This window comes from Sebastes fasciatus, chromosome 5 (assembly GCF_043250625.1).
Source record: "Sebastes fasciatus isolate fSebFas1 chromosome 5, fSebFas1.pri, whole genome shotgun sequence".
NCBI lineage: Eukaryota > Metazoa > Chordata > Actinopteri > Perciformes > Sebastidae > Sebastes > Sebastes fasciatus.
The window spans coordinates 28193693-28265781 of NC_133799.1; the positions used below are offsets into that span (position 1 = coordinate 28193693).

Consider the following 72089-nt stretch of genomic DNA (forward strand, 5'->3'; position numbering starts at 1 on the left):
GTTGGAAGGAAATTGGGAGTTGAGTTCAAAAGAAAGTGGGAGAAATGAGGTGAGTATATGAAGGGAAAGGAGAGATGGGACAATCATTTCAAGACTTAGATTTGGACACACTGGGCTAAACAACACTATTCAAAAGAGGTGAACATAATAGATAGATAGATAGATAGATAGATAGATAGTAACTTTATTGATCCTGAGGGAAATTCAAGTTTCCAGCATCACAGTTCTATAGTGCAAAAACATGTTTGTAAAAAGGCAGTAAAAAAGTTAGTAGTGCAAAGTACAAAGTACAAAAAAATATACCAGATATAAAAATACAAGGAGCTGAAGAAAACTGTTAAAACTGAATATAGTGCAGGGTAACAGCTGTGATACAGGACTATTAAAAAAGTGAATATAGTGCAGAAGAGACTGTTAAAAATGAATATAGGGTAACTCCAGTAGCTTATTCTATGAAAGTGCACTGTGTGCATTATTATCTGTCCTGCAGACCGTCCTCCTTTGTCCACCCCTCCCTAGAGAGGTGTTGTACATTTGATGGCTCGGGGGACAAAGGTTTTCCTAATAGCCCACATACAGGTAGATGTGATTACGGTGGAATAGAAGAAAACAAGCCATTTGATTCAAAACCCATCAATTTCCATTTCGGTGGAGAAATAAATATGATTGAGAAGATATGTATAGTAGATAGTTTGTGTCCTCTGGTATTCCTACATGTGAGGCACTTTTAAGACATTTAATATATAATTGTATTTGTCGCTTGGATGAGTCAGAGAACAGCATCATAGAGGCTTTAACCAGCCCGAGCAAGAGCTGCACTCGGTACTCATCCAGGCTCAGAAAAAACACAGGTGAGATAGCCTATACATATGAATTGAATGATGAACTGCTGTGGTCTTATCTTGTATGTTTTGTTTTTTTGTTTTTGCTTTTCTTTTGAATTTAGTAAATACTAGTCATTCTGATTCACACCTCCAGACCAGCTGGTGGCGGTAATGCACCAAATCATTGTTTGTCAACCAGCAATAAACATCAAAGAAGAAGAACAACAACATAACGCAGTGCTACCAGAAAGTGTTTCGGTAACATCCGGTATCTGTGGTGGTTAACATGTAGCTCGTAGTTGGATACCGAAACGTAACATGTTTAGAAATGTGCTCTTTGTCAGCAGAGCTGCGGAAATGTCCACCTAAATACCTTTAGCCCGGTGGTCTCTCCTTTAATGTTTGAGTTACTGACGCGTCGTACTCGTTAACGAACGCTGTTCAGTCTGCAACACACCTGTACCAGGTAGGACTCATTTAACTCGACACACATGTACCACTTCGTTCTGCTCACCTACCTGTGTTGTTGTTGTTGTAATGTAGCTACTAACATGAACTGCTGCCATTGTCAGCCTCTCTTATCATCTGCTTAACGAACACATTATGTTTTTCTTCCTAAAGTAACGTTACCTGGCTGAATATTCGTTACTGTAACTTTAATGTTATGTGTTATATAAATAGTATCAGTTCAGTAATACCATAATGTTAAGATAAAGTACCTTTTCACAAGTAAAAGTCCTGCATTTGAAATCTAAGTCAAAGTACCTATGTACTTAAAGTATTAAAAGTAAAAGCACCTATGTACTTTTACTTTTAATACTTTAAATACATTTTCCTGATGTATATATTAGATAGATAGATAGATAGTAACTTTATTGATCCTGAGGGAAAGTCAGGTTTCCAGCATCACAGTTCCATAGTGCAAAAACATGTTAGTAAAAAGGCAGTAAAAAAGTTAGTATTACAAAGTACAAAAAAATATACCAGATATAAAAATACAAGGAGAAACTGTTAAAAGTGAATATAGTGCAGGGTAACAGCTGTGATACACGACTATTAAAAAAAAGTGAATATAGTGCAGAAGAGACTGTTAAAATGAGTATAGTGCATTATTATCTTCACTATCTGGTATCGGTATCTAATGTCACGTGAAACTAAAGGTTTTTGTAAATGTTGTGCAGGTGTCACTGGACTGCCAGGTATGGCTGACGACCCTCAGAGAAACTTCCGCTCTGCGTATTATGAGAAAGTGGGCTTCAGAGGAGTGGAGGAGAAGAAATCACTGGAAATACTGCTCAAGGATAATCCTCTGGGTAGGTAACCGTTCATATTTACCAACATTTCTGTCTTAACTGGGGTTACATGCTGAATGAAATTGGTTTAGGGACAGTATTGGGGTTGTCACATGAGCATGTACCATCAGTGATGTTAATGGGACTCATAATACAGCCAGTAAATTCAGCAGGTATCAATAATTTATTTACTTAGGATTTTTTTTTCTTTGTTTATTTATTTATTTATTTTTTTCCTTTAATTTATTTTTCTCCATTTTGTTTTCTCCATATTTCATTTTATTTTATTTTGTTATGAGGAAAAGGAAAAAAAACAAAACAGAAAAAAAACTCCTTATCTGGCCGGGCATTATGCCTCAGCACCAACTGGGCTCTATGGATAGAAAAGGGCACAAGCCCTGAGCTATTAAACCAAGCCCCCGAATTTACGAGTGCGAGTATCAATAACACATTACAATAGATTGTACCAGGGTATATTGCACGCACCATGGATTGTTATTCTCATCAACTGCTTGAACATTATTTCTCATTTGTTTTGTGGTTGAGTTTTGGTGGCTGCAAGTCAGTTCCTGTGTTGTTAGCAATGTTTTCACTGTTCTAACAGATCTAGAAAAGCTGAGCACCTTCAGTCAGAGGTTCCCCCTCCCCTCTATGTACAGGATCCATGTGTGGAAGGTATTGTTGGGTAAGACACACACATATCACAGTAATGGCTTGCATTTCCAAAAGTGCATGTAAAGGAATCAAATTTGATCTGTGCAAACCCAAGATGCCAAACAAACAAACAAATGCTCCTGTTCCTGCAGGAATCCTCCCTCCCCACAGTGACTCTCACGCTCTGGTTGGAGGCTACAGAAAAGAGCAGTACCGGGACATCCTGGAGGCTTTGGAGGTGATGAGATACATCAACTCTTCCACACCCTATACCCACATTTACCTGCGCATGTTCCAGCTGGAGGGCCAGGTGCTCCCACGTTGCTCCGAGATCTCAGCCCCGGTAAGATGAAGCACACCCAGAGTCATATAGTCATGTTTGAGACTGATAAAGCATCATAACAAACATTCGATGATGTATGGTGAACAGTTCAAGGTTGTGCTAAACCATCCATGCAGGATTTGATATGACAGCTGTGGTTTAGATGCTCAGCTGATGGTCTAATGCAGAACTAATTAGAGAAGAGAGTGGGAGTTGTGATACTGATGCAACCCAAATGGGACGTTGTAGGACCAGAAATGTCAGTGACCTTAGGTGTAGAGGATTGTGTGTTGATGTGTGTCCTGTGGCTTCATTTATTCAAATCTGCATCTATATTTTTGTCCTGGTTTCCATCTCTTCAAATGCATGTGAGGATTACATAACAGTCTGACCACGGATATATTTTGTTTTTAGGTGCTGATAATACTGTGAGCATAGTCTGATTTGTTTTTAAAAATATCTATTCATATCTGTAAGTTAATGGTAATGGTACCATCAAATTACAAGCCACGCCTCACACTATGTGTGACGAATTTACTGTAATTAATAAATGTTTAAGCAGCCCACGAATATTTCGAGTTTAAAAGCTTTTCAATATGAATTCATGATTAGAGAATCCAGGAGCCTGAGTGGAAAATGAAGCATGTGATGTTAGGACATCACTTACAATATTCACCACATAAACCCTTTGTGTTTCAGTTCCACATCAGTCATCCACTAAGTAGATATACTGTATATTCTGGACCATAATTAAAAAGGGAAAACACACAGACTTATTTGTGGCAATGTGTCCAAATCACCCTAATTATGTCTGGGGAATATGGAGGACAGAATCTTCCAAAATCAAATATGAATAAATAAATGACTCGCTAAATAAACATTAATTCACAAAATGTGATATAAATTGATATTTTTGTTTTAATTTGCTTCTTTATATATCCTTGTATTAATTCCATTATTTATTTTATTTAGATTTTTCCCTTTAATGTATTTTTGAATTTATTTAAAAAAAAAATATTTATTTATTTTTGCATTTATCTTTTGTTTTCTTTATATTTATTTTTTAATGTATGTATTTATGCATTTTTTTTTTATTATATCTGCACAGTTTCCCTTTGCATTTCACCCCTATCCCCAAACATATTTATTTCTCTATTCTTTTCTTTACACATTTATTTTTACATTTCTTTATGTATTTCTGTCTCATTATTCAAATGAAGGATCTGTCACTCAACTCGTGTCATCATGGCGTCAGGGTGCATGACCATATGCTAACTAGCTAGTTGGCTAACGGTGTCTGCTTCTGCTTATCAGCTCCAGTCTTCATTTCCCGCTCCGTACAGCGGCTCGTCGGCCTGCTGCTGCTCCTTCCGTACCGGTACAGGTGTGCAGATAAACCAAGGCCGATGTAGCCAGAAACGCGCAGCGACAACGGCACCCTGACATCAGACATGCCGCAGAGCCTGTTCTCTCCATCGTAGGCTCGGTGCCGTGCCGAGCGCCCAGCAGTCCGGCGTGTGCCTCGGATCCGGGCTCGAGCAGAGTCGCCAATGTCAGGGTGCAGTTATCGCTGAGAGGCGCAGCGCCCAGATCAAGCCTACTGGCATGCAACCTGACCCCATGATGACACAAGTTGAGTGACAGCCCCCTCATTTGCGTAATGAGGCAGAAATGCATAAAGAAATGGAAAAATAAATGTATAAACAAAAGAATACAGAAATAAATAAGTTTGGGGAAATAAATAAGGGGTGAAATGCAAAGGGACAATCGTGCAGAATATAAATAAATGCATAAATACATACATTTAAAAATAAATTTAAAGATTAATAAAAAATTGATGCATAAATAATAAAAAAAAATAAACAGAGGAATAAATAACTAAGGTAATTAATATAAAGGTAAATAAAGAGGCAAATTAAAACAAAACTATCAATTTATATCACATTTTATCAGTTAATTAATGACTACATTTATTTTTAATATTATTTTCGGTACAAATTTTATTTATTTATCGAGTCATTTATTTATTATTTTTTTATTTTGGCAGGTTCCATCCTCCATAATGCAAGAGCTGTGTAGTGTTTTGCATTTGAAACAATGTATTGGCCTTTAAAGGTGACTTACAAGTACTTCAATTTGTTAGACTCTTAACTATTACAAAAATAATTATCCATCTAGTTCTTTTTTTGTCTTGAGTGTCATTTATGTCTGAATAATGTAATTACAAGTTTATTTTAAAATAATATAAAACTATAATTGTCAAACATTAAGAAAAAAAAATTTATCAAATCAAATAATTTATTAAAATACAATACACACTACAGCTCATGTTTTTAATGAGTGATTTTTGTAACAGTTATGTTCAATGAATGTTGTGATAGATACCACTCACACCACACTTTTCAGGTTGCTAGTACTTGGATTTCCCTTTGCCTCCTTCATTCTTTGGCGATGTAATGTATGCTATTAATGTGGTGGTGTTGTTTTTTTCAGGATGAAGAGAACGAGGACTTCCCCTCCATCAGTCGAGCCATGGAGGAGATCGTAGATGATCCTGTCGACTGCTATTGGCTGATCAAGTGTTTCGTCAATCAGTTCCACACAAAGTTTGGAGACTCCGTACCTCACCTTGTAAGTGTTACATTCACCTGAAAGGAAAACAACCTTCATACATTAGTACAAATGTTGCTTCATTAAAAAGATAATTATTTTATTTATAGTCCTGGTGTAGTTTTGAACATGTCATGACACTCTGTGACGAGAAGGATACAAAGCATATGAGGTGTAAATTTAGTTTATAAAATGCCAGAATTGATGTGATAAAGTTCTCATGACTCAGGAGTTTGGATAACTTTATTTTGTAGTGCGTCACTGTGAGTTAAGACTTTGATGTTTCCTTCTGTTCTGGTGCAGCCAAAGAGCCTGGAGCATTTTCTGAGTCAGGAGGAACCTCGACTGCTGAACCATCTGAAGAACACCGGAGCCCTGGCTCAGCTGCCCTACAGCCTCTGGTTCAGACGCTGCTTTGCTGGCTGCCTGCCCGAATCCAGCCTGCAGAGGTCAGTTTACTGTTCACAATATCAGCACACTTTCACCAAGCCAACACACAGCAAGGATTCATACATTCTTTGTTTATCCTCAGCAGACTGAGATTTTAGAAAAAATTCTTTAGATTCAATATTTATATAGGCTGTTTTGAAAGATCTTCGAACCACATTTCCAGTAGTGGAAGAAGTACTCAGATCTTTTACTTAAAGCAGCAGTAGGCAGATTGGAGCAAATATGATTTAAAAAAAAGTAATTTTTATAAAACGGTCATAATATATCCTGACAGTAGTGCATGAGAAGGGTAATCTGAAAACATCTTGTAGTGTACTGTTTAGCTGTAAAATTAAAAAGTTTGCTCCGGCCGGTGGGCGGTGCTTGGTATTTCCTCAACTCATCTCAACATGGCTGCTGGGTCACAGACTCTCATTTTACAGCTAAACAGTACACTGCAAGATGTTTCTGAAAACATTTGAGGCGAGAAATAGGCATTACAGTCACAGAATATTGATTCATATTTGATCAGCGCTGCCTAGTTTGATCGGAGTTTGCGAGTGATTGACAGCTGCACCGAGATGGCAAGGCTTGAGCTTGTCTCTGATTGGTTGTTTTCAGCACCGGAGGACACAGAGGCACATGATTTATTTTTTTCAGATTACCTCATGCACTACTGTCAGGATATAGTGACCGTTTTATAAAAATAACTTGTTTTGATCACATTTGCTTCATTTCTACAGACTGCAGTTTTAAGCCCGTTTGTTCTATACAAATGACGAGACTTCTATTACATCCTGAACTTCAATTCGTCACACTGGTCGAATGAACTGAGCTCTCTGGTTATTTTTTTAGGGTGTGGGACAAGGTGATAAGTGGCTCCTGTAAGATCCTGGTGTTTGTGGCCCTGGAGATTCTGCTCAGCTACAAGATCATGTTGATGGGAATCACCCGGCCTGAAGGCGTGGTCAAGTTTCTGTGCAATGTGAGTAAACAACAGCACAACACTCTTAATGTTGTTGTCCACCAAACAATAAGGCATTGTTTTTTTGCCCTCACAGTAGGTGCCCTTGTAAAACCTCACAATAACGTTTTCCCTTCCAGATACCGCAGGAAAACACAGACGCCATTGTGACTAAAGCCATCGACTTGTGGCACAAATATTGCGGCACTCCAATGCATGCTGTATAGCCACGTGGAGCTACACACACTCCATGGTGCTTTCCCAGGATGCACCAGGATTGGCTCTCAACTCCACTGAGAGACTAACAGACTGTGGCGTTCAGTGTCAGTGGGGATGCACGACTGTACCGAAAACTCATCACGGGCTACTTTCAACAAGGAGGACTTGGGAGCCAATTTTCCCCCGACGAATATGATGAACTATACGAACGCATGAACACTGAAAACTGCTGCTATACAGAGTGGATGCACAAAATCTGTTTGGAAAAAGGCAAGGAAAGCATTAACTTATTTTTTTAATAAGTTTCTTTCTTTAAGAAACTGCATACATCATAGAAGACTCACAATAAATTAATACCCACATGCAGTTTTTCTGCTTTACAAAAAAAAACATTTGAAAAGTGTCGTTACTTTCTTTGCTATGTACAGGTCTTATAATTCTGAGAACATTTTTCTCTCGAAACATTTTAAAACCCTACAAGAGACAGTAATATTACCGACGCTTGTACATACACACAGTCACTCAGACACACAGTCATAACACACAACAGATCAACCAGTGCTCCCAATAATATGGTAAAAACTGCCAATTCATGAACCTAATATGGACTGTAAACAATAGAAAACGGTGGCAGGGGTTTCATCTTCTGTACCACCAGAGGTTTGTCTCAGACAATAAAAAAATTAAATACAAAAAAAAAAAAGTCTACTTTGTTGTAGTTCGGCAGAGAGTTTGGCAATATTTTACTGCCTACAGATAATCTGTATCAAATGAAATGAGTTAATTTGGCAACGTTTAAATCCCTGTAAACAATACTGGAGGCACAGTGACACAGTGGGTTACTGAACTTTCAACAGCAGTCACTCTGGGATGCATTCAAGAGCGCAACTTCCACAGCAAGTCAAGTTGCTTTGGTTTAAAATGGGGATCTGAAGTCTGAAAAGTGTTGTGAGCTCTGAATGCAGCCCAGAAACAGTTGGAGGAGAAAATCTGAAATTATTGCTCAGTTGAGTGATGTGTTTGTGTTAGGAGATCTTAATTTGTTAAAGTTACTGGCTTACAGAGAGTATTTTGAGACTTTAGTATATTTTGGCATATGTTTCAGCTGCCATTTTTAATTCCTCTGGCAAAATGAGAAACGGATCATTGAGATGTCATCTGTGGAATAAAACTGTGCCAACACAAGCGTGCCCGCAAGGAAAGATAAAGTCCAGTTGAGAAAGGAGAGTGATAACATGATGAAAGGCAAGAAAACAATCCCTGTGTAAAAAAAGAAAAGTCCCATCTTCACCTCCTTCTGTTACCATCCTCGAAATTGGCCCAGATTCTGTTTGACTTAAAGCCTTGTTCAAAAGTGCTGCAAAGTAAACATCTTAAAAAAATGAAAAGCTTTTGAATATCAAGAAGTCTGTAAAATCTCCACTGAGCGGAGATGCCGGTTTAGAGTTTAATCCATTTGTACTTGTAAAAGGGTTTGCTCTGGTTTCCTGTAAAGACCGCAGCACACAGGTTGTGTTCGTGTCCAATCCGTCAGGATGAAATTGACGCTGGAAAGGCTAGCAGGTAGTCGGCTGAACACTTCAGGCTCGGCGGGGGGAATATAAAAGCATGGCCGAGGTCTGACTGATCCATCTTATGGCCGATGAAACCTGCAGGGAGAAACCACAACGAGAAAGTTATTAACTTCATAGAAATGCTGTTGCGTGGTCTTTCTTACCTTTCATCCGATCGACTTCACACTTGGTGGGTGTATTGCTCAGGTCCCGAAGGAAAAGCCGTGTCGAGTGTGAAGTTGTTTAGATGAGAGGTTCTCAAGAATTCTGCAAGCAGCAATACTGTAGGCAAAGCAATCGGTCTGTTCCGAACAGGCTTTATTTAAACGCTCATTTGTTTGTTTTTTCAGCATTCTATACTATGACTTATTTATGACTTTTAGACATACTATGCTATGATTTTTAATTACCTTTTTTCGATATACTATACTATGACTTTTTTTATTACAACAAAATTTGTAATTCTATAAATTACGACTTTTTTTTCAATATAGTATAATATGACTTTTTATTTTTTTTACATATACTATGACTTTTTTTCAACATACTTTACTAGGACTTTTTTAATTTTTTCGACGTACTATACTAGGACTTTTTATTATTATTTTGACATACTATACTTTGACTTTTTTCGACATACTATACTATGACTTTTTTTTTACTTTTTTCGACATACTATGCTATGACTTTTTTTTACTTACTATACTATGACTTTTTTTTAAACTTTTTTCCGACATACTATACTAGGACTTTTTAATGTATTTTTTGGACATATGACTTACTATACAATGGCCTGTTTGACATGCTACTCTGGCTTTTCATGATTATTTTATATAGATGTACTATACTATGATTTTTTTTCTGACTTTTTTTCACAAACTATACTATGCTATACTATGACATTTTTAGTGATTCAATGTATTCAATTTAACTTAAAAAAATCCTGCCTACACCCTGCACTTTGTCTTACCTGGTCAGATGACGGCTCGACTCATGCACATCCATCTCTGTGCTTTTAAACTCATTCAGTTCCTTCCTGATAGAAGCCTGAACAACACACAAAGCAATACTTCTTAACACACAGTATACAGTATATGTACAGACTACTTAAATCTAGAGTTAGTGAAGCATTCTTTGGATTTGGTGTGTGTGTTTGTTATGTTAACCTTATCAGCAGCTGTTAGCCGAGTCCATGGCTTGTCTGCTCTCCTGTCATAGTCCTGAGCCTCAGCCACCTCAACATAGTCACTGAAACGGATGAGGATCTTCGCCTCCCTCAACTCCTCTACTGTGGGCCTCTGGCTGAGCTAGAGGGTGCAAGAAAGGAGGAGTGTCAGTAGCTCAATGCCCTGCAACATGCATGCTGAGGAACATGCGTCTGTGCAGAAAAGACAGCTAATGTTCGAGGGACATGTTTGTGACTGGATAGTGGCTGGTTCATTTGTCTTAGCTGGAGTAAAAAAATATGGGGAAACCCATTTTTTGTATGTGCAATGTAAATATAACTAGGTTTTAAAATCAATAAAAAAAAGTAAGTATAAAGAGTAATCCTATTTTTTTTTTTTTTACTAAAGTTAAATAATGAATAAAATACTAGAAAGCACTCCGGTTGCATACCTCTGCCAAAAATGCACATCTTCTACATTTTAATTTTAATTAATAGAAAATTAAACTTAATTTTATCTGCCTCTAGACTCACAACTGCATTAAAATACACATTACAATTACAATTACAATTGTCTTTCAATTAGGGCTGTAAAAGTTAACACAATAATAACATGTGAACGCAAATTAATTTTAATGCCACTAACTTCTTTATTACATTAACACAATTGATCTTCAGAAGGTTGTAGCTGGTTCAGTTTTAAAGGTACAATGAATGTACTGGCACCATATGAAACTAGAAAACCCAAGGAATCCATTGGTACCATGTCGTTCCTCCGGTCTGTGAAATCCTGCAGATAACATTAGGAGCACCGGAAGACACCGAGGCACATGATTTGTTTTTTGGATTACACGTCTCATGTACTGCTGTCAGAATATAGTGACCGTTTTATGAAAATAACTTTTTTTAAATCATATTTGCGCCATTTCTACCCACTGCAGCTTTAACTGTGGACAATCATGCAATTATACGTGATTAATTATTTTGAAACAGCCCTACTTTCAATGTTAATAAATCTCTTAATAATGATTGGATCTGTACATTGATCACTTGTCCCTTTGCTCATCCACATTTCCCACCAAATTCCATTCATAACTGTTAAGTAATTTTTAAGATACCCTGTTAAGAGAAAAACATGACGGCCTTGGTAAAATAAATAAATAAACAAATGTAAATCAAATTAATTATTATTTTTATTATGATTATTATTAATCATAATAATCATAATAATATTATTTACTGAATTTATTTCAAAGACAGTGGAAGTGGAAAAATAAATTTGTAATATGACAGAGAGAAAAATTAATCTATGAAGTGAATGCATCTCTGCAGAGGAATAGTGGCTTCTTCCATCAATGCAAATACTCAAATATCATTATTGTGCAATAACAGAGACAGTATGGAAAGAGGATGATGCAACAGAAAATATTATCCTTTCAAAAGGCTGCGATCTGAAGGGTGGCAGTTTGGTCACCACGGCAACCATGTTCGTATTTCAGCTAGGGTCATGGAACTAACCATCTAAACATGTACACTGATGTGAAGACCCTCTGTCCATCTCCACCTCGCTGTCTCACCTTGCTGGACAAATGTCTCTTGATCTCCCTCTTCTCCTCCTGCTCCTCCAGATCATTTCGAGCTGGAAGGAAGGAAGGAGAAAGAGCGTGATCACACACAGGAATTATTCATATACTGTATATTTTTTCTCTTACCGCATGCAAAGTTACATACGTTTGAGTATGTTCCTCTGCTCCAGTTCCTCTGCTGTCGGCCGTTGACTCAATCGTCTGAAAAAAATAGAGACACATCTATTTCAGGATTTTTTTGGGGGGATTTTGTGTGTGTGTGTGTGTGTGTGTGTGTGTGTGTGTGTGTGTGTGTGTGTGTGTGTGTGTGTGTGTGTGTGTGTGTGTGTGTGTGTGTGTGTGTGTGTGTGTGTGTGTGTGTGTGTGTGTGTGTGTGTGTGTGTGTGTGTGTGTGTGTGTGTGTGTGTGTGTGTGTGTGTGTGTGTGTGTGTGCACTTCTAGATCATCATCATTGTACTAGATTCATGCAAAATTTTATGCAGGCAGAAATGTTACTCTTGTGGACAGACCGGGCAGAGAAGCTGACCGTGCGTGTTTTTTTTATGAGGCTGTATTTTGTGAATTTACAGGCACAGACTAAGGTGGTGCAGCGATTCATACAGCTGATAGGATGATTGATAGTAAGTGAGAACAAAATGAAGAAAGAAATAAAAAGATGCCAAGAGCAGGAGGTCGTGACCACTGAGAGAAGCCAGAGGAGGAGGAAAACGTTTTTGAATACCCCTTATTAACAAACTGTGAGATATGCATTTCATTAGAAAGGCAGAAATCCACCTATCCAGCCATACGCAAGAGATAATACATGATGAGATGTCCTGATATACAAAAGTAATTGATGGGATGGAGAAAGGGAACGGCATCATTCAAACTGGAGTGTTCTCTCCATTTCCCATAACAGAACAGCTTGGTATCGAGTGTATTGCTGTCTTTCCTTATACCATGGCCACTTTTCAAAGGAAAAAGAAAATGTCCATGGCAATGGCGTAAATATCGGCGGTACATTTAATGTATGATTTATATCTGTGACAACAAGTGGTGAAAGAAGAAAATCTAATTTGACTCTTTCTGCTTCAGCCAGAATCCAAACATTATGTTACACAACTTTTTATCTGACTTAATTTACTACAGAGGCAAAAACATTCATTTTTATTTTTGTTTAAATAAGAATTTGAATGCAATTCACTTCAGGCATCATAAAGTAATATTCAGTTGAGACAATTAGTCAATTGCCAAACAACCTCTGGTTCCATCTTCTCAGATGTGAGGATTTGGAGCTTTGCTGTGTTACATCATTGAATACTAAATATCTTTATTTATATACTTTTTTTTAACAAGTGTTCGGCCTAGTCCCGCCCTACTGCGCTGTGATTGTTTAGTACTACTGTGCTGTTATAGGCTAGTACGCATTGCCTCAACGCGTCCTTTTGATTGGATGTTTTTCTCTTTCTGGAGAACCCACTGCTGCAGTTCTTGTGCACTCTATTTAGCGTGGCTCACAGCTCCTAACACCTTAAATCTGGAGTTTAAATAGATAGAGCAAGGCAAGTATACACAGTTACAATAACTGTACACAATTTTGTATAGGTTTGTAAAAGGAACTATTCCACTGCGGACAGACCCAGATCCGGCAGCGGCTCCTCCTCCAGCGAGGATAAATAATCAATAAAAAATGTTGAAAATCATAAATTGCACCTCTATTTTTGGTATTTACCAATGTATGTCATAATAGATAATGATTGAAAACTGTGGTTTTAAGCAAGTGTCCTTTATTTTTTTAGGTACTTCTAATGATTCTACAGTAGGAATGATTAGAGATCATGTTATGATTATTTGGGGATTCTCGTATCTGCACATGCTTACGGCACCTATCGCTCAAACTTTGACTCACTATGTCAACCCTAATCACACATACTGTACTCCACTTCCTATTTTCCTCACGTCTACCAGTCTTGTAGCTGCTCCTCAGCTTTAATCTTTCTCCTCCTCAGAAATCAGCTCAGCCTCCTCCATCCTCCCTCCATTATGACTCATCGTCCATCATCTGCTCCCTTTAACAGCCAGGTCACATCAATCACAGCTAACATGGGTTAAAGGTTAAAGCACTCTGCGGGTGACTTGGCCTGCATGTGGAGTAATATGCGTTTGTTTGTGTGTGTGTGTGTGTGTGTGTGTGTGTGTGTGTGTGTGTGAGAGAGATGATGTGTATGACATCTCAGAGAACTCAGTGGCTCAGCGGCGGTAGAATCTCTGCATGTGTGTTGCATGTGTGTCACCTGGTCAGTTTGGTGGCTGTTTGTTGTCGAGACTCAGATCTTTCTTGGTCCGACTGCATTGGCAGGATGTTTTTTTCCACCAGCTCGCTCTTCGATGGACGGTTACTCAGCTTGATGGCCAGAGAGTCCTTTCGTAAAACCTTCATGGCCAGTGTGCCTATAGTGATCGTATAAGAAGCAAAATGGATGCGGTGTATTAATACTCACTTCATAAGCTGACTGTAAGGAGCTTTTATAGATTTCCTTCCAGGGCATGGTGTTATTCAGCTTGTGGTGGAGTTGTACTGCGCCCTAGAGGCTTAATAAAATCAATTATTGCAGTTTAAACTATATACAGTATGTCTTATTGTTTGTTTTTCTCCTGGTAAGAAATCTTTAAAACATGTCTTGGGTTTGAATCCAAGCATCAATCCTTATTCTTTTCCTTATATAAACTGGGGGAAAAAAGTTCGGAAACTTGTGTTTGGTTGATTATTTCTCTGTTGTTACAATGCTAATTGGCATTGTATTTACATCGTTGGAAAGCCTGTTTATTTACCTTCACAATGATGTCCAACTCGTAAGGATCATGCATTTGTGGGATGAGCAGCACAGCTGATTATGTGGGTAGCGCACAAGAAAAATTTGCCAAAATGCTCCGTCAATGGTAAACAGTGTATTCTCCTGTTGGTATTGACTCTTGTTTTGAGTTGTTTGGTGGACATAATCAGCTGTGCTGCTCATCCCACAAATGCATGATCCTTACAAGTTGGACATCATTGTGAAGGTAAATAAACAGGCTTTCCAACCATGTAAAATACAATGACCATTAGCATTGTAACAACAGAGAAATAATCCACCAAACACAAGTTTCCAAACTTTTTTTCCCCAGTTTATTATGTATTGTGTGTATATTACTTGTGCATAATAAATAACCTATATACACAATGCTTCTGTGATAAATAATTTACTTCTCTGATAACAAATTGCAGCTTCAAGTTTAGTGCTTCAAGCCATGTGTGACGTCTGTGCTCGTGCAACCATATGGAAACCTGCTAACACATGCTCATAGATGCATATGCACGCACCTTACATTGCATAAGAGCGGGTGACTCTTAAATGATACAAATTGACTCTGGTTACAGTATTAATTGTTCAAAGTTCAGTGTGATGAGCTTGAATAATTAACGATAAAGGACACAAATGAGCAGCTGGATGACTTATACCCCCCCCCCCCAAAAAACGCACCTACTTGTAAACAATGTATCATCATCATCTTCCTCCTCATCTTCGTCTTCCTCGTCGTCGTCGTCGTCGTCGTCATCCTCTTCTTCCTCCTCCTCTTCCTCATCCTCCTCTTCCTCGGGCAGGTCCTCGTAGTCCGCCTCGTTGGGGAGGTTCTCTTTGTCGTCGTCACACTCGATCATCGTCGTGGGAGCGGTGTGCATCATGGAGCTGCAGGTTGGTGGGAAAGGGCAAAGGTCAGAAGTGTATGCTCAATGTCGCATGAAGTTGTGAAATAACAGCAGCTGTATATGAGCGGGTGAATATTCCACAAACACGGCTACGACCAATCAAAGCCTCCGGTTTTCTGAATCATTTGTGTTTGGTCATCTGTCTTCGGCCTTAAACTCTCAAAACAAACAGATAGAAAGAACAGCTGGCGGTCATTCATTCGGAGAAGCCAAAGAAAAGCAGTTCAAATCAAAAGTGTGAAACTAGAAAAGTGCACTCAGATTTCAGATCTCTCCGAGGTGTGTCTCCCTCTCCCTTCCCAAACAAAGAAGAGTTGAATATCACTATACGTATTGTCTCTCCTGGCTCCCTTACAGTCAAAATGGCTGTGAAGATAGCAAAAACAGGGATTTATTCATCTCGTATCGTGCCTAACTTTAGTGGATATCGAGTATGGAATTAATCTGCAGATTCTCCGGTTTTACAATGAGACCAAACCTTTCTATGGATGTCAGTTTTTGAGTCACAACAAAGCTCAAAATGTGGTCTGCAACAGACTTGACGGAAATGTCTGCTACTGAAGCAAGTTGTTGATCATGTGGCCCCTACTGGCCAGTTAAGAGGAGTGGAAGTCAGCAGTCAAAAAAAAATAATTGTTTTCAAAAATAATGAATCAACGCAACCACAAGAGGTCCTTGAGCATACAGTCATAAAGGAGTACAAAAACTATTAGGCTGATGGGTCCAGTAGTATGCGAGATTAGCCGTGGACAGACGGATACACACATACGCATGATCAGTGGAACAGCAACCAAGAAAACACCACACCTTTACATTTTTCCTTTACATGTTGAGAAAACTTACTTAAATAAGTTTCTTGAGCTAAATAAACCGTTTAAAAACCCATCCGATTAGCTGGCAAATTAATTGTGACAACACTGAAGACAGGGCTTTTTTTACTTTAGCTAATGAAAAGACATTTTTGAGATGCATAGTTTTTACAGGACGGCAACAATATCAATATTCTGTATGGTGATGAGCCGAGCAGAACACTTTTTGATTTCAGTCTCAGAACTTCCACAGTTTGATCCTCACCTCTCAAACCTCTGCATTGTGAGGGCCAGGGTCTTGTTGAGCTCTTCTATGATTCGGCTGGGGGGGTGGTGGAGGGGTAGCACCCCGTAGTGCAGGGAGTGCCCACCCATTGGAGCATGGCTGGGAGGAGGGCACTTCTGGAAGGTGAGCGAAGAGGGCTCCATGCTCCCTGCAGGTACGGAGATCAAGAGCTTCTTTGGAGGTAGAGGAGGAGATAACTTCGACGACATACACGGCAACTTCACCGGGGCACCGTCTGCACGGAAAGGGAGGATGTGAAAGGATTAGACATGCATACAAAGAGTCGCACATGCAGTTTATGAACGTGCACGGAGACAAATTTACCTGTAAAGTGATTAGGTAGCCTGCTGAAGGGTTTGGGCGGTGGCGCAGGAGGTTGTTTGTGCAGCGTAGGAGGTCTGGAGAGCGTCGATTCAGCGCTGTCAGCCGAATACACAGTGGACTTCTTTGTGGATTTATGGGCATGGTCCTGTTGACACGCACCCTCACTTTGCATCTGAAACTCCAGAGAGCCTGAGGATAAGAAACAGAAATAAAACAGTCAGATGCTACAATATGAGGTGAGAGGACAGGCAACAACGGCGCTGAGGCTCTGCCGCCTACCTACAGCTGCAGCGGCTCCTTCCATCAGCTCAGTACCTTCAGACTCTGACAGGCCGGAGCCGTTCTCCATCTTCACCTCCTCACGTACAGCCGAGGAAGAGCCGTCTACACAGATAGAGAGCGAGGAGCGGGAAAAAGATCAACAGGAGGAAGAAAGTCAAAAATAGGTAAATGAAAGACAGGCAGGGGAGGCAGTGTTGCAGCCCTCGCTCCAGGAAACAATCTCTTTTTAAATCCTTAATAAAGATATACATTTTTCAACTAGTCAATAACTAGTTTTCTCTATGAAATGTAATAAAAACAAAATTACAAATGCTGATCAAGTTAAGTTACACAGCCACAAAGCCACACTACAAATTGCTCATTTTGTGTGATGAATATCGTTTGGAAATGGTTGAAATCAATATCATTAAATATATGATGTGTATACTATGATATGGAACATGTATGCAAAATTACATATAAAATAATGATACTGATGTCCAATATGTTCCATATCACTCTTCAAATGTGTAAAACTATTCTTTTCTAATTTTGTTACCTTAAAATTACAACATAGTGGAATTATTAATTTATACAACATCATTTTTGAAAACGATAAGCCGATGATATATCATCGGCTTATGATGATACGATCATATATGATCGTATCATCATGATTCCACTGTCGATAAATAACAATACTGAGTTATTGCCCGACCGTAGTAACAGACCAAAAACTATACGAGATGGAGAAAAACAAGGAAATGGTTACACCTGAAAAGTTGTAACTAGAAAACCAATAGATACTAGTTTTACTTGATAAAAAAGACAAACCCAAAATTGTCAAAAAAAATAAAAATGGAATAACTGCCTTGCGGTTGTATGCCTCTGTCAAGTTGCAGTTAATATCCAGTATCGACGCGTCCTATTATTTCCTGATAATGCTACATTGCGAATAATTCCAAACAAACGGCCATGGCTATCGTGGAGGCATACAAATCAGCGAACAAATTGATTAATCAACTGGTCGTTTCAGCACTTCACAGCACATTCTAGTCCCACATTTTACTGATCACTTTTGTTTCCTTGCCCCTCACCTTTGTCATAAACCTCCTTCAGCACTCCTTTCTTGATGAGCTCCTCTCTGCTCTGGCGAGTGGACATCTTCCTCTCCAACACTGAGGGAGCAGAAGAGACATGACATGAAATAAACAACAAGAAAACATGCCACTTGTGCACTGGATACTCAGAACGTCATTAGCGTTGAGGAATGTGTCAGCTGCAGCAGATGTTTGTTTGGGCTCGCTGCCTCCATCATTGTTGCCACCCAGTAATAATCTTGTGACTGAACAAGCGACGCACAGGATTCACTACCAGCTGGCTGTTCCACAGAGAGAGTGGAAGTTTATAAATACTCTGTTACAAGTAAATGCATTCAAAATTGTACTTTTATTTTAAATATAATAAAAATAATATTTATTACAATATAATAAAATAAAAATATTAGATATGACATGCAAATTAGGAAAATTCACATTATTTCATATATATATATATATATATATATATATATATATATATATATATTTCTCTTTGTTTCATTTAGTTCCCACCATCTTAAAGTCTGCACACATTTAATTTATTTTTTAAACTGCTAATATTTGTTTCCTTTATTTCTCTGTCATGACATGTTCAACTGTTATTAGGTCAATATTCAAGTGTTGATTTCCCTGCCATTAAGTATCATAATTGTTAACTGCTTTATGTTTGTGACAGTTATCTGACAGGAAGCATTCGACTTTCATCTCAGACACTCATTAACAAATTTGCCTCTGCCAGTTCCTTACTATGCCTGAAGAACTTCTCATTAAATTATTTGCATGAAGGACATGTGAAGATTATTCCCAGCAAAAACACAAAGTGATAACAATCAGCCAATTACTAAAAAGACCCGAGGTTAAAAGGTGCTCAACTCAAAATGCAGAGCATTAATATAGCAACAAACATCTATGTTTTTATTGAATAAAATGTTTGATAATGTTTTGGTTTCTTACCATAAAAACACATTATTTTTCATCATTTTCTCTGTATCAGATGACGATGAACCATGAATTCCCACATAATTGAATGCACCTGGACTGAGTGATGGCAAGAGTCTAGCAATAAACCTGTGTGTCTCTGTGTGTGTGTGTGCTGTAAGATGTATATTGTATTTTATTTGCATACAGAGAAAGGAAGCAACCTGCTGTGACAGCTGGGAGAACAGCTTGGCTGTACGAAGCCTCTCTTCACCCCTCTGCTGCGTGTTTGTGCCTCTCAGAGACAACAGGATGTAAAACCATTCAGCCAGCTGAGAAACAACGACGGCTTCCACTCCTCCGTCCAAATCAAACACTTTCCTTTATTTCACGGCTTACTACTGAGTGCAGATTGTAGCTGAGAACCAGACATACAGTATGTACACTAACATCCACATTTCCTCAGATACTGGAGCTAAAAATCAAGTGCATTCATTGTAAAAGAGGCAAACACACAGTGGCACACTGACAATCACCATTTAAAGCTAATTTGTTGCTGCAGTGAACGTTAACAATCAACTCCACTTCCACAGCTGTTGTGTTTGCATCTCTGATAAATACTGTAATTAACAGCTTTAAGTCATAATGCTTGAACCATAGAAATAGAATAGGAGTAGAACGGACATTGAACCGTTTGCCGTGGTCATTTGACTATAGGCCAAAAGAAAATGGCGATTGTTGTTAGTAGTTATGACGACAACACATATCAGTGTAAAGTTTGTCACACATTGCTTATCGGCCGCTAAGCTGGCAGCGGAGGTAGTCTCAGAGCTGAATCAACGTCTGTTAAGGCCAATTCATACTGACCCCAGGAAGTGCGCTGGTCGTCGATCCGGACTTTCACTAGTGGCCAAACAGCGGTACTGCAACATCCGTGTCAGTCACGTGATGCCGTTGGGCCCAAAAATACTTTTTTTCCCATAGACTTACATTGGGAAAGAGACGTCTTTAACTAAGCGGATAATTTTTTTTAGGTGAATCAACTTCCCAGCATGAGCACCTAAAAAGTACTTATTTAAAAAATGTAGTTTTGAAAGTTTTGAAACTGCACTAATAGCTGAATCCAGAGTTATTTCTCTTCCTCCATTCATGTGAGTGAGACCCAGACCGAGGCTGGAGCGCAGGCCGTGACGACGGCGTGACGTTGGGGACCCCATGACCAAGTCGTGTGATCGAGCGGACACTACTGCGCATATCCCATCCATAGTCCATCTGCACAAGATCCGAGTACTTTTCCAGACAGAAGTCGAGTCATTTAGGCTTCATACGCCACTGAGCAACTTTCATAGGAATGAACGGGGCCCCCGCCTCCAACGCTGTGTGCAGTTCTCTTTATACATCCATGGGTTGCAATGGCAACGATACACATAAAAATGGCCGCCGCTCTGAACATACTGCTTCGTTGATTTGAATGGGAATGTCTGTTCTACTCCTATTCTATTTCTATGGTTTGAACCCAGTACATGTACATTGTGGAAATTAGCTACCACTAGCAATTTGCTTGATCTTTCCACAGACTCTAGATTCTTCATTTTCTGACAGGATCATTTACTGAAGTAAAAGTGGCAATACCACAAAAAATACTCACATTCAAAATTTTACTGAAGTAAAAGTACAAAAGTATTTACAGTATTTGCATACAGGAGATCATTCAAACTGTACAACTGATCCCACTTTGTCGCAGTGTGGACTACCAGTGGACTGGGAGGCTGCTGAGGACCACACTGGACTTGCTAATTGGACATTATATTTACACTTTCCTTACCTGCTGGCACAGTGCAATACATCTTTTTTACTTAGAACTTGCTCTTGACATTTGTTTTTGCACTATTCTTTGTACCGTGTGTTTTGTTCATGTACTGCATCCATCTATCTTGATGCCAATAACATGTTAAAACCAGACCAGTGCAGTAGAAGAACCAGGCTCAGCAGTTGGTCTGCTGATGGTCTGGTTGATGAAGCAGCAGCAGCAGGAGCAGCTGACCCCGAAGCCTCCTGGTGCTTTATCAGCCTTACATAACCATAATCATACATAGTAGATCTTTGCTGCAGGCCCTACTGTATATCACCCACTGCTCTGCAGCTCCATTCATCAGCGCTGCCGTTGCTAGGTGCCACAGGGAGACATTTATCTACAGTGACTGAGTGAAGCAGATTACTGCAGGGAGGGAGAGGTGGGAGGAATTGGGTGTTAATGTGTTTACAGTGTCTCGGTTCTCACCGGCAGAGGTCTGCTTGAACTTTTCACTCTTCTTCTTCCTCCATTTCCAGGGTTTAAAGAGCCGTCCCAGGGTGGCGAATTTGCTCCGCCGCCGAATGGGAGGCGTGTGTGTGCTAGGAACCAGCGAATCAGAGCGCATCGCTGCCAACCTCTCCACTTCCTCAGCTGGGGAAACAGAACGGGAACAACAAGGTCATCAACAAGCAGGTAAACAACACTTACAAAAATGTGTTTTTGACTTGCTTGATGGTGAATTTTCTTTTACCCACCAGGACACAATAATAGCAGAATTAAAATATACGAGTACTAGGTATTATCTTTTAATTTGCAAAAAAAAACATAGGAAATACAGCCACAATGGTTAGTCTGGTTGCAGCTTCTCAAACTTTGATGCTTTTCTCTGTTATGCATCCTTATAACCCATATAGTAATACTAATACTCCAAGATGTCCTCCTGCTGTAAGCTGTCCCATCCCCCAACGACTCCTCATTTGTCACATGATATCAATCTAAGCACACCTATAAATTGTCACACACCCTTAATGACAGAGGTACTCAGAAAAATCAATTCTGACTTAAACTGCTTTAATCTTTTAGCTACAATTTTTTTTTTTCCGCAGATCTACATTTAAAGTCATTGTAAATGTAGAGGTTGGTAATCGTTAAAATAATACCGATGTTGATGTAAAAATATGAGTTGCTAAAGGGAGACGAGCTCAAGATTTATAGGAGTGACAAAGTTGCTTTTTATGGCAACTTCTAAGTCGGGAAGAAAGTAAATATTATATTATCATACTGCATATTTACTGTTAATACTGGGCTTCTTAAATCCACAGTTAAGGAAAACAGATGATCACTTGGTCTGTGATTCAAATGTCGAGGGACACATTCTCCCAGAGGGCCGTGCATAATCAAGTCAGGTATAGAGCTTATTCTCTTAATTGCAGTTAGACAAGGGGGGGGGGGGACCTGCAGAGAGAAGCCTCATTGAGGCACAAATGAAGAAAAAGATCAGGATGGGCCTGACACTGAGGAACTAAATGTAGATATAGAACAAGGTAGAACACAAACAGAGTGTAAACAAGAAGTGATACAGTGAATATCGATGACAAATTTCGACTTTTTTTAAACAAAAAGAAACCCTCGTCTTTCCCTCCTCCACTTTTTCCACTCGCTGTCTGACTCTGAACTGTAGTGCTCTTGGCCCAATGGGAGTTATCTGAAAGTAATCACGCTGGAGGCTGTTTCTATACAGCATGTACGCATTTTTCATTTGAAATGATGCTTTTCCCATTACAAACATCATCCTGCTATCTGAGGACATGACACCTGAGCCAGAGGCGATGAACAAAAAAACAAAACAGGAAGCCAGCATTTTAGCAGGCAGTAGTGGATGTAAATACACACAAGCACTAGCAGACAGTGATACACATATTCACAGACAAATACACTACAGAAGAATAAAATCCTTTAGATGTGAAAACCTGTTCAAGCACCTCGGCAAGCAGTGTCTATCCTAACCAAAATGTCCAGAAAGGGCGACCCTGCAGCCTGACTCATATGTGCACTGAATATACGGTACAACACTTAGTACAGTTGTAGATGGTGAAATGACACAAATAATAACTGCACTAGAATTACCACCTTGCAGTTGTATGCCTCCGCAAATCAGTCAAGTTGGTCCGTAATAAAACCGGAATCCTCCAATCTTGAGTATTCAGGATTTTAGAAAAATACCATAACCCTGTTTAGGGCTTTATAGGAGGATAAACTGAGCAGAAATTTCAAGTGTATCAGTTTGTTGTTGCACCACCTACAAATACTGAATGATGAAAATGCATTTTTAAGAAAATTTAAGTCAAATAATAAATGATGGCTACAAGACTATGGCGACCAATTACAAAAAGAAGGCATGGAATAAAGAAAAATAATTGCAACTGGGCTCATTCAAATATGACTGGTAATAAAATGTAATGGCCATTTGCTGAACTTTGTAGGATGAGGAACAAATTTGAAGAAATCATAAAAATCTGATTGTGGCATAAAAAAGTAATTGTTGTTAAACCAAGAAATCCAGAAAAACTTCATTTTTGTTTCAAACTTCTGAAAGAAGAAAAGTCCTTAATAAATGGACACATGTTAGCACTGCTGGCTCCAGATCTGGACCAAAAGATACTAAATGATTCCTGGACCAACGGCCTTAGTTTGAATGAAATCTGTTAAAGTGATTTTTGCCACATCCTGCTAACTAACAGAACTATAAATTGTCAACAACAACCAGTCAAATGGGACTAAAACATGACTTGGTATGGCTGGCTATTGAATCTCAAAACTTTTTTTGGTACGGACCAAAATGTGTTTGTAGCATTAAGTATCAAGAACTGTCGTAAAATCTGGCGTTGAATGTGTGGTCAGATTCTTGATGTTGTTTGCTTTATTCTTTGGTCAGAAAGTCCCTGACTTAAATCAAAACCTTGCCAATTTCAGATTATTTTTTATCAGGCGGAATGAGCCAAGGAAATGATGGCAACGAATAAAAGCTGAACAGTATGTCAGTGGTGGGGAAGGGGGAAAAAACAGTGTGAACCAGTAAGCAGCTGCAGGCAGGAGATGTCAGCCTTGATACGAGAAGGATGTCAGTTCAGATCTGTACCAGCTCAGCAGCCACCATCGAGAGGCCCTTCTTCAACAACAACAACAACAACAACAACAACAACAACATCCAATCCCTCTAACCCCAAGCCCCTCTCCACCTCAGCTGTCCCTGTGTAGCACCCTGGTGTGAATACCTCACAAATAAAGGCATAGTTTCTCTCAAAGCAAAATCTACAATATCATCAATATTAAAAAATGAAGAACATATTAGTCTTTTCAGGTCATGTGGCTATAAAAAAAACAACAAATTATGTTCATTCGTGAGGTGAACTCTCATGTCTTGAGCCCTCCTGACTCATCTTTGTCCCTGTAAACAGAGCGTCCTGCCTCCGCTGCTGTTGCCGGACCCCCCCAGCAGTGGAGCGAGAGCAGCAGTGAGTCAGAGGGCTCAGACTCGCACCGCAGGGCGACATTCTTTCAGTCAGACCCCGGGTCTGTTTTCTTACCACGGCCTCGTCAAAACACTGACTCACTCAACAACAAGCTCAGAGCAGCTGAACCAGAGACGACGACGCTCAGTCACTCCATTAGCCGACTCATCCCCAGGTTCTTGGTCCAGTCATGTTTTTGGATTAGTTGTTTTTTTATTGGGAATGAGCTGTAATGAATGAATAATACCGGGCTGGGTTTTGGGTTGATTAAGCTAATAGATATTAAGCATCAATCATCTGTACGTCTGTATTGATCTGTGGTGGGAAACAGTACGATAGATTTTCAAAAATCAACTTAATTTTAATTAATTTAATTTAGTTAATTAATGAATCAAATTAATGCTTTGTTTACAGCTTATAAATCGACTAACAGATTCTTTAATCTTGAGGATGACAAGATTAGTGCCAAGACTGCCAATTACTCAATTGATTAGCTAAAGAAAGAAAATTAATATGCCTTTTTAATTGTATATTCAGTTCATTTATCAAGCAAAAATGCCAGAAATTTACTGGTGTCAGGTTCTTAAAAGTGACATTTTGCTTCTTATCCATTTAATATAATATTTATTTAACAATCATCAGGTTTTGGGATGTTTTCAGACAAAACAAAGCAATTTGAAGACTTTTTGGCCTTTGACCTTTGGCTCTGGGAACTGGCAATTTTCACAGTACTCATTTTATAGATTAAATAATAAATAATCGCTCATAAAAAATAACCATTAGTTGCAGCCCCAATCAAGGTCTTGATCGAGTAAGACATTTAAATCGACTGGTTGTGTGTTTTATGGGAAACGAGTTTATATATTACAGTACATTTTAAGCAATCTTCTTCATGACTGTATTGATCTGCGGTTGGAGAATAATACTGGAGAGAGATTTTCAAATTAAATTAACTAGGCTGATTGATTGGGACACATTTTACGACCAGCTGGTCAGGGCAGCCGTGAGACGCTGTGAGTGTGATGACACTAGTGCTGCAACAATGAGTCCATAAACTGATTATTGATGGACAGACTATCGATTGACAGATAAGTAATTAGCAGCAATTGATAATAAAGAGTTGATAATCTAATAATAGTTTCTCATTTTACAAGCAAAAATACCCTACATCCTCTGATTTTGAACAGAGAGTAATTGAAGTGGCAGTAGGCAGAATGTTTTTGGCATCATCGGGCAAAAATGCCATAATAACCTTCCAGCATATCGTAATTCAAGTGTTCTGAGAGAAAACTAGACTTCTGCACCTCCTCATGGCTCTGTTTTCAGGCTTTAAAGAATCTAGCCTGTGACGGGAGACTTTGGCCAATCACAGGTCATTTCAGAGAGAAAGTGTTCCTATTGGCTGTTCATTCAACGGAGGCAGCTATCAATCACTCGCGAACTCCGGTCAAACTAGGTAGCGCTGATCAAATACGAATCAATATTCTGTTACTGTAATGCCTATTTCTCACATCAAATGTGTTCAGAAACATCTTGTAGTGTACTGTTTAGCTGTAAAATGAGAAAGTTTGCTCCGGCTGGTGGGCGGTGCTTGGTATTTCCTCAACTGATCTCAACATGGCTGCCGGGTCACAAACGTTCTCATTTTACAGCTTAACAGTACACTACAAGATGTTTCTGAAAACATTTGAGGTGAGAAATAGGCATTACAGTAACAGAATATTGATTCATATTTGATCAGATCAGCTCTGATTGATTGTTTTCTTCCGGTCTGTGAAATCTTGAAGATGCCATTAGGAGCACTGGAGGACACAGAAGCACATGTTTTTTTTTCCAGATTACCTGTCTCATGCGATACTGTCAGGATATAGTGAACGTTTTATAAAAATAACTTTTCTTCTTTTTTTAAATCATACTTGCTCTAATTCTACCCACTGCTGCTTTAATGGACAATTAAAATAACCATTAGCTGCAGCCCTGATTAAGGTCTTGGTCAATTAAGTCATTTAAATTGGCTGGTTGTTTGTTCTTTACTAAACACTACAGTTTAAATGATCTTCTGCATGACTAAATCCGACTAAGACTGGGAACAGATTTTTTTTCAATTAAAATCAAGTCCATTAATTAGCAATGTTATCATTTCAGCCTGTACATGCTGTGAGGATGATAGGCTACTCTCTTACTGAAGTGGACCAAAGAACCAAAATGCAAGCAAAACAAATCCACACACACTAAAAAATGAATCTTTATCTCAATTAAATCACAAACAGGCTACACTACATTGATTCAACAGGCTTTTAAGATACCACGGAGCTTCTTTAGAGGTCACTAACAAAGTAAAGTGATTCAAAGGATCGTTATAAGGGCTGATCTGAGTGATACTCAGGCAGGGAGCGGCCACCAGGCAGATGACAGTAATGATGATTCAGAGAGAGAAGAGTAAAACCTCCTTCTCCTAGTAAACTGTCCTCTCACCATCCAGAGACTCGGCTCCTCGACAGTTGCTGCAGATGTGCTTGATTTCTTTCCCTATCTGGCAGTGGATCATGAACGGCATGTTGTTGTTGCTGGATGCGGCGGACTGATGCTGATGCTGATGCTGATGCTGATGCTGGTCCTGGTCCTCGTCCTCCTGGTGCTGTTTGCCGCGGGACTTCATCCTGCTCAGGCAGAAAGCTCTCCTCCTCTTCTTCCTCGGTTTCTGCTGCTCGGACACGGGCACCGCTAAAGAGAGATGATGGTTGATGGTGGGAGATCCGGAACAGGAGCCGGACTGTAAATACACCACGTCGCCTTCACGGCCCGCCATGTTGAGCTGGACTGCAGCCTGCAGGGATGAACCTCATCCATCCATGAGCTGGACCAACTCTCTCGCCCTCTGCTCCGGTGGAGGTGGATCTCAACAGCTCCGTCCACTACTATAACAAGTCAGCCATCATAAACACTACTACTACTGCTTCCGGCCACATCTTACAAAATAAAAGCACTTTGACCGAGCTATACCCGTAGGAAGTGCAAATAAGCTGTAGACCAAACTGAAAACAGTCCCGAAAGTAGACTAGATTTAAGCAGAAATGTATTGTAATTTTTTTTGTCCACAATGTTGTCTGCACACACACGTTATATGCATACATACATATATATATATATACATACATACATATATACATATATATATATATATATATATATATGTATATATACATATACATATACATATATATACATATACACATATATACATACATACATATATATATACAGTATATGCTGTACGTCAGTGCTGTACTCGGGAGCAACTGCTTATGTTACACTAATTCACACAAATTCAACTGATTTCAACTTTTATAAAACAGTGAAACAAGGTTGTATTGTGTAATAAAAATCCAATATTCAAATTACTAAACCGCGCGCCACTCTTTATTTGCAAGGAGGTATTTCTTAGCAAATGAGGATCATTTTATCTTGAAGTCCACCACTACTGTGTGCAAATCACTATTTCTTTTAATCTTCTTTATTTTATTTTGATGGCTTACATCATTCCGGTTTTTGTCTGTCTCGTCGACTGAATCGTGACGCAGTTTAGTTCCTCCAGAGCCAATCACGGCTCGCTGTTGAGCGTCAGCCTGGCGGTGGTAGCCAATTATAGCCAATATAATTAAAAAAAATAAAAATAATTAATTGATAATAAAAATTATAAATAATAATTAAAATAATATAGACCGGTAAAAAATAAATAAATATATATATATTACCAGTATATATTGTCCTGTAGAATATATTATGTAGCCTATATTATATGATTATATATATTTTTAATTTATCTGTACTTATTTCTGTCCTTGTGCTGCTGCAACACCCAAATTTCCCATCTGGGCATCAATAAAAGGCATATGTATATATATATATTTTTAATTATATGTACTTTTTCTGACAGATTTTTTTGTCCATTTTATGTAAAGCATATTTAATGAATCATGCTATAACCACAACAATTCATTTTATTATTACGAACAAAACGTACTTCATGGATATTATAAGAAATTCTGAATTAGTTTTTTATTATATAAGTTCCCGCCATTATTTATATAAACCAAAATCAACTCTATCATATAGAACTTATAAAAAAAGTGCTTAATGTAAATACATTTATAAAATAATATATAATATTAAAACGATGGCACAAATAAGATTTTTAAAAAAGATTTAGATTTGACTTAGATTGCACTCAGATGGGGTTAAAAGCTCAATAATATAACCAGGCCACAAGCTCAAAGCGAATCTTGAAAGTAAATCAATAGGATCTTAAAATCGACCCTGAAATCTATTAGAACTCAATGGAGAAAAATAGAGAAAGAAAAGGGTGAAAATTATTAGATGAAATTGGTTAATTTTATCATAAACAGACACTGATTAATGTCTTTTTAAAATCATTTTTACTAAAGGGACAGCAGCGCTTCATTCCACATGTAATGAAAGGTTCGTACTGCTCTTGTTCTCTGCTAAATTTAGAATGCTATAAAAATAGAAGTAAAACAGGCATGGATAATCAAGATTCATGAGGGATAAAAGCAAGTCACATTTGGAAAAAAAATAACGACTGACAAACTGAGTCAATATCTTTGAGAGAGAGAGATGGTTGTGTTCTGTGGAGGCCAACAAAGGGTCACAGGTTGTAGTTACAAATCTCTGCCAGCAGGTAGAGCTCACTTACAAGTAATAACGATGCAATTCATTTGTCTGTGTCTCAAAACAGTGACAGACTGGGCTGGTCAGGGAGGACTCAGTGTCTAATGTTACCTCCTCCATGTTACAGCACTGAGCTGGGGTGCACAAGCATACAAAGCCTCGGACATGTGTGTTTGATGCTTTTTTTTTTTATCATTTCACTCATGTACATGTACATGTCATGTGTGTTGATGTTCTTGTCTTTTACGTAACACAAAGATCAAAAGCATACGCTGCATTTTCCTCGCTGCTGACGATGAGTCACGCAGGCTTTCAAATACAAAGTACGAGGTTGTGTATTACAAGATGAAAGAGGAACAGTTTAGTGAACAAGCCTCCTATCTGGAGTAAGCCCTCCTCCTTCTGTAAAGTATCAGGCCTCCAGTTTTCCTCTGTTACAAACAGCAGTGGAGGAAGTATTCAGATTTACTTTACTTTACCAAAAGTACTAATACCACGCTAAAAATAGACTGTTACAAGTAAAAGTCCTACATTGAAAATGGTTACATAAGTAAAAGTATGGAAGTAGTATCAGGAAAATGTACTTTAATACTTTTAAAAAGTATTAAAGGAAAAGAACTCAATGTAGAAAAATGTCCCCTGTGACTGGCATACTATATCACTTGAATATTATTACTCATGTATTCATGTTAAAGCAGGATTTCACTGCTGTAGTGGGTTGAGGTGGAGCTCATTTTAACAATCTTGTAAAATAATCTTTCTAATCGGCCGAATATTTTCTCCATTAATCGATTGATTGTTTGGTTTGTAAAAATTCAGAATATAGTGAGTCATAATTACCCAGAGCCCAAAGTGACACCTTCGCAATGCTTTGTTTGTCGAACCAATGGCACAAACCTACAAATGATTACAATTAAATTTAAAATGTTGTTGGGTAGTTTAATTTATCACAAAACATATTTTATAAGCTCTGCGTATACTTTTTGTGTGCAAAAATCTTCATTTGTAAATAATTAAGTAACTACAGCTGTAGGATACATGTACCTTCTCTACTCCACTACATTTCAGAGGAAAATGTACTTTTTATTTCACTACAAGAACCTCAAATTTGTACTTAAGTACATTACCTTTCGGTAGTCACGGTCCAACACTGGTTACAAGTAAATCAGAATCACCTTTACTTGCCAAGTATGTGTACACATACAAAGAATTTGACTCGTTATTTTTGCATTGCTCTCAGTGTAGACAGAAATAGATTTAGCATCTAGGACAATAAAGCTGGATAAATAAAGGTGAACAATAGAAAGAACTATTACGTACACAAGTATGTGAAAAAATAAGTGTATATATAAATGTTAGGGCTGTCAAGGTTTGCATCTTCGCAAATTCGTTTTAACACCACTAATTTCTTTAAAGCAACTTGTGATTTTTAGGTTCTATCAGGCTCAGTTTTAAAGCTAGAGTGAAGATGCTGGTATCATATGAAACTAGAAACCAACCATGTCATCCTGTACATGCTTGTCGAGACGGAGGCTAAATAACGCTCCAAATTTACGATAAATTTTGGCGAGGAAAAACTGGCATGACCATTTTCAAAGGGGTCCCTTGACCTCTGACCTCAAGATATGTGAATGAAAATGGGTTCTATGGGTACCCACGAGTCTCCCCTTTACAGACATGCCCACTTTATGATAATCACATGCAGTTTGGGGCAAGTCATAGTCAAGTCAGCACACTGACACACTGACAGCTGTTGTTGCCTGTTGGGCTGCAATTGGCCATGTTTTGATTTGAGCACATTTTTTATGCTAAGTGCAGTACCTGTGAGGGTTTCTGGACAGTATCTGTCATTGTTTTGTGTTGTTAATTGATTTCCAATAATAAATATAGAGATACATTTGCATAAAGCAAGCATATTTTCCCATTCCCATGTTGATAAGAGTATTAAATACTTGACAAATCCCCCTTTAAGGTACATTTTGAACAGATAAAAAATGTGTGATTAATCGCGATTAACTATATTACAATCATACGATTAAACATTTTAATCAACTGATAGCCCTTATAAATATTATGTAAATAGCACTAATGACCAACAATAAAAATTAAATTAAATTAAAACTAAGATTTTCCTCACGTAGACGCACAACTGCTTTATGAAAGAAGAGAGTTAAATGCACAGCAGTGCTTGACAGAAGTGGAGACAAGGACCAAGTAAGAAGGACAACCTTTGCTCCTCATCTCAAGTATCACACAGGTTTATTCTCTACTCTATTGTAAATCGGTCTTATTCTGATGACTGGCCTGATTCATACCACCCTTTCACTGTTGTTGCTGTCTCTAATGAGGAGGAGATGTGGTGGGGGTGAAGGGCCAATCAATAAATCCATAGTCTCGCTCTCTTACACACAGGCTGAGACTTATAGTTTGTCTCATGTGCCTCGGAGCCAAGATGGTAGGACTGCAGGTATATGATTCACATTACACACAGAAGTGACACAGGAGAGTATTGATAGGTCTACACTTAACTTACAGGAAGTATTCAGAGATTTTACGTAAGCACATTTTGCTGATAACGTGTGTGTATTTCTACTGCATCAACTGTAGAGATACTCATTATGCAGGTTGGCCCGTTTCAGAGAGTTGTATTTGTTGGTCTACCACTTTGGAGCGGACTGTAATATCTAAACAACTATTGGAGGGATTGGCATTAAATTTGGTACAGATATTCACGGTGCCCTGAGGATGAATCCTAAAGACTTTGATGATCCTCTGGCTTTTTCTCTTGTGCCACCAGCAGGTCAACGCGGAACTTTGTCCAATACTTTGATTTATGACCAAATCAACTCTTTCCCATCAGCCTCAGCTGTACTTTGTGTTTAGTGCTAAATTAGCAAATGAAGACAAAGACCGTGAATACAGAAAACATTTTACCTGCTAAACATCAACATGTTAACGTTGTCATTGTGAGCATGTTAGCACGCTGACGTTAGCATTTAGCTCAAAGCACGACTGCAGCCTCACAGAGCTGCTAGAGTGGCTGTAGACTCATAAACTGATTATATTTAAAAATGGATGCTCCAGTGATTAAATATTGCACTTCAATAAAGTTGGGGGAGTCACAGGAGACACATGGGGAAAAAATAGATACAAAAGCAGCAGTGGCCAAGATACACATACTTTTAGTTCAAGATCCAAAATTGCTGAGTCCTACATTTAAAATAGCGCAACATCTTTTTGCATCTTTTCTTAAGAGACTTGGGGATACCACACCGCCCAATGTGTAACACTGGCTATCTGTTATCAATTAGAAGTCTCCAAGCACAAGCTGAGATGACCTTGATCATCAGTGGTTATTTTCTCAGACTTGAGAATGTCCAACAACACGTGACACACGTGTACATTTTCGCTAGTTACATGCATACAGTCTTTTCAAAATAAACTTTTGTCTTCACAGGAAACAACTTGATTAGGTTTAGGCAACAAAACTACTTAGTTAGGTTTAAGAAAAGATTGTGGTTTGGGTTAAAATAACTCCGGAAGTGGAGTCACGTGACAAATAAATCAAAGTCTGGTGTTTTTTGATCCAAACATCCACCCCGACCTCCTTCCTACACGGCGTTTGTCGCTCTTTATACTTCCTGGTTCACGATTACGTGGATTACATATAAATTGATTTTGTAGGATATATATGAATCACAGTGCATTACTTTTCATAAGTATAGCTACTTGACCTTGTGCAGACCTTAGTTACTGAAAACCGGTAAGTGGACTACATATAGCGCCTTCATCCAAAGAGCTTTATAGAGCTTTGCCTCTCATTCACACACACTCAGATGGTAGTTTAACTACAAGCATCAGGATTTGGGGTTAAGGGTCTTCAGTTTCACTTTGACATGTTGACAGGAGGAGCCGCAGTCCCTCCTGAGCAACAGTCGCCCTAATTGCAACTCAGAACTACAGTCGGTTTATTTACTATTTTTTTTAAATCACAGTATGGTACAGCATGCTGCGGTAATTCCTTATGTGCCGCATGAAGCGATAACGTGTTATGTATTGACCGTCTTCCAATTAATAATGGACGGGAGTTGGTTTATAAGTAGCACACAATGTGATTCATCTAAATGCTGGAGCTGCACTCAGTGCAGTCTTCACAGAGGTATAATGTCAAACTTGTATCCTGACTGAGGAAATCAATACACCAGCATTTCGAAACAAAACCTCATTTAAAATAAAAAATGCTCACAGTGCAGTCCAATTAGATGAAGATATTTTACTTTGTCATGTTTTTACCTCTTCATACCCTGAGAGCTACAGTATATCTCCTTCCGTATTTTGCCTTGTTAATCTGAATCACAATCCCCAAAACCGCATTAAAACGAGCCACAAGAAGTAGAAGTGCAGTGGGGATGAGGTGTCATTTAGTTTCAGTCATCAGTAAGGGCTTCCTGTTCTCTACACATGAAGGGTTCAGTGGAGGCACAAAGGTTTGGCAGGTTACAGCTCAATGTGCTGCTGACAGTAATGAACTTCATGCCTCAATGTCTCTGACAAGTTGAAGCACTTTCAGATATACGACAACCTCTGAAACATACCACCTCACACACACATAGAAATACGCCGCACGCATGCACAAGTGAGAGAGCCTGTGGTGTATACAGCTGTCAGATTATTTTCTATCTGTGAGACACTGAGCTCTAAACATCGGTCTCACCGTAAACCATTCCGTCCAACAGCATCTATCTTCTGGTGCCAGCAGTCTAAGCATGTCTTTCTCATGAACCGTCCACTCCTCAGCACAGTCATGTCACCACATCAGCACACAATAAGCTTATGTTTCTTATCCCTGTGCCTTTGTACTGTGATGGAGATGCCTTGACTGAATCAATCTCACCTTGACCTGCCTGAGCAAGTGAGTCACGTCTCCATGGTGCTGCGGAGTCTGCCTGACAACTCTAACGAGCTGCCACGCTGACTCACTCTGAAGCTCGGTAACGAACTCCTCCAGTACGAGGAAGGTGTATAAAAATAAGGTTGAACTTTCATGCAGTATATGCGATTGTGGCTCAGTATGGCCATAATCTCAAATCAAACTAACTTATTTATAAAGCACGACAATTAAATACAACCCATGTTGAACAAAGTGCTGTACAGACCAGAGCAGGTATAGCTAAAATCACAAATAAAAGGAAACACTGACATAAACATCAATGCACAGAGCTCATGTGCACAAATAAACAACACATAGGCATAAGTACAAGTCAAACATCAACCTCACCAGGAGGATTCAAATGTAAAAGTATGTTTTGATCTTGTTTTTATCTGATAGGGAGGGGGATGCCGTTCCACAGTCTAGGAAGGCCTGCAACAGCAAAGGCGTGGTCACCACTGAGCTTAAATTCAGATCGCGGGAAAGCCAGGAGCCTCAAGTCAGCCGACCTGAGGGACCTGGAGGTAGAATAAAGGGTTAGGAGGTCTGCGATTTATGCATGAGATTTGCCTTTTAGTGCCTCTGCAAAGGACCCTTACTATCTGGGTTTCTATCCTCTCACTGCTGTTCTGTTTTTCACCTTTTTTATGTTTAAGTTGAAAACTAAAGGTGATTGTGCTTTTGCTATTGTTGCTCTTTGACTCGGAGCAGCCTCCAGCAAAGTCTCAGAGAAGCCAAATCTGTGCACACCCTTAAAACGGATTTGTTTTCTCTGTTTCTGCCCCTTGATTTTTATACCTTTTGTTATGTGGGTTGCACACTTAATTTGGGTTGTTAACCAGTATATCTCTTTTTTCTCCCACTTTCCCATTTTATTCTTCCTTTAAAGAACTTCTTAACTTGTGGTTTGAAAAGTGCAACTGAAACAACTGAAGTGGTCTCTACAGCTCCACACTAACTGCCAGATAAAAATGCTCAATGATCAATAGCAGCACAGTTGCTGATGCCCTGACTGATGCTGGCCCACCGTTTACAGGTCAAACTGGCTTTTAAACCATGCCTTTAAGCTAAATGCTGCTGACTTTAACAAACACATGTAGCTGTTAATGCACCGTTGCCCCACTCCAAGAGGAAGTGTTTAGAACATGAAGAGAACTAGAATTACCGCCTCGCTGTTGTATGCCTCTGCCAACCGGTCAAGTTGCAGTTTACATCCATGATGTCGAAAATGTGATTTTATCCTATTAGACATTTGTGTGATATTGTCATAATTAGCATATGAATTCTTGAGTTATGGCTAAAAACGGGTTTTGTGATGTCACATTGACCTTGACCTTTGACCACCAAAATCTAATCAGTTCATCCTAGAGTCCAAGGGGACGTTTGTGCCAAATTTGAAGAAATTCGCTCAAGGCGTTCCTGAGATATTGCATTCACGAGAATGAGACCGACAACCCGAAGACATTTTTCACTTTTATGTGCTGAGGTTCTGAGATACACTTTTATTAAATCTTTTTAACTTACATTTACACTTCTATCTGCACTAATTAATATTTTAATATTAACAACCGATCAAATGACTCTGTAATTTGGAAGGTGTTGCTCATGGTGACAAACCCACTGAGAATTGTTACCAGACTGTAGTTTCACTCAGCTGTACAAAGGATTTTAGCATCATTAATGTTTTCAACCTATTAAATGTGGTGAAAACCAGTGAAAAAGGCCCATCACAAAGTCTGAGTCCAAGGTGATATCTTTGAATGTCTTCGTCCAAACAGTCCAAAATCCAATTATATTCAATTTAAAATAAAACGAAACACACAAAAGCAACAAAGCTTTGCAAATGAGAAGCTGGATCCACCAAATATTTGCTGATTTATTAATCAACTAATTGTTTCGGATCTAATTTTCTGTACAGTAAATTTCAATTTTGTGTCACTTTATGGTTAATGTACTATTATTATTATGTCTGCTATGTATGTACATACAACACCTATTTGCTTGCCTGTCAGTCTTGGAAGAGGGATCCCATTCCTGTTACTCTTTCAGAGGCTTTTCCCAGCATTGCCTTATTCCAATAAAAAGGTCAAATGATAAAATGTGTTTTGTCAACTTGTGTATTTTGTACAAATTGTAAAACCCTTTGAGACAAACTCGTGACTTGTGTCTTTCCAGAAACTGATTCCCAGTTACACTGAAAAATCCATAGACTTCTCTTTGGACCGTTTTCTTTGGAATTACTTTCTACCAAAGAAATATAACTTATGAAAACAGCCCACAGTGAGGTCTTTCCAGTATCCTGAAAGACCTGGACTTTGGGAAAACTTAACAGCAGTGAATCTTTGCAGAAACTATGTCATTTGTCAATGCTTTGAATACACCATTCCATTCACCTCCACTGTTTTAGGCTAGTGACTGAATTCACAAGCAAAAAAAAACCTTTAACTATCTTCCTCTTGTGATAAGAGGTTAAAATTCATGGCAATTACTGTCTTTGTGATTAATGTCACACTGGACGACCACATAACCTTGCCTCTTCTCTATTTCTGATGACTATCCATTACCCTACATATCACCTCCTCATCCCATCTGGGCTCCGATCTCCATCGGGCAAAAATTATTAATCATCCTCTGGCCTTTGATGATGCTGCTGCTGCTAATTTAGGCCCCGAACTGAGACTCCAGTCCTGACAGAGATTTAGTATGTAAAGTTAATGTGCTGCCACTGAGACAGGAGAGGTGGAGACCTGCTGTTTGGAGTCTAAAACAGACTCCCTCTTCCATTTAATCTTCATCACTCTGCTACATTTACCTCCAATTTGCCACCAATTCACCTGTCCACCCACTACCTCTCCGATTAAGATGCTGGCTGGCTTTAGTGCCGCGGAGGAATCGCCTCGTCAGATCTGAGGCTCTGGGTGTTCCTGGGTGACAGAAGTTAATTGTTCTTGATTTGAGTGGATGGAAGAGGCTAAACATGCAGTGTTTTGTAGATGATTAGCTACCCAGCAGGGACACTGCCCAGTTCCTAACTTCACAGCATCGCTCTTCAGGAGACAAACAGGAAGTCAGGTGGGGCAAATAGAGGTTGCTTCCTCTGGCTTCCAGTGGATAAACGACACTAAATCAACACAATTATCATCACAGGACAGGCAAATTACAGGGACATCCGTCATTATTAACAAGACTTTAAGACCTTTTTCATAGAGTGTAAATAAAATGCAATTTAATTCCTTTTTCAAGATCATACAGTCAAACCATGACTGAAAACCAGTAGGGCCTATAATTATTCATTAAGTACATGGATTTATTGGCATTTATATCCCATTTCTGTCAGTAGTTCACAGCTGTATAGGACAATAGTTCACAGTAATATAATTACTGTAATCAATTAACGTAACCTGGGCCCAGAATAAGTGGCAGAAAATGAATGGATGGATTAACCAATTAACAAATAATTAATCAAGTTTAGTTAATTTAAGATGATTGCCCATTATGAGTCAGTGAGCTTCCAATGTACCGAGGCTGGCAGTAGCAACAGTGCTTGCTACAGGTCTGATGTTGCTGACTGAAACTCCACTAAAAAGGATAAGACAGCCACGGTTACCTGTAGTTTATAGGTGTAGAAGGTCTCCTGACATGTCTTTTTTGAAAAGTATTAGATGTTCTTGTAGTTAAAGTAGGAGTGGGCGATAATGTACAGTATTCTCTGTACATGTAATTTAGTATCACAAGATATTATGATTAGGGATGTCAAAGTTAACGCGATAGCACGTTAACGCAAATTCATTTTAATGCCACTAATTTCTTTAATGCATTAACGAAATCGATATTCAGAGGTTGTAGCGGACTAATGGGTTTTACTGCTGGAGTGAAGATCCTGGCATCATTTGAAACCATGGTGCATTACGAGAACTGGATACAGGGTTGGAGACGGGGCTCCGTTCATTCCTATGAAAGTTGGTCAGCGGCACACGATGTCAAAATGGCTCGGCTTCAGACTGGAAAAGTACCCGTACCTTCCGGCGATCTTCCTCATCCATTGGGCCCATAGAGCAGGCACAGTAGCTCAGTCACATAGCTCGGTCACGGGCTCACAGCCGTCACGCTGTCTTCATGGCCCTCGCTCCAGCCTCGGTCTGGGTCTCATTCACATGAACGGAAGAAGGGAAATAACTCTGGATTCGACTTTTGGTGCATTTTACAACTTTTAGGATCTAATGATTTAAATAAGGGCTATTCAAGTGTTCATACTGGGAAGTTGATTCACCTCAAAAAAAATGATCCGTCTCTTTCCCAATGTAAGTCTACGGGAAAAAGTATTGCCCAATGGCATCATGTGACGGACACGGAAGTTGTAGTACCGCAGTTTGGCCACTACAAAAATTGGGATCAACGACCGGCGCTCTTCCTGGGGGCTTGTTTGAAACTAGAAAAACCTAAGGAATCCATTGGTACCAACCATGTCATACTAGCTTGTCACAAAGGAGGTTAAATAAACGCCCCAAACTTAAGCAAAATTTTGGCGAGGAAAAACAGGCATGACCATTTTTAAAAAGGGGTCCCTCTACCTCTACCCTAAAAAAAAAAAAAAAAAAAAAAAAAGTGTATATTGTATTTATTGCAATTTATATTTATCTTGTGAAGTCATGAACTGATGTGAAGAAACTGGAAACAACTTCAAGGGTGTCATATGTTGTACAGGTTGTGAAGCCCTTTGAGGCAAATTTGTGATTTTGGGCTATATAAATAAAATTGATCAGTGTAACTTAAATGTGAAAATTGCCAAAACTATTATTTTTACAATGTTTTCTTGAGACAACATGAGCTTCGGTGTCTGGTTTGGTCTTTTTTTCTTTCTCCGTCTGTCTAGAAAAAGTGTTGGCATAGACAGCAGCACACAGGGACAGTGTAAAATAAGGTGTGATGAGATGAGGAAGGACAAAGGAAGTCTGTAAATTCAAAGGCCACACCAAGTTCAATGTTTTCCCTTCTTTCTACAGTTTCTTGATCTCCTCTCTGTCTCGCTGTCATTCACTGTTCAAAAGCCTCACCTCCCCTCCCCTTCCTCCCACCCTCCCTCCCTCCCTCCTCTCTGTGACTGGACCTGCTGTGTGCTGAATTAATACAAAGTGACAGAACAGAAGAGCCTGTGGGAGCATCGTGTGTGTGTGTGTGTGTGGTTGTTTGTGTGTGTGAGTACATCCCTGTATATGTGTGAATGTGAGACTTGGCATATCACCGGGTATGAGTCACCCCTCTCTTCTCCCTCTCTCTGTCTCCTGTATGCAACTCATCTATTTTGATAGGTGGCCTTCGCCAATACAGGCACCATACTTAAGGTAAAAACAAACAAACAAACCTAAAACACCGTAACACAAAACAGCTACCGGCGATGGGTCTTCTTATACCTCTGGCTGCATTTTGTGGTTTGGTTGTGTATTTTTCTCTGCCTGTGGACAACTCCTGCTGTTACCCTGACAGCTGAAGTGCCCAGGGATGAACCACAAGGGGGCACACTTAAAACAATCACAGGGGGGGGGGACAGATATCAAAGAGAGGCTCACATAGACAGGCTACAAAACGAGGAATGCAACGCAGCAGGCAACCAATAAGGGATTAAGAACCAGAAATTACATTACAAAAGGCACCACGCACAATAACACAAGGAATAGAGCCTGACCTAAATTTATGAGGAATGCAGAATTTGTAAAAGGAGGCATTACAGTAAACAAATTTGATAAAGATGTATTGGCTTGTATTTGTTTTGTAGATAAATACAAACAATTATTTAATGGATCTTGAATTTGAGTAAAAGATGTACATTATGCTGAGGCAGGATATTTTTTAGCTGCACAATAAACTTCCGTATTGAAGATGACAACAGACATCAGAGGATTTAAGTTATCAAAAATAATAACTATAGCTGAAAATAAAAATCTATCAATGTAAATCTAAGGAAATACATAAAAATGTAAACATCTATTTACATAATTTTCTTTTTGCATAACTGCCAACATACTGTATGACATATCAACCAAAGTTTCTATCTCAGACCGTACTGAAGCGACATGAACTCCCCAAATTCTCTCTTGAAATACAAAATCACTAGTCATGGGTCAGCTGTGGTTCGGACAAATTAGTTTTTTTTCACTTCCTTTACTGATAAAGAGGATTAGATTAAACTCACACTAAAAAAAGTCCTTTCCAGGATTACATCACAGACACTACATTACTGTCACTGTGCCATCACTTGTTTCCTGATATTTCCAGTAGTTAAATAGCAGAACCAAGCTCAAATTAAAAACACAATAAAACATTATCAGAAAACATCAACAACACTATTTTCTAATACTCATCCTGGGAGCAATCCATTTACAGAAGTAAGAGACATTTTTTTCCACCTCAAGAGCCTGTAATACAATGCACCCAGAAGACACAGCCGTTTGAGTAACTTGGTATGCTACTGGTATTATCACTTTTGCCCTCTCTGACATGTGGGTAATGAATGCAACAAGTTCAGACATGCTGTCTAAAGGCTGTCCAAATGCATTCAGGGAAACAAAAATCACTGAAACTGTGTCCCAGTTCTATTGGAAATACTAATTCTGGGAAGAATTTTGGAGGTGAAAAAAATTGAGACAAATGTAACAGCAACCCCAAAAGATGTTCTAACATCACTAATAAAGCCCCTGATTACAACATGTAAGCCCCTATAAAGCTGTACCAAAATTGAGTACACTCAAGTCAATGCATATCAAAAGAGCTTGGATTTTGACTGTGCTAGTTATGTAGATATTCTCCTACAATGCAATGCGCAGAGGGGCTGCAAAAACATTTAGACAAATAACAAAAGGTGGTAAGACACCTCTGGGAAAATGACTGTGTGGGACCCCCATTTTATTTGTGTCTCACGCACGAGGACACACATGCATGCGGTTGTGCACACGTGTGATGTAAAACACATTCCAGCCAATGGTTTCACATTTGTCCACTGATCGACAGACGGCGGTAATGCGCCAAGAAACGCAGCAATGTGCCAACAAAGGCAGTGAAGAAGAAAACTGTTGGCTAGCTGACATGGATGTAAACAAGGCAGATTTTTAAATGTGCAATGATGGCTAATGTTTTTTGAGGTAGGAAATGCATTCAATACATTTGTTAGACCTCAATGATAGATAAACTGCATTTTGTATACACTATTACACTAAAATGGAAACAGAAACTTGATTGATTTTATTTTCAGTCTGTAAGCAGATACAGTGTATCATTTCCTGTTAGTACAAAATGGTAAAGTACACTGATTTCTTTCATATCAGCTTGAGGTCCAGTGCAATATATTACATGCTATTAGTATGTAGGGTGATGTCTGCAAACAACTTGAGAGAAGATCTCATGGGAAGGCGTATAAATAGCATGACATTACAAGGACATTCCGCATGTCATGTAAACGCATTTGAGTGTTTTTGCGTGTCATTTTTACGCAACAAAACTACGATAACGGTCACAGTTTGGTTTAGGAAACAAAAACACTCGGTTAGGTTTAGGAAAAACATCATGGTTGGGCTTACAAAAAACTAAGTAAAATATGCATGGAAACAACGTAACAGAAGTAAAACATCGCATGAAAAAACGTCACAAACCTCACTAAAACACATGCCAAAACGTCACCAACATAACTTCAAAATTACTCAACAACACTTTGGGACACAAACACCAGTTGGACCCATCCACTTCCCCACCCATCCACAATAAGTGGTCTTTCTCACTTTTTATTTTACGTCACTAGCTCTGAGCGTAGCGTAGTTTCAAAAATGTATTTAAATTGCAGTCAATACAGACGACATGGCGTACAAATGACATGCCAAAAGCTAGAACAGCGTTCTTATTGCACATGAAAGACTTACGAATTATCGTGTAATTCATACACCATTTAGTGTGACCGCTCTGCCTAAAATATACTCTCATTGCAGTTTTTTAATTCCAATATAATTAAACTGAGAATATCTACAACAACAACAACAAATGACATCAAACAAGCAATCAGCCCAATGTCCAGCCCAAAAAGCCCAGAATCTTTTCGTGGTCATACTGCAACTAATCAAGACAAAAATATGAAAAGAACAAGAGCCTGACAAGCATGAGAGAGGATATGTCAAGTACTGATGACATTATAGATTTGAACACTTCCCAGACCGATGATACACAGTTAATCCACACTTCTCTATGCTCCTGTACTCTGACATCACACCAGCTAAAAGACAGTCCCACTATCTTGATTGTCAGCTGAAGTCTGAGTCAGACGCCTCCCCTGGCTCAGGTTCTCTCTCTCAGCACAATGGCCAGCTTGTGTGAGCTGAATGGATGAACCTGCGTGCCAGCAGAGGAAGAGTGAGGGGTTTTGTATGTTTGGTGGGAGGCAGCGAGGCAGGAAGTACTCCTCTGCATTTAAAGCTCTCGCACTTCCTCCCTGTTTCCCTTTTGTATTCTGCCCAGGTAGTGCAACCATTCTGCTGCTCAAGGCCTGGCTAATGTATGCAGATAGCAGTGTTGATGTATGTGCATGAGAGAGACAAAAGAGTATCAGTCAGATTGTGTGTGTGTGTGTGTGTGTGTGTGTGTGTGTGCACCGTTCCCACCATATTCTGTGGACAATAGCCAACTCTGTTTCTTTTTCACTGTGCCAGTCGTTATGTTGCCACAATTTAACAGCCTCCATCCTGCCACCCTGTCCTCCTCCTCAGACTCTTCCTGCTCCTCCACCTCCTCTCATTTTAAGACCTCTCTGTCTCAGTCGCTCATTCAGGTCTTTATTAGAGCTCTCTGTGTTTGAATGAGAGCGTGGTAATGCCTGCGTCTTGGTCTTTGTGAGAAGGGCTAAGCTCTAACCGAGCTGACCTGGATTTACATTGCGGGAGCAGAGCGGTGATGCCTGGGATCTGGACCGGCTCAGAACGATGGAGCGCAGCAGGAATGCCAGGCTTTGAAATGGATCTGATCTCATAAATTAACATCAAAATTGCAAAGAATTAAACTAAAGTCTTGCAAAAGTTTTCAGTTTTAGGTTATTCTTATTAACTACCTCAACCACGATTGACTGGTACGTCCATTATTACATGTTGTACTTAATCATTGCTCAAACCCTTACTGTAATACTGCATTATCAATACTTTTATACTAACATTGAACCAAATAACTGCATAAAGGGTCACTTGTAGAGGCAAACCCACGGAATATCTTCAACCAACTCTAAGCTCTGTAGAGCTTTTCAGCCTCTTGTAGCTCATTGTTTTGGTTTTACAGCAGTCCACCAATCTCCCCTTGTTTTTAGCCGCTGTTTTCAACAATAACCTCTGACATGTATGCACTGTACACGAGGTGCCCAGCACCAAACAGTGGACAGACAAAGTTAGAGACTAGCTGGTGAAGAAAGGGGAACATGTAGCAGCTAAAGAGTCAGATATTGTTTCTTGGGAGAGAAACCAGAGCCAGAAGGAAAAGTGAACATTTGATTTAAATTCATCAGTTGGACACAAACACAACTCACAATGATGCTTGTGTTTTTCTCTGCTGGATGTGGAAGTATAGGCAAATGTTTGCCAACACATTAGCCATTACAATGTCCAAAGGTCATAATACATCATCTGTCTGTCTGTCAAATTGTTTTGGAGTTCATCTGCCTCCTAGTGTATATGTATGAGCAATTCTATTGCACTTACACTTTACATAGCAAATAGTTGTTTGATGCTGTATTAATGTTCTGGATATCGTTTAGAAAACCTTTAAATTATTTTCCAAACTGAATGACTAACTAGATGATTTGTCATTGCCTCATAAAATAACAAGTGTTTTCTGATCTGACAGCCCATCTACAAGACGACATTGCTTGTCAGCACCATCTAAAATCCTTACAAAGGACTGCTTCAAAAATGATTCATATTACCGTGCTGTGAGTTTGGTTAGGGTTAGGAACTAAACATATGTGGTTAAGGCTTTGTTGTTAACAGTGATAACTGCTAGCAATCCGAAATGTCTACGCCACATTCATTGTTGACCCATTCATTCATCCAGACCTCCTCCTTCTGAAGATTTTCGAGCACAAATAACAAAATTTTTACTTAGTGAAATAATGAAAATATAGCTCCAACAAAGTGATGGAACAATTAGTTAAAGAAAATAGGTGGATTTTGAAAACTTGTAACTATAAAGCCACTTAAGGGGGAAACGTGAAGACTAAATTGGGGGTCAAGAGTTTAACATATGTAACTTTTCACAGTTTCTCTGCATATTAGAATCAGCAGACTTCAAGATCTGTGTGTTAGTACATTCATGTTTTTATGCTTTCAAATTGCTGTTCATTCTCCACAAACTGTTTCCAATACTAATAAATCAGGTCAATGAAGGCTGATAGAACAAGAAGAGCAAGTAGCGGAGTGATGATTCTGCACTAATAGCAAAGAAACAAACTAGTGAAATCATGTCGTCCTGGTTCAGCAGTGAACGTGGCTGAAGAAGGTCGAGCTCAAGAGAGCAATAACAAGCCGTCTGGCGAAAGCCTCTGTGATAAACTCTTGTTTACTAAATCCAATACCCGTATGCATCCAGCCTCCCACACACACACACATGTACACCAGGCAAGCATGCATATTAAACACATGCAGACTGAAGATGGCATGGATATTTGTCACATATGAATGGTGACACACATCAAAGAAAAGAGTGGGCTGGATTTATGCAAAACAACAGCAGCTAAACACACAAACATGAAGTATATGGGAATCAGGGAGTGGGTGGGCAGATGGCTGAAAAATACGAGATTAGACCAAAGACATTTTGGGGGGGAGACAGGAATGCTTCAGGAAAAAGGTGTGAAGACAAATATCCCTCTCCTGACGTATAGCTGTCAGTGCCTGCTAGATTCTTGATGATGCCACACCAGCCTCCCTCACGCAGCTGCAGCCTGCCTGCTCTGTTTGCAGCTAATAGCCAGGCGCAGCACTGTTAGCAAGACACAGCAGAGCACCCCCCCATCATCCCTATACCTCCTCGTTCAGATTCAAGCCATGCCTGATGGAAAGCCTGACACAAAGCTCCAAGAAAGAATAGTGTTACTCATATCGGGGAGGCTCGGCTAATCTCTCTGAGAGGAGGTGCTGCGTTTAATAGGAAACAAAATGGATGAGGAAGATTGTTGAGGGCCAGAGAGAGGGCAGCTGAGAGAGATTATGAGTAGGTGTGTCAGAGCACCGTGAGTCAGGTCTAAGCAGGCTAAAATAAGGAGGGTAATTCCTGATCTCATTAAGATTTATGTAAGGCTGTTTTTTCCATATACATTTCTCACCTTTGCTTGAGGCAAAAAAAAACAAGGATAGAACAGATCTACACTATATTATACTATACTATATTATACTATATCTGACACATTCAAATTGCAGTGTAATGCTAAAAAACAGTGTAGATGTTTTATTTATAATAATTACTCACTATAAGGCATTGCAGGCTTAATAGAACAGTGGTGGGAAAATAAGACAAAGCAGAACAATAGCCAGGCAGGGGAATTTTTTTTTTTTTTTTTTACAGCTGTCATCTGTCTGAAATGGAAAATATAGGTTTGAGTCTACCAGGCTGTATACACACCATGTGACTAGGATTTGTCACATTCTGGCCAATTCTGGGGGAGGGTCGAAGACAATTTAAAAAAAAAGAAAGCCCCTCTCATAACATGTAATGTGGATGATCACCACCAATAGAGGAATACCTGTTCTGCTCGGTGGCATTTTCAGCACCGAGGGCCAGTGGACAGCTCCTCACTGATGTGATGTTAAAGCAGCCTCCCTCACAGGGATGAGGAGGGATTTTAATAGAAGAGAAAGAGCTTATTTTAAAATAGAAAGAACAGATCTAGTTGTAAATCCACACCACGATGCAGGATCATCCAGGCTTCGTGACTAGGGTACCATCGTGACCATGGCAACAAAGGAAACAAGAACTTATCTCACCCTGTTTTCGTGCAGCACACAAACCGGGATTATTAAAGCCACCACATTGTGGTGAGGATTTCGCATGCCAGAGCATCCATTCCTCAACCAGCTTTCTCCTAGGTGCAATAATAACAACTGCATTTTAAATGAGTAGCCAGAGGCGGCCAAGTTCGCACAGCGTTTCACTGCAGCCGACAATCAAAGGCGGAGTCTGCTTCAATCAATCATCCTATAGAGATAATTAGACCTAGCAGACCGTTTATAGCACATTGCATGGTTGGAATAAAAACCAGCCTATGTGCTCCTCTCTTAGTGCATGAGTCACTGTGAGGCTACCATACACCCAGGTGCAGCTGAGCACCATGGGTACACCGTCAGAGCCGCACAATGAAAGCCCAAAGTCATGCTGCTGCGTGGGAACTAAGCAATTCTCCTCTCGCAGATCCGCTCCAATAATAATCCCCCCGTGGAGGCTGCTGACACACCCAGACATCACATGTCACTCGGCTGGCTGCCTACCTGTCTCCAGGTGCAAAGAGATCCTCGCCTCGTTGATGTAAGGCGTGTCGCTCTTGGACCGGACCCTCCGGATCGGTCTGCGGTCTACCTCCTGCTTCTCCGGGGCCGCCGCCATGTTCGGCCGAGCCGGGCAGAGTCCACTGGAGACCGGCGAGGAGGACTGAGAGAGATGAGGAGCCGCAGCAGCAGCAGCTCGGTGCACCCACCCGGTGCAGACGGTGGAGGAGGGGGGGGGCGGTGCTAGTGTACTGGAGGAGGAGGAGGAGGGGAGGAGAGAGAGAGAGAGAGAGAGAGAGAGAGAGAGAGAGAGAGAGAGAGAGAGAGAGAGAGAGAGAGAGAGAGAGAGAGAGAGAGAGAGATGGTAGGAATGATGAGCTTCTGTTCCTTTCTGTTCCTGTAAGTCAGCTCCACCTGCTCAAGTTCCAACTCCACGTTAAGAACACACTGTTTTGAACTGTATTTCTTCCCCTATAGTATTAAAAGGTGATTTATAGGCCTATTTTCTGTGCTATATCTGTCCTTGTAGTTCTGGTGAACCTGAAAATAGGAAGAAAAAAATAAATTATTATTTTCATAGTGATACCAAAGGTATTTTGTTGAAGGAACAGTCTGATACCCAAATATATTACATTTTCAGTGATATTAAACACAGAAAAAAGAAACAAATCCTAACATTTGAGAAGCTGGAACTCGAGATATAATAAAACACCCTCCATTTCAGAGGGAACATACTGTACTATTTACTCCACTACATTTATTTGATAACTTTAGAGACTTTGCAGATTCAGATTAATAATACAATCAACATATAAATTATGATGAATTATTATAGAATATAAGACTTTACTGATCCTGTGGTGAAAGTCACAAGCCGATGAAAAAGCAATAATTCTCACCAATAACTATTTATGAAATAATTAGTCAATTAATTACTTAGTCAACAAAATACCTTTGGTATCACTATGAAAATAAAAATTTATTTTTTCTTCCTATTTTCAGGTTCACCAGAACTACAAGGACAGATATATCACAGAAAATAGGCCTATAAATCACCTTTTAATACTATAGGAAACAAAGATAAAAAAAATAAATATATATATATATATATACAGTTCAGTAGTTCACACTTGATATTAAAATGGCATTATAGTCATTATGCAGAATCAAAACATGCTTGTGTACAGTTTGGACCTTTTTGATCACATTATTATAGTAAAAACACCACAATATATTATTGTGTTAACTTTGTGCTTTGTACTCTATTAATCCAATGCTGGCCTCTAGTGGAAGAGGAAAAATAAAATCGGTTGTATATGGGTTCAAAGGGTTCACTATTATTATTCAGTAAGAAAGTACAGCAAAGTCAGTTTGGACTTTTTTATTATTGGCAGCTATAAGTACATTTTTTTTTGAAGGACTTGTACTTCATTTGAATATTTCCATTTTCTGTTACTCTATACTTCTACTCCATTTCAGAGGGAACATATTGTACTATTTACTCCACTACATTTATTTGATAACTTTAGAGACTTTGCAGATTCAGATTAATAATACAGAATATAATCAACATATAAATTATGATGAATTATTATAGAATATAAGACTCTACTGATCCTGTTGTGAAAGTCACAAGCTACCCATCAGTTTATAGTAAAACAAAATAAAAATAAGCCACACCTTTACCAGCTGCAACATTAAAGTATTAATGCATCAATAATATTAATCAATAATATATAATAAACATTACTCTGAAATGGGCCAGTACTTTTACTTTTTGTACTTTAAGTACATTTTGAGGCTAATACTTTTACTTATGTAACATTTTGAATGCAGGACTTTTACTTATAAATGAGTATTTCTATACTCTGGTATTGCTACTTTTACTTAAAAAAATTTTTATATTATAAAGCAGGTTTAAGAGCTCTATAAATACTGTGAAAGTATCAAATGCTAAATATACAGAGAAATACACACAACTCGTTTTTAGAAATTGTTTGAAACAAGCCGTCAGGATTTCTGTCTATTTGTGATGTCACAAATATACAGTATTTAGACCATTACACAGTTTTAAATGTAAACATTATAAATGTGTCTCAGTTTATTCCTGGTTGCAGTGTATGTGAACGACATCAGCTGACAGGAAGAAAACATGGACCCAAACTGTTGCTTAGCAATGCAATTCCGTTGAAATGCACTAAAACGGAGCGTTTCAGACAGAGGGTAAATACAGGTATGTTCAGGCCGACAGTATGAGGAAAATAAAGGTGTTTTTTTTTACATTACAGCATTTAAACATGTTTTAGTAGAAACACAAAATGCAAGTTTGAACCTGAAAATGAGCATGATATGGGACCTTTAAAGATCTGAGTACTTCTTCCACCACTGGCTATGGATAAAAGTAAATAAAGCAGCCTATCTAAAAAAATAAAAACTATTGGTTATGTAGTTGTTATGAACAAACAAAAAAAGAAGCTGTATTTTCTACCCATGGTGTTACTAATAAAAACCTGAATACACATACAGCATTAATACCACTGCAGTACCAGTGCTCCCTCTGCTGCTCATACTCTGTGTTTTTGGTGGCGTTGTTATTTACCTCGTTGACTCTCTTCATAGGCTCATCTCCTCACCGCCAAACCAACAAACCAATCCACCAACTACAGCTACTGACCTGGTGAACGACAACACCGACCTACTTCCTGCTTCCTCCAGCTGATGGTCCAGTCCTCCTGGCTTCAGGTAGCTAGTTAGTTAGTGTTAGCAAACCACAGACTAGTAACTCATCAGTGGAAGGATACAGATAACCATGGTTACGCCACATTCAATGTCCTCCCAGCATAGCTAACTGATGTGATGCTGCTGAAGCCGTTGCCTTGGATACCTACCAGTGCTAGCTTGTTAGCCTGCCAGCTAACTCAGGCTCTGTTAACTAACTATGGGGTTTAGGAAGATTCATGCTTGTTATGTGCAGGAAAACTATACCGTAATGTTACTGTTTGACTGAATGAATTACAGGTAACCCCTTTGCTCATGTTGTAATGAATGAATCCAATGAAGTGGTGTTAGCAGGCTAGCTAGCCTTGTTGTAGCTAGAGGCAGCTGTGTTTTGTTTATGTTCACTCAGATGACCTTTCAGCTCGTTTCAATGACTTACTGATTACATAACTCACCACACAGCAAGCTAGTAGCCCCAGGTTTACATTTTGAGACCTAAGTAAATGTTTTAGTGAAAGTGAAAGACAAAAACTAGTCAAACTTTGAAGAAACCCTTCCTTTTTGACTAAACTCACCTTGGTTTTAAAGGCATCTCCAGATTGACCTTGTGTTTGTTCACTTAAACAAAGATGACAGCCGCAGGAAGTGACATTTATAATATCTCATTGCTGGTGCTTGTACATTTTTGGCTTGAAGCAAATCTGCCTTCCTCACAGCCTGTCACAGCAGGTAAACACAGGTGTAATTATTAACTGTCCACCTAAATGCAACAGGGTCGTAATTAATGTTATTAAGTACACCTGTGTTTACCCTGTGACATGTCAGAATGGCTGCTGTGACAAGGGCCTATATATGTAGCTTTGTGTGCAAAAGACTCAATCAAAAAAAAAATCTGTGATGGGAGCAGGGATTGAAATTAACACCTGCATCTGCCACCTGTAACTATTTCAGGTCACCTGACACCATGGCAGATAAGTTTTCCTTATATTACAAAAAAATATTTAAAAAAAACAATTTCTAAATTAAAAATAGTCAGTGATTAAGGTTACATGATCCATATTTCTACTGTCTGTTACCGCTGACTCAGTGTTTACTAGGGGTGGAAGAAAATATCGAAAATATGGAGTATCGCAATATTATGTTTTGTGATACTGAATTGATTCTCAAAAACCCTGTATTGATTTCTAATTAATAGTTTACAAGCAAATATTAACTCAGTCAATACTTTATTTTATTTGCAAAGGGAAATGCAAATGCAGATCCTACTATTCATATATTCTGCATCAAAAAAGTTAAATTCAGTTTTACTTTTTCTGCTATTGCCAAAACACAGTCCTAGTGTTTGTGATTCTAAAGCGTTCTACATAGATTTCAGAAGTGGCAGACAAAAAAATTGTGTGGCTAGTAGAAATGTTCAGTGACCTGCCACAGTGGCACGTGGGCAAAAAAACTTAATTTCAGACCCTGGATGGGAGGCACAAAATTAGTTGTTTCTGTTGTGAATAGTGTCATATCTTTCTTCCCTATAGTAGCCAGATGATTGTGCGCCAGCTCACCTGTAGAGGCTTAATAAACTCTCACCTGTATGCCCACCTGAAAAGGCCGTGGGCCGGCCAAAACATGGCCAGACCCAGTTCAGGTAATTCTTGTTCTTTTACAGCCACTGCTTCTGTTACATCCTCATCCTGATGAGCAATTATCATATTACTCATCCACAAGTCCATGAGCTTTCATTATTATCATATTTGTGTTTATGTTCAGACCTGGCAGCATTCAGGGAGATTTTCTCCAAGGCCAAGAGTATAGCCATCATCACCGGAGCAGGGGTGAGCGCAGAGAGCGGAGTCCCCACCTTCAGAGGAGCAGGAGGCTACTGGAGAAAATGGCAAGCACAGGTATGCAAGCGTGTTATTACATCATTGAACTGTATTGCATTATACTGAGAGGAGTTTCTGTTATTTAGTATTGATATAAATGGGGTAGAAACACCTGTCGGTATAATGCAATTCAATACCACAAACTACAGCCTCCCAAAATGATCATAAAGTTAAATCAAATCTGAACACTATAACCTTCATGAAGGGAGGATTCATTGCAGGACTGCTGTTAGTTTTAACTAAGTATACCTAATAAAGTGGCAACTGAGTTTATTCTACAATGTTCATTTTAAATTCCATCAATTTTCTGCTGCTTATCCGGGGCCGGGTCACCGTGGCAGCAGGCTAAACAAGGTAGTCCAGATGTCCCTCTCACCAGTAACATTTTCCAGCTCCTCCTGGGGGATCCCAAGGCGTTGCCATGCCAGATGAGATATGTAATCTCTCTAGCGTGTTCTAGGTTTATCCCAGGGTCTCCTACTCTACTCCTACTAGTAGTAGACCCTGGGGGGTAATTTAAATTTATTAATCAAATATCAAATCTCCCCCCTTTTCATGGCTGTCCCTGCCACTCATTAAAGGCAAGAAGTTCAACAAAAATAATATTATAAAAAAAAGAAAACTACCCCCCAATGCTTTCATCCATAAAGCAGCTGTAAGCCCACCTCGGGATATGAAACATTTTTCTCCTACTGCATCAGTCTACAGATCAATCTATCACTCTTTATGTGTGAAAGACTGCAAGACAGCATTTTAAAAATTGTTATTGTTCATTCCTGTGAGTGGTAAAACTGTGCTTATCTTTCACAAGGGAAAACTTTTGGCTGAGAGTGCTTGTAGGAAACTTAACAAATAACTCTTCAGTCCTGGTCAGGTTGAGGAGTCTGTACTGTACAAGCATCTCAGAGTCGCTCCAAGGAACTGCACTGAAAGTTTTACCATCACTAAAAATAGTCAGATGCCGGCATACCAGCGGAAATGGAAACAGTGCTGTGCAGACGAGTCTGTGCTCAGTTGCCTTTTCTTCTGTGTTCTATTAACAGTGTTGGAGTTTATTTAGCCTAAATTTTCAACAAGAAAAAGGAGCTTAATGCTAATCATTTTCTGGGGAACTTTGTGATCAGCACTGAGTTTTGTCAGAATTAAAGGGGAACACCACCTAAATTAAGAATTCCAATATGTTATTGCCATGGCCTAGGAAAGTTCAATCAATATGTGTGAGCATGAGCTCCTCTCTCTCAAAGCCAGAAACCAGAGAAGTAAGTCTCAAACTTGTGATGTCATAGTATAAAGTGTGGAGCTGCTCCATAGATAATGAATGGGAGACTGAATTTGTGGACCCACAAAATGTTTGTTTTCTTTTTTATACCCAAATGAGCTTTATTCTAGTGTAGTGTTGTCAGTTGTGAAACAGAAAATGTTCCCACATACTCAGAACGTTCCCCTGGGTGCTCTCAGTGTCATCTAGAACATCTCTCCAAATTCATTGTCTATGGAGCAGCTCCACACTTTATACCCTATGACATCACAAGTTTGAGTTTTAGACTGTAGTTTTTGGATTTGGGGGAGAGTTGTTCATGTTTACTAATATTTTTGGACCATAGGAATAACATGTATGAATTTTGAAAATGGATGTAATTGCCCTTTTAATTGCCATTTCTCACGTTTTCATCTTTTAGGAACTTGCCACCCCAGAGGCCTTTTCCAGGAACCCCTCCCGTGTTTGGGAATTTTACCATTACCGCCGCGAGGTCATGCTCACTAAAGATCCCAACCCCGCCCACCTGGCCATCGCAGAGTGCGAGGAGCGACTGAGCAAACAGGGACGCGAGGTTACAGTCATCACTCAAAATATCGACGAGCTCCACCGCCGCGCTGGATCCAAAAACATCCTGGAAATCCACGGCAAGTAGAAAACACTGAAGACATCTAATGCAAGCATGGATCAAGTACAATAATTAAAAAGTGATTTTTAGGCAAAAATGGCACTCGCGGGTTCCAGCTTCAAAATTTTGAGGATTTGCTGCTTTTCCTTGTTGGTCAGACAAAACAGGAAATTTGATGGCATCACCTTGGAAGTTTGGATATTGTGACGGGCACTTTTCACTATATTCGGACATTTTATAGGCCTTAATAATTAATTGAGAGAGCAATCCTTCCATCTGTACACTTGATTATTTTCATTACTGATAGATAAACTGATCATTTTTCTATAGTTGATTAATTGTTTAGTCCATAAAATGCCATAAAAGTAGGAAAAATGTTCATAAACGAAGTTTTTAAAGATAAATATAAGTACATCTTCAGACTGGAGAAGGTGAGGCATTTGTATTTCATATATTACACAAAACAATTAATCGATTGTTGAAATAGTTCATCTTTTTTTTGTCTTCCAACAAATCGATTGACGACTTGTTTCAGCACTAATCTATTGTCTCTTGTATTGTTGATCCAGGAAGTCTGTTTAAAACGCGCTGTATGAGCTGTGGTGATGAAGCAGCCAATCACAAGAGCCCCATCTGTGCCGCTCTGGAGGGCAAAGGGTAAGAGCTTCATCTGGTGTCGTTGGGTGAATTGAACGGTTTTCCACAACAATATGACACTATAGCTCGACTCTGAGCCCTTATCAAATAACGGAAGCACACGCAGGAATAATTATTTTTAAAGGAATTTCATTAAACAAAGGTTCATTTTAACAAATGTAACAAAAATGTCAACGCTAACAAAGAATGGTGAACTTAAATAATGCAAAAATAAACTACAGAAACTCAAAAGAACTTCATAATAACATGACATGGCGTCAGGGGAGAGGGAGCAACACGAGCACTGGCAGAGGCCCTGGGGTCGTCACAATGAAAACGTGTTAGAAGAGATATTGATCATATTCATTTGAGCACTAAATGCCAGAGAAACAAAAAGCCTGTTTCAGTGTGTCAGATGTCAGCAGCTAAATAACACGGATGACGCGGTGAAGAGGAAAATCTGTGACTGAAATGAAATGTCACTTTGTCACTTATCTGACATTTAAAATTTATGCTTTTAATAGCTGAAATGTTCCACTAATCAATTTAGTCTCTGCTGTGGATAAAATTATGCAAATCATGTGGTAAAATTCAACATGAATATCAGAAGTGATCATGTGATGTTGATCTGTACGGACCGTTAGCAGTAATTCTGATCTGATTAAATCTCCAGTCATACAGGTGATGTTTTAGATTACCTTCAACGTCTCACTGCGTTGAGGCTAAATTAAAACATTTGAAAGAATACACACAGATAAATACATAATTAAAAAAAAAAAAAAAATTAAATAAATTAGTAATTAAACATTTTCAGGCTTTCTTTTTGGTCAGTATTTCAATATTGAATATTCTTTTATTGTGTCAAAAACACAGATGAAACATATTAAAAGACCGCTGTAATGCTGTCAATGTTCTCATAATTAAAACCTATTAAACTGTCAACCACACATTACCTAAAACGGTATGGATTTATCAACTTTAAAGGGCTAGTGTGTAGCATTTAGGGGGATCTATTGGCAGAAATTAAATATAATATTAATAAGTATGTTTTCATTAGTGTATAATCACCTGAAAATATGAATCATTGTGTTTTCGTTACCTTAGAATGAGCCGTATGTATCTACATACGGAGCGGCTCCTCTTCACGGAGTCGGCCACCATGTTCCTACAGTAGCCCAGAATGGACAAACCAAACACTGGCTCTAGAGAGGGCCATTCGCGTTTTCGCGTCGGTTCTTGTGCACGCTTGGCACACGGAATAAGTTATATAAATTAAGGGGTTATTTTGACCAAACCAGAGTTAAAGGTTGTTGGAACAGTGGAAAGACTAACAAAAACGGGTTTGATGATTTTGTTTGTGTTTCTGTCGAGTCTGAATTGTGTTTTATAATCGACGAGGTAAAATTGCTGGGTTTTTTTCTGTGAAGTCTGGTGGTTTTTAGGAGAGCATAACAGATGTTTCTTTTGACATCTAAGCCACCGTAGTTCTCCTACACGCTTGGCACACGGGAGGAGTTTCAGTTGGTTGCAATCTGCAACCTCACCACTAGATGCCGCCAGATCCTACACACTGCACCTTTAATGTATTTCAAGTGTGCACTTCTGTTATATGAAGGAAAATATAAATATCACATAGGGACTCAGGATCAGTATTAAATGACATTAATTAATAAGAAACATGTTTCGGACGTGTTGCAGAATTTGAAGTGTATTGGGGTGCAATCGTCCTATTTAGTGACACCTGACCTCTTTTACCAAACTGCCTCCTCAGGGCTCCGGACCCAGACACAAATGACGCCCAGATCCCTGTTCAGCAGCTGCCCAGGTAACTCACACATTCATGTTCTCTTTTCATTTGCTCTGCTCTTTTCAAATGAGGTTATTTGCTTTGACAAAGTGTGTGCGTGTGTTTGTGTTTCAGGTGTGAGCAGAAAGGCTGTCACGGTCTCCTGAGACCAGCTGTGGTCTGGTTTGGAGAGACTCTGGACTCAGACATCCTCACCGGCGCAGAAAAAGTGTTGGACAGCTGTGACCTCTGCCTCGTGGTACGTGTGTGTGTGCGTGTGTGAGTGTGTGTGTGCGCGCAGTTCTACAACCGTAAATTATAAAGTGCAGTAGTCTTAATGCCAAATTCACAAATGTACTTGCCACGTTTATTTCCAGAGTCATTAATCATTTCATAAATGTTTGATATTCCTCACAACACATGAAAAGTTGTTTCAGACTTTCAAATCTTGACAGTGTTTGTTGTACAACACTGCTTAATATATCTTTTTTTCCATGGTATTTGGGGGAATATCAAAGTTTGGGATGTTAAATTTAGTACTGTATAAAAGTAACAATTTTGCATTGACAGCAACACTGTTATACTAAACAAACAAATAAATCAGTTTTTATTAATATAGACATTCTCTTTTGAAGCTTTCTGAAAATAAAGTAACTTTGAAATAATCACCTGAACGTTTATCTTCACTCACTGGTCATCCTTTTAAAAGTCTGTGCTATTGAGAATCTAGTAGGTTTTCACATACAATGACTTTGCCTTGGTATGTAGGGTCACAGTAAACATAGTAAGTGAGAAGAAAAACAAAGTTCAGAATATTAAATATAACAAATAGATTTACAATAAAAATATGTAAAATATATCTGTTTAAAGATGAAAAGAGCTGTACAGATTTCAAAAGATGTGTAATGCAATGAAGCTGTGCTTTCAACCATATTTTTTCTCAGTGATATTGGATGATGTTACAGAGATCGACAGTTATATTAATAATCCGATTATTTTTGTTGGGGGAAAAGATTTATTTTTAAAGTTTCTGGTGTGGACACCCTAAATATCAATAAATTTAAAATGTTTATTTAATGCCACTTTATTTTGGAAGAATGTATTGCAAATAGAAATGATGATACTAACAAACTTTTGGAAAGGTAGAAAAAGTTTGATGAAGTTGGAGGCTCGTAAATTTGATTTTAATTTAAAAGGTAGTGTTTCTTTTTCTCTCATTTAAAAAAAAAAAAAAATATATATATATATATATATATATATATATTCTACCTTTTTTATTATATACATTTTATTTAATGTTTTGTTATTTATCTAGGCATGTTTTTGTTAATAAAAAAAGGGAAAAAAGCTGTACCGTGTTTAAAACGAAAAGGATGGAATGTCAAAACATTAACTAAGGCGTGTGCAAATGTTCACAGAATATAACATAGGATCTAAGAATATGTGCAATAGGATTTGCATTAACAAGTGTTATCAAGTTATTTACTTATGAACCTTTTTAAATAAAATCTCACTCTGCAGGTCGGCACTTCATCTATTGTGTATCCAGCGGCCATGTTTGCTCCTCAGGTGGCAGCCAGAGGTGTCCCTGTGGCCGAATTCAACATGGAAGACACACCGGCCACCATGCGCTTCAAGTACGTTTCATTTACTGTCACACACTCAGACACGTGCATCATTAATCATCATTCATTTATGTCACGTTTCAGGCTGCTCTCATACACCGTACAAGTAATGCACTGTAATTCGTATACATCCCACAAAATCAATTCTTATTTAATCCACGTAATGATGAAGTATAAAGAGCAACAAACGCTGTATAGGCAGGAGGTCGGGGTGAATGGGTGGGTCAAAAAACACAGGACTTCCGCCCAAGAGACCAGTGTTGGTATCTCATGTGAAACCAGAAGTCAACGTTGATTTATTTGTCACGTAACTTCAGTAGTTATGCCACCTCCGGAGTTATTTTAACCTGAACCACAACTTTTCCTAAACCTATCTAAGTAGTTTTGTTGCATAAAAGTTTATTTTGAAAAGACTGTATGCTTGTAGAGAGTGGAAATTGTCACGTGTTGCTGGACATTCGTAGAAAAAAACACAAGAAAAATGAGGAATAACTTTTCGTGAGATATCATATGAACCGCTGTATGAAGATATACGTTGCACGTTTTACAGCAACTTTTTGTGTTTTAGGTTCCACTTCCACGGCCCCTGTGGGACCACGTTACCCTCCGCGCTGGCACGCCACGAGACGGAACAAAAATGAGTCATGGACATTAGCTGCACACAGACCAGACTTTCTAACGCTGGAGGACTTACTGGGACAAATACCAAAAATAACGGGTCGAATATTATGACCAGTGTGGAGATTGGGTTCGTGAAAAATAAGGCTGACAAATTCAAAGACTGTTTTATATAAATAGTTGCACACACATTTAATTTCAAGTCGATGCATTTTGTCTTTGTGGCTTTAATTGAAACTTTAATTATTTATTTTTTTAATTAGGAGATGATGACAGATTTAACTGATTTCATTTCTGTTAAGGGATTGGATATTGAACATTGTAGCACAAGATGCCAAATCACACCAGTGCTCTGTGCCGACTACTGCAAACACCAAATTTAAGAATTGAAGTTGTGAAACGTTTCCATGAATCCTTCAGAAATCATTAACTGTGCTGTTTTTAAAAGGCAACGTTGAAAAAGACAATGACATAAATAAATAGCATCGACTATGGATTAAATACAATCCCATGTAGGCCAACTTTATCACTCCTTTTGCGTTGAATGAATACTGCCTGTCGGACAGTAGGGGGCAGTGTTTAGCTACTGCTGTGTTGGCTACTACACCTCCAGTTGAGAGGAAAATAACAGACTCCTTCTAAAGGATGTGTGGGCTCTGCCTGGGATATGTGGTGTGTGTGAGTGTGTGTAAATTCAGTGTTGTGTGAATATATGGGCCGTCATGAATACTGTGTATGATGCCTTCCAGTGGTCATGAGCCAGCTCCAGTTAAACCAGGGAAACCAGTGACTGTGCACTCCGTCAGACGGTCATGAGGAGACGAGGGAACATATTCATATGAACTGAATAAACATATACTCTTATAAACTGAAGAGTGTCTCTGCAGAGCTTCCTCAGAATCTGTGCATGCATGAGTTGCAAATGATGCAACAATCTGAATCAGAGAGGATCCTAGTTTATTACTGCAGTGTGTGTGTGGCGGTGACGGTAGCGGTGTAGGAGTGTGTATTAACTGTACCGTCCTCTATACGTTCTCTGTTGTGGGCGTTGTTGTGCTTTGGCTAAAGAGGGGATTGTGTCTGACACTTTCCTGCTTCCACAATCAAACCCAACCCCCTCTTCTTCCATTGTCTCAACATAAATACACTGCAAAGTCCACTATTGTGTTCTTGATATAGCAGTGAAGTAGCCCTGGTTGGGAATCACTGCAGTTACCAAGGGACTATGGAAGGACTGTGAAGTAGCTCACCTCATTAAAAGAAAATCAAAATTATGATTTGGTGATATAAAATATCCACAAATACGTGTTGAGAAAAATAAATATATGGGATTACAAATTGATGCTGATCTTTATGTAATTTAATTTTCACAACAACCAATAAACTACCAGCTACGACAGGCCGACTGCACAGGACCAGTGGTGGCAGAAGTACTCAGCTCTTTTACTTAAGTAGCAGTACCACAGTGTAGAAATACTCACTCAAGTAAAAGCACAAAAGCTTTAGCATCATAAAATACTTAAAGTACCAAAAGTGCTATTATAATTAATCTATAATATGTAAGCATCACTAATGTTGCAGCTATTAAAGGTGGAGCTGAGTTTACTACTTACTTAATATACTGCTGGGTACCCCAATATATGATAAAAAAACATACTAATTAGATGATTTATATATATATATTTTTAAAGTAGCATAAATAGAAATACTCAAGTAAAGTACAAGTACCTCAAAATTGAAACTCAAACTTCTCCAGTGTGCCAAGCGCGTAGGAGTACTACGGTGGCCGACATGAAAAGGCGAATGGCCTTCTCTAGATCCAGTGTTTGGTTTGTCTGTTCTGGGCTACTGTAGAAACATGGCGGCCGGCTCTGTGAAGAGGACCAGCTCCGTATGTACAGTACAGTAGTTATAAACGGCTCATTTTAAGGTAACAAAAACATGGCGATTCTTATTTTCAGGTGATTATACACTAAAGATCCCTCTGAATGTTAGACACTGTACCTTTAAGTACAGTACTTGAGTAAATGTACTTAGTTACATTCCACCACTGGACAGGACACAAACCTCACTAACCTGAGTCAGTTGAAACATCTGAATGCCGCATGCTGCTGAAGTAGAGAGCTAAAAGTATAGATGAATGTAATGTTCAGCTTCTGACACATGAGAAATGCAAACTTAACCAATCCTACTGGAAAAAAAGGACCAAGCCTTAAAGGAAGAGTTCACGTTTTTTTTTTTTTTAAAGTGGTCTTAAAACAAAAATCATATATAATATGCAATATGTATTATTGGACAACCATCCACACTGGATGTGAAGAGATCCTTTCCAAAGTAATACTAATGTAAGTGATAATCTACAGTCCTCATTCTGTGCAAAAATTAATGTCAAAGTTCAGCCAAAGGTGATAATGTTTCCGCAATCTGAGTTTGTGAAATCAAACGAGTATCTTCTAAAGCTCCGGTGTTTTTTAGTGCGATATTTACTTTTTGTGTTAATATCCCTGCATAAAGCTTGTCAAGCAAACATTATCTGTGGAAACAAAAAGAGTGACAACCGTTTGACACTTCGGCTGAACTTTAGAAAACATGTTTACACAGAATGAGGACTGTATATTTTGTGAGGAATGGATCATTGTGAGGAATGATTATAGCGCTCATTAACTCTTTCAATAAGAACGGCAGCAACATATGTGTTTACATTCAAGTGACAGAGCCCTCTAGTGGCCGTAGTAATGATGACGGGAGCAAAAAAGGAAGTCAGGTGACGTTGTTGTAGAGCGACAGAGTCGGCATAGGGATGAGATCGAGGTGGATGGATGGGTCAGCAAAACATCACACTTAAACACGGGAGACTGCTGTTCATTTCCAGTTTACTACAGACAGTCAATGTGGTTTTTTTTTCACGTAGTCTATTTTTTACACTTCTATAGTCTTAGTTATGTGAAAGAACAACACAAGATAAATTACAAAGATATTAGACATGTATTAAACATATCTGCAGATTCTAAAGCGTGATTTATGTTTCATGCATCCGCGAGGGTCGTGAGTGTCCGCACAGCCAAAAGTGACGTCACCCCATCAGACCTTTCCGTTGATTCCGTGCGGCAGGTTTTCGCCTGTAAGCGCCCATCCAAATTTTTCTAAATACGCGGACGAGAATGGGTGGAGAAAATGGAGAACTTTGAGGAGCTTTGAGAATGTCTGTTTGCAGCGAGTATAAAAGATTCAAACGCTTCCTCATCACGATTCCACGTCAGCTCACAGCTTAACAAGCATAACCGAAGCTAAAGAGTTATAGATTTGTAATGTTCGAACTATGAGACTTCTCGGTCACTGCCAAAGACATCAAGAACTCCCAGCAAGCATGCTGGTGCTGCGGGAACCAACGCACGGGCATCGATCACAGGGAGGTCCCACACCAACAGAAACGGACGTACTGAGGAGAGATGCTGGACAGTGCTGGCGAACTAGCCAGATGTATGGTGGACTGAGATAGCTGGAAGCTCCGCTTGAAAGCCCGTCTGAGGACGACCCAATGATATCAATTACGGTAGTTGTATTATCACTCTTTTACATCCACTACTATTGATTTTTGTTATTAGTCCTAATTGTATTAGTTATTACAGCTGCTGTGCTATCGGGGAGTTTTTCCTGGCCACAGTGCGCTTGGTGGATCTTGTTGGGTCTCTAAACTATGGTGTACGGTCTAAGACCTGCTCTATATATAAAGCGTCTCGAGATAACTTCTGTTATGATTTGACGCTATATAATATAAATGATATCATGATAATTTAAATGAATGAATCTGAAAACTTGCCACGGACCCCACTTTTCATAATCACTGTTCTAGAGGGCATGGACATTTCAATGTACTTATCGACATGTGAGTATTGTTTTAAGATAGACTTTTAAAAAAATGTGAACCTTTCCTTTAACAATGCTTTTTAATAGTGTTAAAGATCCCTTTGGAATATGACAGGTGTCGACGAAGGGTACTTTATAGGGCTGTGCATCTGACAAAAAAGGTTGGGAACCACCTCTCTCTAGGCTCTCTGATGTACACCATGTTTTGCTTTGGCTAAAGATGGTATTGTTCCACTTGACACTTCCCTCCTCGGCCACAACCAAACGCTCATTTGCAGGAGCGGCGGATGTCAGCAGAGGTTAATAATAATTAGCTAATCTGATGCTGATGTTCATAATCTCATCACTCCATCTCTTTCCTTCTTTTCCTCCTTCCTCTGCTTTCTACCAGCTACCTTTTTTTGCCAAGCTGTTTTCCCTCTCCGCTCTCATCTGTACATCTGCCATGTGTGTGGTGTTTGAGACGCCGTGCATCCCTCCCTCCCTCCGCAGCTACGCCTCCATCACCTGCTCATTAGAGAGAGGATGATGGTCCGACGGTCCCCCATGACTCTGCTCCAAAAATAACAGAGCCAATTTCCCGCCTGTTAGGCGGCGATTTCACACCAATCTGAGTTGTACTGCCAGCTAGGCCTGTCAGAGAGAGAGAGAGAAATAAGGTGGAAAAGAAAAGCAACGCAAGGAAAGGGAAAATGTAGGTCAGAGTGTAATGAGTCTGAAAATAGAAGTTCTTTATCCTATAAACACACCGCCCTCATCAGCCTCAAGAACTCTAATCACGTACAATTTCAGCTATTTTGGGAGACTGTTTACATTTTAAAGGAATAGCTCCGTGCATAACCCCAAATTGTAGTTTTTATGCATTTTGTACGAGTTTAAACAAACAAGGTATAATGTGTTAATTAGCAAGCTTTAGAGTTGCTGGAAGGTGGATTTAGCCAGGCTAGTTGTTTCCCCTTACTTCCAACATCTGGCTGTAGCTACATATTTATTGTTTTGACATTTACTGTATTTACCGTACAGAGAAGTATCTTGTCATCTAACGCTCAACAAAGAAAGCAAATTGCCCAGAATGTCGCACTATTCTTTTAATCTTGTGGGCTTGTCTTGATTAGGGAGTCCCTAATCAAGACAAGCCCTAATAGGGACCCTCTGTCAAAATCTAGTTTTTACTCCTTCATTCATTTAGTTTATATTATGAGAATTTAGTGAATGTCCCTATATAAATGAGTGAGGTGTCAATAGCGGCACAGCAAAGTTTTGCCTCTAACAGGTTTATGTACTCTACTACATTTGAGAGGGAAATATTGCACTTTTTAGTCAGCTACATTTTACTAACAGCTATACTGTACAGCTTAAGGTTTTACATGCCAGAAACATGATGATCAGCTTATAAAATAATATGCATTGTTATACAGTATATTAAACTACCCTATACAGGGTTAAGATAAAGGAAGAGTGTGTAACATTTCGGGGGATCTATTAGCAGAAAGGGAATATAATATTCATAACTATGTTTTCATTAGTGTATTATCACCTGAAAATAAGAGTCGTTGTGTTTTTGTTAGCTTAGAATGAGCCCTTCATATCTACATAGAGAGCGGGTTCCTGGCGATAGCCTTTTGCGTTTTTACGTTAACTGAAGGCCACCGTAGTTCTCCAACGCGCTTGTGAAATTGCGGTAACGTGAGCCGCAGAGTGCAAAACCGTGGTACCGCCGTCTGACTTCTGTTGCTCATAAAGTAGTGTTATTATGGTATGGATGGCCTCTGAGTGAGGTGAACGGCGTTACCACGGTTTTGCACTCGACGTTACCGCAGTCTTGGAAAGGGAGGAGTGAGCGGAGGGGTACTCAGTTGGTTGCAATCTGCAACCACATCACTAGATGCCGCCAAATCCTACACACCGTCCCTTTAAAATGAGCTCTACCCTCACAACGTACCACACAAACTAAGATATTCCTTTATTAGTCCCACAGTGGGGACATTTGCAAACTTAATACATCAGTAACGTATCTATCTATTTATATCTATGCCTGTGTATACTGTATGATTGTATCCCTTACACACCCCATTCAGAGTTTGAATTGAAAAAGCTTACTGAATTATCATTGTGAAATTGCACTGAGGGCCTTTTTACAACGGTTTATTCAAATTACCATTTCTAATTTCATCACATCAAAAAGTTGTCAAAGCAGTGAGGGGAAACAGTTTCGAGCTCTATGCTTCAACCACCCTTTGATAACATCTCTAACTACAAAATTGACCCTGAGATGAGACAACACTTGCTCTCTATGAAACCTTTCTTCATGTAAATTTAGCTCATAACTCTAATTATAGGCTCTACTTAAATTAAAGGTTCCCTACTCTCTTAATGTGATGATTTGATGTTGAAACAGGGAAATGCGGTGGGGGTATGTGTGAGTGGAAACCAGTGGATGATTAGAAATGGAGAGAGAGGCAGCGAGACTGATCACAAAATTTATGAGGGCTTCATCGGTTGAGCGGCCAGAATTTTGGAAATACTGAGATCAGGAGTCCACATCCCCAACACTACCCAACCACCAGCTAAGCAATGTACTGCTGTGGACGCCAGGTTAGTTCAGATTCGAAAGTCACACAATAACACAAACAAACTAACTGATCGATTCAGCGGTAGACCAGCAACCCCCGTGTTCTGCGAGGTAAAATTACTGTTTTTGTGAATGGAGTCTGGTGGCTATGAAGAGAGCGATATAACAGCTTCAGTTCCCCGTCGGAAAGGGCTGTCTGGTGGCGAGGTAAAGCGGTGAAAATATTTTAAATATGGCGTACACTTAAACTGATATTGATTTTTTTAGGTGGCTAAAAAAATTTTTTTAGCCACTTTGCTGTGCTCCCGTCCACAGCCGCTTTACCTCGCCATCAGACAGCCCTTTCCGATGGGGAACTGAAGTTGCTAATTCTCGCAGAACGTGGAGCATACATACAACCCCACAAAAATTACAAACTAACCCTTTCAGTTATTTCCAAACTCAGCCAGTCCCTCCAGGATTTTGCTGGCTTTTTTGGGGGATTATTGCGGCCTAAAATGTCTGATTTAACTGCAGCTTTTTTTAAAAAAATTGCAATGTTTATAGGCGTTTTTTTTCTTTTCAATCAAATTGCAGGAGCAAGTGAAAATTGCACAAATAAATTTAATTTAATATTTAATTTAATAAAATCAAACGCACACATGTGTAAATGTGACCTGCAACAAAGCTGAAATATGACCAATCTTCACAACCAGAAAGAAGGAAGAATTGAGTTTGGTGACGTGGGAACGGGGGACTGCTACGATTGGTCAAATTTGCGGAAAAGTTGTGACGATTGGACAAAATTGCAAGGTCGTGCAAAATTCCTGGGGATTGGTTGAATTTGCCTGAATTTGTGTGATCGCAACTTCCTGGAGGGACTGCTTAGCACAGCTAACTTTGACTCAGCTATAATGCTAGTATTCACATTATTCATGACCTTTTAACTTCATGATTAGCTTACTTTGGTAACCTATGCCACTGCTTTTTACTAATGGCTGAGTGGGCGTTTCCATTTGAAAAAAAAACACGGAAAAAAACGCAGATGGAAGTAAACTTTTACATGTAGGACTTTTACACATAACGGAATATTGTTTTACATTTTGGTATTTCCACATTTTCTTGAGGATTCTTCACCAGGATTGTCTAATATTTCTTAAAGGTCACCTATTATGCAAAATGCACTTTTCCATGTCTTTTAAACATCAATATCTGTCCCCAGTGTGTCTACAGGTCCCCCCAGTATCATAAAAGACCATCCTCTCTCTTTTTCTCCTGCTCCATCTCTCAGAAAATGGGTCTGAAAAAACGCTGATCAGCACTTCCTTAAGCTGGTGACGTCGGTAACATCAACGATTTGTGCCACCAGAATAATTTGAAAGATGCTATAAACACATAAAACTGTGTCACGTAGGAGCTTTAAGTGAAGGATCTGAATACTATCCACTCTATCTGCCAGTCAGTCACAGATGTAAACCATGATGGGGGGCTAGAACAAGCAATGAAGAGAAGAATTACTCTCCTCTTCAGCCAAGGCCGGTGCGAGGTAAAGGTAAATATGTCCGTCAATGTCACTGTGTCACCAGCAACCACGTCAGTACGGTTACATTCCCCCCCGGCTGCAGCCACTTTCGCCACTAGCTTTATGAGCTGTGCGCCCACATGTGACCTCTTACGGACAGGGGCTTGTGTTTGTCCACGTGTCTGCGAGCGGCTGTGTGCCTTGGAGGACGGAAGGCAGTGCAGCTGATTTCCCAGAAGTTTGTCGGCTTTTATTTTGTACAAATATTTGAAAATATTTCATTAATATTTGTTCAGAATTATCACCTCAGGCCGCGTGTTTGACTTTCTGTATTTCTGTAGCCGTTAGAGTCGTTAAAAGGAGAGAAAATAGGATGCAAAGTAACAGTGGATCATGAATAAAGTTGTGGAACTCAGTATATATAGTGTCGCATTTAAAAACCAAATGACTGCACAGAGCATTTTTGTCTTATTTTCATCAGTGTAGATGTTCATATTCCCACATCGCCAAGGACGCAGCGTATGCCAAGCACCCTGGGTTACCTGATGGACCAACTTGATTAAATGTACAGTGTGTGTGTGTGTGCGTGTGTGCGTGTTAATATTTTGTCTCCCCACAACTTCTCGTTCAGCCGACAGAAATTCCAATTAGAGAATCTTTCCCCCCTTCTTCTCAAACTGGAGCATCATATTTTATTCATTCGTTTGGCAAACTGTGAAAGTGAATTAACTTTGATTCCACAGACGCCCATCCACCAACATACCTGCTACTCTCAGCGCTATCGATTTTTAATTCACACTCAGGAAGACTTATACTTTATTCATTCTGGTGAGAAAAAAAAGAACTTTAGCCAGAGGATCTGCAGTGTGTGTTTCTCTTCTTGTGAGGACCTTGTGTGTCCGCACAGATAGAAAGTTGGAGGAAGTCATGAATCGCTATTCATCACATTGAAAACTTTAGAGTTGCAGTTTAATGTAAGAATTAGCCTCAAGTAAAGTGATCAGTGTGTGTTTTAATATTTGTGCGCATGCAAATATTCATATGCACGTTTGTTCTTATATGTGTGCATATGAATACATGTTACATACATGTCCCCAATATTTAAAGAAGACCTAATATGTTTATTTTTCAGGTGCATACTTGTATTTTGGGTTTCTACTAGAACATGTTCACGTGCTTTAATGTTCAAATATCACTTTTTTTCCCCTCATACCGGCTGTGCTGCAGCACCTCCTTTCACCCTCTGTCTGAAACGCTCTGTTTGAGCTCCTGCCCCCCCTCCCGACAAGCCCAGTCTGCTCTGATTGGTCAGCTGGCCCCCTCAGTTGTGATTGGTCAACCAAACCAAACCCTTCGGACTCTGCTCCAGCTCCGCTCTAACCAGCTTTGTTTGAGGGCGTGCTAAACTAGCTGCTAGGCCTGTGTTATGCAAATGTGTCACTTGGTGACATCACCACGTTACGGAAGAAAGGGCAGGACTTCAAACGAGGTGTTTCAGGCAGCTCAGGAGCAGTGTTTCTGTTGGGAGAGTAACTCTCTTTGGCGTGGACTTTGGCCTTTGTAACTTTGCAGACCTTTTACATGCACATAAAACTATATAACACACTGAAGGAAAGGGAAAAAGCAAAAAAAGGACAATAGGTCCTCTTTAAACATTTGTAAAAATATCCTTAATATGCAAAAATGTACTCTCTTTTCACACGCACACTCCAAAAATTGACTCGCTTTGAAAAATATCCTCACTCTCCAAAAATGTCTTTATTTACAAAATAAAACTTTTTCTAAAATGTTATTACAGTCCAAAGATATGCTGAAGTTAAAAAATGTCCCTACTTTACAAAACTGTCCTCATTTTTCAACATTTTCAAGGTCTAAAAATCAAATTGGTCCCCATACAGATTGAAGTTCAACAGCACACACGCACACACACACACACACACACACACACACACACACACACACACACACACACACACACACACACACACACACACACACACACACACACACTTTGTTTACTGGCTCCACCATGGTAGAGTTGAGTGCTAATGTGTTGCTGTGGGAACTAAGATGTGTGTGGCGGCTCAGCAGAAGGAACCCTGCAGCACTATTACTGTATACACACTTCCCACATCATTTCTCACACACTGCTCAGCAGTAAAGGGGTGCATGGGCCTCTGCACATACCTTTTGAAGGGTTTTTATTAGTAATAGGAAGGGCTGAGAATTTCTTGGCTGCAGCTCTACAGACCTTTTTAGCCTCTTATAGCTCGTAGTTTTGGTTTTACAGCACATTTACTGTCTGGTTCAGCCTCAGTATTTCCAGCAAACAAGCTCTGATAAACCCACTGTACACTGCCTGCTCAGCACCGAACAGCAGACAGACAAAGTTAGAAATTCGCTGGTCAAGAAAGTAGCGCATGTAGCAGCTTAAGAGTCAGATGTTTTTTTTCTCAGGAGGTGGTTCAGACCAAAATAGAGCTAAAAGGAGAGTGAATATTGGACCTGCATTCATCAGGTAGATGCGAACGCGACTCCAATGGGATGATAATGTTGCTCTGTGTCTGCCTGAAATGATTGATGTTGTGCATGTCTAAACCTGGCGATGTATCTGTAAGCTTGTTCTGATGTTTTTCTGTCCCTGAGTGGCCAAAAATCTATTAACGCCACTTTGAAAAATGATCAAATTTAGCTATTTTTATTTCCAGCGGCAATATGTGAACGTCAGCTATTTTTACAGGTAAGGATGTTTCCACTGTTTTGTTTTGTATGACAATAGTTATTCTTAGCATCTCACTCCGAGTGTGTGTGTGCTTGTGCGTGTGCATGTGTGCGTGTGTGTGTGTGTGTGCGTGTGTGTGTGTGTGTGCGTGTGTGTGTGTGCGTGTGTGTGTGTGTGTGTGTGTGTTTGCTACAGAACAGTGTTGTTTAACAAGCTTAGCAGGATCAGGTGCTGAGTAATCTGCTGGTAATGAGGCTCACAGTGGTGTGTGTGTGTGTGTGTGTGTGTGCGTGCGTGTGCGTACATGCATATGTGTGTGCGTGTACATGCATGGTAGCATCTTAGTGTGCATCTTTCAATTACCAAAACACACAGCTCTACATCTGCACCAGCTCATATAGCGTGTACATTTCTATTTCTATATTCTCCTTTCTTCTTCAAAGTGACACCCCTACACTCATCCTGCTTCACGTTCTGCTTCCACCAGCTAAACGTGTGTGTATAAAAGTATATTTCTGTATGATTCCGTGGATCTATGTTGGCTATCTGTGTTGGGGCAGGGTTTAACTGAATTAAGATGACTGAGGCTGGTGCGCTTCCCAATCACCCCAGATTGGGTTTTGGAGTGAACATCCTCCAGGGAAGCACTAATCCCTGACTGTCGGGAGCAATTTTTATTCCGTAAGCAAAGCTTTCTCGCTCTGTCTCTCGCTTGCTTGCTCCCTCTCTTGCTCTATCGCTCTATTTATAGCCCTCTTAAGCTGCTCTGCGTGCCACTGTTTACATTTAGAGCCCCCACTCTTTAGATTTAGAGCCCCCCTTCCACTTCCTCCAGCGCCCGGTCGTCCCTCGGTTCCCCGGCTGAAGAATTAAAAGCAGGACATCTCTATCGGCTAGCGTGCTCACATGTAGGAGGGGGTCGAGATGGACAGATAGAGAGATTACGAGGAACAGAGCGAGACAGATAGAGGTGGAGAGAAGAGGAGGGAAGACAAAGACAAGGGAGATGTGAAGTGACAAGCAGATCCGAATGTGTATTCCAGGCGGTCGGGCAAGCTGTCTGTGTTTTGAGAAGACAGATTGTGATAGAGACGAGGAAGACGAGGAAGAGGCAGAGCATTTGTGTCTTGTTTTAGAGAAGCAAAGAAATGGAGATACAGATGATGCTGATTTTCCAAACAAAACCATTAAGGACATGTGATGTCCTGTGCATTTTGTTTCTGGGAATTTGGGGTCTTTAAAAGAATAGTTTGAAACAGATGCACTTATTGGCTTTCTGGCCCGGAGTTAGAGGTGAAGATCGATACTACTCTCATGTCTGGACTGAAAATAGTTGGAGCCAGCAGCCGGTTATTTTAAGTTAAATCTTGTTTGCTTAATCTGTTAAAAAAATATATTTTTTAAATGACAATTCGGTTAGGTGACGGACTATTTCTTGGTCATGGCCAGTAACTTCCTGGAGTCTCCGCTGGTTGCCTGGCAACTGGTCCCATCCAAGTAATGGTCCATAGGACCCGAAAACTGCACATTTTTACACTCAATGTTTTTTTATACAGATTAAATAAACAAGACATAATGTGTTAATTAGGGAGTCACAGGGGGCCTGGTAGGCATATTTTAATACCTTTGGACTAGGGTTGCACCGTTCCGACTTTTTCAGTCCCGATACCGATTGCGATACCTGGGCTTTGGGTATCGGCTGATACCTAGTACCGATTTGATACCAGTGTTTAATTACTGAGCTGTATGCCTCGCTGTGTGGAAGTGAGGGTAAGGATCATTCCTTTATGTGTAAGACAACATCAGGCTTGACTTCAACATTGCTTCCTTAACTTTGTAAAACAAATGTAACAAAGAAATACATAGATATAAATTTACTGAATTGATTTTATTATTATAATTATAAATCATACACTAGCGGCCAGAAGACACAGAGGAGACCGAAGCTTTGGTCTCCAGGGCCGGAGTCGATGCTGCTCAGCTTCTCTGCCTGTCTGCTTGCCTTCACTCACACACCGCGCTCGTTCTCACTCGCTCCACTTCTCACGTGCATGCGCGCACACTACTCACTGCAGAAGACGGGAGTCTGAAGCAGGAAAACACAGTATCAGCATTGATTCATGGAGAGACCTTCGTCTGGTCAGCTAACATTACTGCCAAGCAGGTGAAATATAGAGTGATATTGTGTTTTTTGCTGACGTGTGTCACCTCACTGTTTTGACCGATGCTCCTTCATGTCTATGTAGAGCGAGCACAAGCCCGAGCCCGAGCAACAGGACGCTGACTTTCGTTGACTTAACGGCCACAGGTGTCGCTGTTAACAAGCAATTTCTGATTCTTACATAGAGTCCCTTTAAACATGAAAGCGAAAATTTCCCAAAATGTCTAACAAAAAAAAAATATATATATTTTTCTAGAGGTTTCAAACACACCAATTATTGTATTCCTGAGGAGGAGTGTGTATTTTACAAACACATACAAATTGCACAAATTACAGAGCAGCTACAAATTGGTTTGAAGTCTCATCATGATATCTTTTAGTCCCAGTATCTGTAAATTTGATTGAGGCCGATAAGCTAATGAATGAAGTAAATATAAAAACAACTTGATTCAGCATTTCTCCACCAGAATCATATTTGAAGCAGCATTTAAATACAAGAAGATACAATTGTCAAATCTTTTCTGAGGTGGTGGGGCTCGAGGGTCTTGGACTTCTAACATCAGTATTTCTAAAATCCTAGGTACTGGCCTGCGAGTGACATCACCCACGTATTGATTATTGTTTGTTTATTTGTTAGGGATAATGCTTGATGATCAACAAAAAAAAAGGTTTTCAGATGAAAAGGTTGGTGATATTTTATGTTTTCCTCATTGTCCACAAATCCCATCAAAAGACCCAAAACTAACACTGTGTTAGTCCGTCTCTCAAAACTTTCTGACTTCCTGTCAGTGGCTCTCAGCCCATGCCCATTGGTTCTTACTGAAGATGTAAATCTATAAAACCGGGTCACAAGTAACATATAGTTTCACTTAATATTAATCCAAATAATTTCTTAAAACAGCTGGAAATCGTGCATTTGTTGGGGACTATTTTCAGCAGCAGATTAATCCACATTTGGATGCTCATGCGAGTATTTGGGACAGCAGGACAGTGTATGTGGGATTGAGTCACAATAAAACTACAGTGTAAGCAAAGAGTATAAAAGCAAAGAGACAACACTGGTGTTTTGGAAAATATTTTCTTGTTCAATCAACACAGGCCATTTCGGTAGAATATGTAATAATTTTGTTTTACTTTTGTACGACACTTTTTAGGCGGACGTTTTACTGGCGTATATTACTATTACTAACGTATATTACTTCTTAGTAATAGACGTTCTTTGGCTCTCTGGCACAGAGGAAGAAGATAGATCAGGCTTTGATTCACATACAATACTAGTTAGTAGGATCAACTCATTGTTTTGGGTCTTTTCATGTTTTTTGTTGACAATAGAAACGATAAAGAATATTACCAGACTTCTCCTTTAAAAAGACTTCTCCTAAAAATAGAATTTCTTTTATAGATTCCCACCATTTTGAACTTCAACATTTCCCCTTCCCCAAGCCTTCCTGTTTGTTCCTGTGGAGGTCAGCTTGCCCCCTACAGCTGAGAAGTAGCAGTTTAAGGCAGCAGCTAACATTTAGCTCATTATGTAAATGCTAATCATCAGTTGTAGCACAGACCCCAGGGGTTTAGAGACGCTCAGACACAACTAAGGCTGGCAAACCAGCACGCTGCATTAACAATTCTAGTGCATAAACAAACCGATTTATGG

The 72089-nt window shown here is 39.4% G+C and overlaps 3 protein-coding genes across 7 annotated transcripts; 2 read left to right on the forward strand and 1 right to left on the reverse strand.

Moving 5' to 3' along the window:
- Positions 1-1036: 1036 nt before the first annotated feature.
- On the forward strand, positions 1037-8017 carry tbc1d7 (TBC1 domain family, member 7). Of its 2 annotated transcripts, none has more exons than XM_074636289.1 (8): positions 1037-1290; positions 2006-2137; positions 2721-2801; positions 2923-3113; positions 5586-5723; positions 6006-6151; positions 6987-7116; positions 7236-8017. In XM_074636289.1, exons 2-8 carry the CDS (start codon positions 2026-2028, stop codon positions 7320-7322), a joined length of 885 nt encoding a protein of 294 aa, XP_074492390.1. In that variant the 5' UTR covers positions 1037-1290; positions 2006-2025; the 3' UTR covers positions 7323-8017. The 2 variants fall into 2 exon arrangements, with proteins under 2 accessions (XP_074492390.1, XP_074492388.1); XM_074636287.1 differs by having other exon boundaries at positions 1037-1286; positions 2003-2137.
- On the reverse strand, positions 7596-49901 carry phactr1 (phosphatase and actin regulator 1). Of its 4 annotated transcripts, none has more exons than XM_074636283.1 (15): positions 49066-49208; positions 46470-46717; positions 26826-27268; positions 21325-21489; positions 18123-18203; positions 17080-17148; positions 16765-16953; positions 16420-16675; positions 15123-15325; positions 13892-14048; positions 11764-11819; positions 11610-11671; positions 10034-10174; positions 9838-9914; positions 7596-8963 (listed from the first exon to the last, which is right to left on the reverse strand). In XM_074636283.1, exons 3-15 carry the CDS (start codon positions 27157-27159, stop codon positions 8948-8950), a joined length of 1806 nt encoding a protein of 601 aa, XP_074492384.1. In that variant the 5' UTR covers positions 27160-27268; positions 46470-46717; positions 49066-49208; the 3' UTR covers positions 7596-8947. The 4 variants fall into 4 exon arrangements, with proteins under 4 accessions (XP_074492384.1, XP_074492383.1, XP_074492385.1 ...); XM_074636282.1 differs by having other exon boundaries at positions 17044-17148; XM_074636284.1 differs by lacking the exons at positions 26826-27268; positions 49066-49208 and adding an exon at positions 49760-49901 and having other exon boundaries at positions 17044-17148.
- Positions 49222-58485, forward strand: sirt5 (sirtuin 5). Its single transcript, XM_074636286.1, has 9 exons — positions 49222-49484; positions 50714-50823; positions 50946-51079; positions 52741-52970; positions 53521-53604; positions 55355-55408; positions 55505-55628; positions 56891-57006; positions 57563-58485. The coding sequence occupies exons 1-9, from the start codon at positions 49474-49476 to the stop codon at positions 57633-57635; spliced, it is 936 nt and encodes a 311-aa protein (XP_074492387.1). The 5' UTR covers positions 49222-49473; the 3' UTR covers positions 57636-58485.
- Positions 58486-72089: the final 13604 nt, after the last annotated feature.

What these genes read in the sequence shown, in the direction of transcription:
- tbc1d7 (XM_074636289.1), top strand. Translation starts at nt 2,026, where the DNA reads ATGGCTGACGACCCTCAGAGAAACTTCCGCTCTGCGTATTATGAGAAA. An exon ending in GAGACTCCGTACCTCACCTT is followed by an intron (nt 5,724 to 6,005) that starts GTAAGTGTTACA and finishes GTTCTGGTGCAG; the next exon opens with CCAAAGAGCCTGGAGCATTT. An exon ending in CCCGAATCCAGCCTGCAGAG is followed by an intron (nt 6,152 to 6,986) that starts GTCAGTTTACTG and finishes TTATTTTTTTAG; the next exon opens with GGTGTGGGACAAGGTGATAA.
- sirt5 (XM_074636286.1), top strand. An exon ending in GGAGAAAATGGCAAGCACAG is followed by an intron (nt 51,080 to 52,740) that starts GTATGCAAGCGT and finishes TTCATCTTTTAG; the next exon opens with GAACTTGCCACCCCAGAGGC. An exon ending in CCGGCCACCATGCGCTTCAA is followed by an intron (nt 57,007 to 57,562) that starts GTACGTTTCATT and finishes TTTGTGTTTTAG; the next exon opens with GTTCCACTTCCACGGCCCCT.
- phactr1 (XM_074636282.1), bottom strand. Translation starts at nt 27,159, where the DNA reads ATGGCGGGCCGTGAAGGCGACGTGGTGTATTTACAGTCCGGCTCCTGT. An exon ending in GTTCAAGCAGACCTCTGCCG is followed by an intron (nt 18,204 to 21,324) that starts GTGAGAACCGAG and finishes CTGCTCCCTCAG; the next exon opens with TGTTGGAGAGGAAGATGTCC. An exon ending in AGAGACATTTGTCCAGCAAG is followed by an intron (nt 10,175 to 11,609) that starts GTGAGACAGCGA and finishes TGCACCCTCTAG; the next exon opens with CTCAGCCAGAGGCCCACAGT.